Here is a 60,948-nt window from a genome sequence, read left to right as displayed (position 1 = left end):
GCTTTGAACTGATCATTTACTGAAAAACACAACGTATTCAACAAAAAAACAGCAATTTTCAGCTCTTCAAAAGCTCTAATCATGAAGCCAACTACATTCTCATGAACCCAGTAAAAGTTTCACCTTTATAACAAAACCACAAGACACAGAAAAGAAAACTAACCTGCTTGAAGCTGAATTCTCACCAAGTGGCAAAGGAAAAAAGAACCCTCCTTTCTCTACTTGGATGCAAGAAAAGAGCATTGAACTCATTGTTGATGAAGTGAATAGGAAACTTAACCAGCTCTAACAAGATAGAGAAAGAGAGATGTGACCATATTTAAAGGCCCGGAGACTTTGAAAAGTCGGTTTGTTGTAGGAAATGGTTTGGCTTCATGTTATTGGCTAGTTGCTGCTATCTACTTTAAGTTGTCCGTATCTCTCTTTTAGGTCGAGTTACTCTCTCTGTCAAGGGCAAATCACATATGTCCTATTGTTTCAAAAATAACAATAATAACCCACGTGGTTAGTATTGCTTTTTTTTTCTATTTTTTATCATGTTAAGTGTAATGTATAATACTTGTTTACTTGTTATTTCAATTTTTAAATAGAAAAAAATATATAATCATATATATAATTAATAGGTTCATGGACATCCCTCTTTGTTTTTTTAGGTATATTATGACAAAATCAACAATGGTATAATTAATACATATTAGAAATGTCATAACTTAATGCCATCTCCAATTCTAAAAGCGTTTTTTATGATTCAATAGATGTGTCAAAACTTGTGTAAAAATGTACGGTTTTTTAAATTGAAACCGTAATTAAATATTAGAATAAACAACGTAAAAAGCATGATTTATATGTTTTCATTATCCCTTTAATACTGTTACAATGTTTCATACTTCTATTATTTCTAAAAATAACATGGAATGCGTTTTCAAATTTCGAAAATATAAATCTAGTTTTTTATTTTCATTTTGCTACCAAATTTTAACAAAAAATGATGAGATTATTATAGATTTTGGTTTAGGTTTGTAATAATACCTCGCCTTCTTAATTTTATAACTAATATTAATCTCGATATTCCAAAATTAGAATATTACATAAATGTAATGTAAAAAGGGGAAATATTGTTAATTTCTGAAGTATAAAATGTAGTAAAGCTTGATCAGGAGTGAAAATGAAATTTTCTTAAACAATCAACCAACCAATATAGATGATAATAAACAAAGGCTACGGGTTTACTCGTTTGGTCTTCGGCTCGCCTTCCTGGAAGTTGGCCCTTTGATATCATTTCAATTTTGGCATTTTGCGCAACAATAATTATAAAAACTACTATTTATCGTACGTCTATCCAATCAAATCTTTCTATTTAATAATCTTTTATCATGTTATCCATAAAATGTCATTACAAGTGAATATATATATTATATATATATATATATATATATATTATATTTTGTTATAATTTCATATGACATTAGGCAGTGCCAATGAAACTAATGTAGGGAATGGACTAATCCGGATCAAAAAGGTGAGATCGAGATTGTAAAGTTTGGAATTTTTAGATTGTTTGACGTCTAATTTAAGCTAAGGCTAGGTTTGGGGAGCTTGATCCTTTGACGTTTGACCGAACCCTCAAGCAATGTATACCTTGACCACTTAAGGTTTAATTCTTAATTTATGATTTTGTTGGGTTGTTTGGTTGGTGAGAAATTGTTAGAAAATGCAGAAAGTTAAAGAGAAAATGAGTGGATACTTCATATGGTTGGGAGTTTGACCATTTGCAAGCATAAAGTGGAGATTGTTTTCAAACTTTCAACAATTTTTTTAAATAATAATAAAATTATTATTAGTGTGTTAGAATTTTTTTTTTTAATTAAGAAATATAAATCAATTCTCCTCGACCATGTTGTAAAGAAATTAAAAAAAAAAAAACTACCCCTAGTGATCGGTGGGGCAATGGGATTTTTTTTATATATTACTCAGAGCTCTGAATTCGATTCCTCTCGATTGCTAATAGAAGTGATCACTGGAGGGTCCTTGGTTGCTAATCAAGATGACCATTAGAGAGTTTACTCGTTCGTTAACTTTAAGCTTCGAGAATTAGTCAGGTGCATGTAAGCTGATTTAACACTCTTGTTCACAAAAAAAAAAAAATCATTATTGTTTTTTCGAACATTTCAAATACATTTATATTGTTATAGAATAAAATCAATCTTAACAATTTGGAAATCCAAATTTTCCAATGTTGAAATTTACCCTAGACACAAATTTTCGTGTAAATTGAACCCTAGGCCAATTGGCCCCATGCCCATATTTGTACTAGTGGGAATTAAAGTTCAATCTACCAGATGAGAGATGCATCTCCTTGTGAGATTATTTGAAACCTAAAGTTAATTTCCCATCATAGAACTAAATTTTGTACGAAGAAATAAATACATTTATACTTTTCTTCTTATATTTTGTAATCAATCTTGGACCCATTTCCTGCAACCAAATTAATTCAAATTCATTCAATAAGTCATTTCCTATTTCATGAGCTCAAAATGTTGATCTCAATGCTGACCTCGAATACGGGATTTATCATATCGAGATCGAAATATTTTTTTAAACAACCTGTCAGGGCTAATTTGTGTGCATTTTGACTAATCACTTATTCAAATTCTTAAATCATGTTTTGAGGGGTAACTAAGTAATAATCAATGTTTTGAGTTGGTTCGAGTAACATTAGAATATTAACACATTATTATATCGGATCTTAGATGATCGAGTGATACAAAATAATAATTCATTTATAAAATCTTTCTCATAAAATCTTATAATATATGTTTATTATAGAAAAATAATAAGTAGTCAATGGAACTCTTCATGTCTAATGTGTTAAAAATTTAAAGATGGGAAACTCATGGAAATAGCCATATTTGAGGGACTAATTTAAAATTTAAGAAAAGTTATTTTCTCAAAATAACCTAGTTTAATCATTCATAGTATAGAATGACAAAATTACCCTTATTCCACGACTTCTTAAAACATATTCTCAACACAATTGCACTCGCCTTGATTAACATATATAGATGTTGACTCCATCCAGTGTGTGTTTACCACAATTTTGAGGTACCAAACACACTAAACATACATTAAACACACACTAATCATGTGACTTGATTATACATTGTCTAGCATTATCTAGCAAGTTGTATTAGAGGGGCAAAATTGTCCATATGGAATTGAATAGCTTACGGGAGAAAGATTTTGGTTAACTTTTAAAATGGTCCTTCAAATAAGGTTATTGTGATTAGTTTCCAGGAATTATCTAAAACTAGGCATTTTTGTAATAACTAGGTCCGGAAGGACTATTTTGGAAAAAATCTAAAACTAGGTTACTTTCAAAATAACGAAGCTAGAAGGCCAAAGGGCGTATTTAAAAACAAATTCCCCGCCGCTCTCTTGAAGCTCCTCTGAACAACTCCAGCTCCACGGCCCTTCGCCACCGTTGCAAGCAACGCCGGAAGTCACCGCCACGCGAGCTCCGTCGAGCTAGGCAGCAATCGCCACCGCCGAGTTGTTTTTGTTACGGTGTAGTCAGTATATTTTTTACTAAACCCTAAACCCGCGCTTTCTTTGTCTTTTTGTTTCCTGGCTGAAGGCTGTTTAGTTGAAGGTTTCTGATTGAAGAAGAGGATGGGGATATTTGAGCCGTATAGAGCTATTGGATACATAACGAGCAGCGTTCCTTTTTCGGTTCAGCGACTTGGCACCGAAACGTTCGTTACCGTTAGCGTTGGAAAGGCTTTTCAAATTTACAATGTATGAACAAATGTTTCTCTTCTTTTTATGCTAATTCTCGCTTTTTTTTTTTTTTTTTTTTTTCATTTTTTTAATTATGCGTTTCGGTTATTTTTGCAGTGCGCTAAGCTCACAATGGTACTAGTTGGTAAGTTGTTAAATTAAGGGAAAATTTGAACAGGCAATTAACAAGTCTCAAAGGCTTCTTTTGAAATTGCCTTTAGTGGTAGGAAAGAGCACTGCTAATAATAGTCCCTAATGTTCTTATTAAAGGTCCTCAATTACCGAAGAAGATTAGGGCACTTGCTTCATATCGTGATTACACATTTGCAGCATATGGTAATGACATTGCTGTTGTCAAGCGTGCTCATCAGGTACCTATACTCACTTAAACTCATTCGTTTTTGTTTTATATTTTCATTATTGTGCCTGAATTTCGTCTCTAGTACTAAAGGGAAAAAATGTTGATGGTTTGCCAGCTAGCCACTTGGAGTAGACACAATGCCAAGGTTAACATGCTACTGTTATTTGGAGAACATATTCTAAGTGTTGATGTTGATGGTAATATGTTCATATGGGGATTTAAAGGAATTGAGCAGAATCTTGCACCCCTTGGGCACATTAAGCTAGATGACAAGTTTACTCCTACCTGTCTAATGCATCCAGATACTTACCTAAACAAGGTAACTTTTATAGCATTATTGTCATGAATATACGGCGGTAGACTATCCATTTTTACCATTCGGAAGTATGTGACAGGTATTACTAGGTAGTCAGGAAGGTACATTGCAGCTTTGGAACATTAGCACAAAGAAAAAACTTTATGAGTTCAAGGGATGGGAATCATCTATCTCTAGTTGTGTTTCATCACCGGCTCTTGATGTTGTTGCGGTTGGTTGTTCTGATGGGAAAATTCATGTTCACAACATTCGTTTTGATGAAGAGTTGGTTACATTTGTACATTCTACAAGAGGCTCTGTTACTGCCTTGTCATTCAGCACAGGTAAGAGCCCAGGCTTGTGGTTTATACTCTTAATCAAGTACTACTATTGTTGTTAGCTATTGAAGGTACCATGGTGCACTCTGGAGCTGAATTTTCTAGTTTATTGTTCACAAGAATCATTCACCTTTATTTTTCTTCAAAAATTGATCGAGAGTTCATGGCTCATCAAGCCAGCTGTCCAAAATGTTAAATTTCATTTTAGGATGATTAGCTGATGATAGTGTGAGAATTATAATACAGTTGTTTTTTTATTGTGTTGCTTATTCAGTTGCCAGGCAGCTATTGTAAGCTGAAGCTCTTGTTCCTCACGTAATATACATAATCAAGTTCTACTTTATTGATTTTGTGAATGCATAGACATCTGAATTCTGAGTTGTGGTTGTGAAATATATATTTATGGTTGTAGTTATAGTGTTGTAGATTAATTCTGCTTTCTTTCGTTACTCATTTGTTGTGAGCTTTGTTTCTTGAATTAATGCTCATATATTCCTAGTTTTTAAGTCTTTTTTATTTTTAATTATGAAGAAATTAAGCATTTATGCTAATGGTTATCTTCCGTTCTTAGATGGACAACCTCTTCTAGCGTCAGGAGGTTCATCTGGTGTCATAAGCATATGGAATCTTGAGAAAAGAAAGCTCCAATCAGTTGTAAGAGAGGCTCATGATAATTCAATTGTTTCATTGCACTTTTTTGCTAATGAGCCTGTGCTAATGAGCTCGTCAGCAGACAATTCAATCAAAGTAAGATGAACTTCTTTCTTTTTTCAATTTTTTTTATGAATTTCATGAAGTATAGTATATAATTTTGTGATAATCTGATTCATTGACAAATTATTGATTTTTTGTTAATGTTCATTGAATTAGACATGCATTTTGACATATTAACTTTTGTAGATGTGGATTTTTGACACAAGTGATGGAGATCCTCGTCTATTACGCTTTCGAAGTGGGCATAGTGCTCCTCCACTTTGCATCAGGTAATGATGCTACCCCCTGTTGATCTTAGGTGACTATAATATCAACATATAACATGATTGAAATTTTCTTCTTATATCAGTTTATATCCATGCGAGTCTTTGTTCTTTTTGTGATATGCTCTTGTAAGATTTCAGTTTCACGACATTCTTACAACTGTGTCCCTTATTCTTTTGTACCCTGTTATAATGTTATTTATTTTAAGGTTTGATAAATTTTAGGGTTTTATTTATGGCTTAGAAGCAAGAAAGATTATATTAATCAAAATAAGATACAGTAATTTTTTTAAGGAATTGGAGTCCTAGACAACATCTTTTTTGGTTCTGAATTCTGCTTATGACAGGTATTATGCTAATGGGAGACATATTTTATCAGCTGGTCAGGATCGTGCGTTTCGCCTATTCTCTGTCATTCAGGTTTTACTCCACTCATGGATAGAATAAGGATAATTTTAGGAGCTCTATCTCCTATTCTTTTTAAATTTGATCTTTGCAATTTGGTTATTTTGTTTGCTATTCATTCACTTAGTTATGTGTTGTGATCAGGATCAACAAAGTCGGGAGCTTTCACAACGACATGTATCCAAACGAGCCAAGAAACTCAGGATGAAGGTATGAATGAGATGGCTAATACCTTTCACAGTAATTTGAGGCGACACTAGTATGTAAAATTAATCAGCAAATCTACCTATTGTAATTTGTGAATAATGTGTTATTAGTTCATTCCAGTTGTATTTGTAGTTTTATCATGCCCATCAGCAATGTCTAATCCCTTGATAATTGTATGTGAGTCTATGTGACTTTTTTGACTAATGACATTGTTGAGGCTTAAGGTTATGTCCTTATTATCTAAATTGCCGTACAGTTAGTTTTCTATGTAATTATTGTTAATCAACTACTTGGTGTCTTATTTTCCTAATTTTCAGGAAGAAGAGATAAAACTGAAGCCTGTTATTGCATTTGATTGTGGTAAGATCTTTCTCTTACTGTTCTTGAAAAAATTAGTGTTCAATAAATAATTATTGTCCAAAAGTTTTTGTAGTCCACTCTTTTTAGTTATGATATCTCATTATTGTTATTACTATTATTGTTGTTATGCTTTTATAAGAATCAAATAGGGAGTTAAGAGATTTATTAACATGAAATAGGGGTATAAAATAAGTGAAGAAGCTCCACAGCATCCCTGTGCTATCTGGGATATGCAAAGTTTGAACCATTCCAATAGATAAGAATTGAGACGATCCTGTAGAAAAATAATCAGCCTAACAGCCCTCCTAAATTTAAGTGAATGCATTATTCTGGTCAACCATGTCAGTTCTTATTTTTATTTTTTCATAGTTTGTCGCTTCTATCCTAATGAAGAATAAAGAGATAAGATTGGAGTCTGTGCAAGCAGTTGCCCAAATGACTACAATGAAAGCAATCTGTGATTATAATTTGTTAGTTTGTTTCTGTCTTTAAATTGAACTTATTCTGCTTCTTTGTCTTTGACCCAAAAAAAATCTGCCTTAGCTGAAATTAGGGAGCGAGATTGGTGCAATGTGGTTACATGCCATATGGATACTGCACAAGCATATGTTTGGAGGCTTCAAAACTTCGTTCTTGGTGAGCACATTTTGAGGCCATGCCCAGAAAATCCGGCACCTGTTAAGGTTAGAGTTGTTTTATTTATTTTTTTTTTTAATTTCTTATCTCTCTCATTTTCTCATTCTTTGGTTAGGTAAAATTTCTAAAAGATTCTTGAAACCCTGTTGTTGCTAAGTGTGTTTGATGAATTAGGAGTCTATCTTCTTTTGAAATTTCATACTTTTCCGAATATTTCAATATGAGAAATAAATTGGACCTTGACATACTACTTGATTTATCAGTAGTTTTTAGATATAATCTGCTGGCAAAAAAAGTAGGTCCCTGGAATCTGAAAAAAGTGTAAAATCATTCTGAATGCATCATTTCATAATATTTTACATGGATTGGTGTTGATGACCTTTTTGTTAATCTGGTAATAGGCATGTGCTATTAGTGCATGTGGTAATTTTGCTGTTCTGGGGACAGCTGGTGGTTGGATTGAGCGATTTAACCTTCAATCAGGAATCAGCCGAGGCAGCTACCTGGACATGTCAGAAAGAAAAAGCTGTGCCCATAATGGGGAAGTGGTTGGGGTTGCTTGTGATTCAACAAATACTCTATTGATCAGTGCTGGATATCATGGAGATATAAAGGTCTGTATTTTTTATCTTAAAATTATGCTCTGCTTATTTTAGCATGTATGATTCACTTGTGTGTGTCTGTAACGGTGTGCATGTATTAACCTTATACTATGTCAAAAATTAAATTTTGATGCGTCTTATTTTGGATTTTGTCTTACTGATAATTGAGCACTTTGACATAAATTGATTACATTACTATGCCCAAACAATTTTTGATTGCCTTAATCATGATACTAACCCTTCCACATGATGTTATATATAGTGACAAAAAGTATTTATGGATTTCTGGGTTGTAGCCACCTGTTCCTGATTCGCCTCGATTCTGTATTTTGTGAAAATTAATATAGCTGCTATTGAGGTCCATATATGTGTTTGTTTTTCGGTTAAATATTTCCAGCATGAAGCTCTCTTGCTCAAAAGGACAAAGTTTTCGTGGAAAGTTCATCTCTCTAAGGTTTTGCTCTTCAGGTTTGGGATTTCAAAAGACGTGAAGTAAAATCCAGATGGGAAATTGGCTGTTCTGTGGTTAAGATTGTTTTCCATCGAATTAATGGTAATATTTCTAAATTAGTTATTTAATTTGATGATCTCTCTCTCTCACACACATATACATGTGTGCGGCATACACCTTGTTTTCTCACCTCTAACTCATTTTGTGATGGTCATTGGATCATGTCGTAATAAAGCTCATTTTTAAATAATGTCTCAGGTCTTTTGGCTACTGTAGCAGATGATCTAGTTATCCGTTTGTTTGATGTTGTGGCATTAAGAATGGTTCGTAAATTTGAAGGTCATACCGATCGGGTTACAGATTTGTGTTTTAGCGAGGATGGAAAGTGGCTTTTGTCATCTAGTATGGATGGGACTCTTAGAATTTGGGATGTCATCTTGGCAAGACAAATAGATGCAGTACATGTCAGTGTGTCCATCACAGCATTGTCTCTTTCACCTAATATGGATGTTTTAGCAACTACCCATGTTGATCAGAATGGGGTCTACCTATGGTAAGTCTTCAGCTGTATATATGCTGCACCTTTGGTGTTGTTATTGTGTGTCTCTGAAATTGTTTAGAGTTTTACTTTGTTTTAACTGAAAGGCACATGAGCGATAAGCTTTTCGACAATGAGTGGTTGCAATGTCCTCTAATATCAAGAATTCGAACCATATTTCCTACATGGGGGATAATAAATAATTTCATATTGCTTTAATTATTTTCTCTATATAGGTTCTAGTCTAAAGGTTGTACATGTTCTTTTATCTAAAATCTGACTAGTTATGAACTTGACTGAAATTTGGATATGCGAATCTGAAAGATATTTTTTTTCCCTTAATATCCAAATTTTAACTTCTAAATTTTTTTGTTTTCACAAAATTCTAAAGATCTGGCATACAGTGATTTTATCAATTCAGATCGTTATAATCTTTGTGCAGCCTACTTATATTGTTGGACTAAATTTGATAGTTGGTAATTTTTCAGGGTAAATCAGTGTATGTTCTCCGGACCATCAAATGTTGATTCTTATGCTAGTGGGAAGGAAATTGTGAGCGTTAAAATGCCATCTGTTTCTTCAGTCGAAGGTTCTGAAGACAAGCATTCTACTAACCTTGTTGTAGACTGCACAGAATCTAAAGACACTTCTGTTTCTTCAACTTTCAATCAGCAGATCCCTGATTTAGTTACTCTGTCACTGTTGCCTAAAAGCCAATGGCAAAGTTTGATCAATTTGGATATTATAAAGGTCACTATCTACTCTACCCTTTTATTTTTATATTTTAACCCATTAACCTTTACACTATTCATTTCCATTTTAAACTTCTTAACCTTAGTTCACAATATTTATAGTTTACTCTTTTCCAGATTTGTTTGGTTTATGACTTTGTTTGTTGCTTTCTGCATGATGAATCCGAACAACTTTCAGGCTCGGAATAAACCAATCGAGCCTCCTAAGAAACCTGAGAAGGCTCCATTCTTCTTGCCTTCAATTCCATCTCTTTCTGGCGAGATATCCTTTAAGCCTAGTGAGTCCACGAAGGATGAAGATACAGAAAATGACAAAGAGGAAAGCAAAAGGAAATCAGATTTGCCACCATCACAGTTTCTGCAACTTCTTCAGTCTTCTGCAGATATGAAAAATTGTGAGCGTGCTATATCTCATATAAAATCATTTTTCAATGCATTGTCAAATATCTCTATGAAATGTTCTAGTGTCTGACATTTGTTTACTTTAAACATGTTGCAGTTTCATTATTTACCGATTATATGAAAAGTTTATCCCCTTCAACTTTGGATATGGAACTCCGGATGCTTCAGATTATAGATGATGACGATGAAGAACTTGATAAAAGACCTGAGTTTATTTCAATTGAACTGCTTCTGGACTATTTTATGCATGAGATTTCCTGCAGGAACAATTTTGAGTTTATACAAGCTGTTATCAGGTTGTTTCTGAAGGTATTGACTCGCTTTTCTCATGTCAACTACTTATCTAAAAACCATTTTCATTATTGACTTATAAAACCATGTTGATTCTGGGAAAAAATTATAATCTCTTCTACATTTTTTTGTTCAGATACATGGTGAGACAATACGATGCCACTCCAAATTACAGGATAAAGCAAGAGAGCTTCTCGAAGTTCAATCTGCAGTATGGGAGAGAATAGACAAGCTGTTCCAAAGTGCTAGATGCATGGTCAGTTTCCTCAGTAATTCACAATTTTAGTCAACCTGAGGTATCGGCTTTTATTCTGCAATTTCCAACTCGAATCGAGTCATTTCTCGTGCATCCAATTATACCATAGTCGCAATTTTATTTTATTTTTATTTTTTTTTTGTATTTAGGCTTTTTAGTTTTGGGTGATGCTCTTTTGTCCTATCGAGCTTGTATCTTATTTTTGCTATAAAGCTAGCTTGTCGAAGTTCAATCCGCAGTATGGGAGAGAATAGACAAGCTGTTCCAAAGTGCTAGATGCATGGTCAGTTTCCTCAGTAATTCACAATTTTAGTCATCCTGAGGTATCGGCTTTTATTCTGCAATTTCCTACTCGAATCGAGTCATTTCTCATGCATCCAATTATACCATAGTCGCAATTTTTTTTTGTATTTAGGCTTTTTAGTGTTGGGTGAGGCTCTTTTGTCGTATCGAGCTTGTATCTTATTTTTGCTATAAAGCTGGAAATTTTGGTCATGGTGAGACTAGGGACTTAATTTTAATGTTTATATGTTATTCGAAATCATCTGATTTTTGTAACCAATTTTATAATATTAGGTGAAAAATGTGGCTCTGAACCCTTGCTCTCACGGCACAAGCAATGGCCATAAATTAGAAATGTTTGTGATAGCAATTTAGATTTGTTTATGGCATTCTTAAATATAGAGAATAAAATATATTTGCTTTAATTTGTAATATTTAGAATTTTTTTTTTTTTTTAATCAAAGTTTTTGAATCAGTTTACACATATCTCGATTAATAATTGAAGCATGATTTTAAAACCCGACCCGACTTGGTCGATTCAATCGGAAATCGATGATCGAGCGGGTCGGTTTGACTAAAAAACTGGAATTAGCAAATGACCCAGTTTGAATCGCAATTGGATTGGCTTTTTATTGCGAACGGTCGATTCAATCGGTTCAACCGAATGATTGAACCCTTTTTTTAATTATTTTTTATGTTATGTTGATTTTAGAATGATGTCATCATGTTGGCATCAACACGACAACATCACGATTTGATTGGTCAACCTGGTGACATGATTAGGTCACTCCCGAGGTTGGGTTTTAAATCTTTGCCTTGGGGGAAACTAACCCATCAACCTACCTAGAAGTTATTTGTTACCAACATAGAATATACTAATTACAATTGGCTTAGCAATTGAGTTTGCTAATGAAAGCCAATCAGCCAAATGGTCAATTAAAAGTAATTATATATATACAAATTTATCGTATAAATTAATTATTTATTTTAATAATTTTGTTTAAAAAAATAAATTTAGAAAATGATATAGAAGACATTCACAAATTTGGAAATCCAAAATTCACATTTTTGTTTTTATTTTTTGATTTCATTTCAAAATAATACAACAAATTATTATAAATATAATATTCAAATGTTTGATTTTATTTTTTATTTCATGTCAAAATAATTTCACAAATTAATACTAAGAACTGTGAGATGATAAATGAGCTACGAACTGACATTCTGACAATATTACTATACTTACAAAATTTGTTCATATAAACGTACCATAAATTTTAGTTTATGCAATTAATTTATAAAGGTCCAATTTCTTTCTTTTAAAAAAATAATGGATTGAACTTGACCAATTGACCCGGGTGAAATTGTTGGCCGGATTTAATAGGAATGGGTAATAACGAATCTTCTAGAGAACCCGAGGCTTTTCGGGTTTTTCCGGTAAGAAAGCCGGTTATTCCCTTGTTTTTTTTTTTTTTCGTGAAGAGCAAGGCAATAAAGCTCCCGCCCATCTATTTATTCATCCTTTGACGCCATTAAACAAAACAAATGACCAGCAATTTACAAAGCTTTGGTTTCAGGCTTTCGATATTCTGGGAGAACTGCTTCTGCTACACTACAAAACATCATAATGGTAAGTTTTCCTAGTTATATATTTCTATATACTAGATTCTCTTCTTCTTTTCTTGGTAATTTAGTTTGATGTGATTCGCTGGCTCTCTGCAATCTTAGCTTAACCCTAGAATTCTTTACAAAAATTAGCACCCACCCGTTTTGTTTCTCTCTTTTGATTTAGCGTTAGGAATCGCTGTGTGGGATGGAAAGTACACAAGTGAATTTTTGCAAATTCTTTTTCTTTGCGTTGGTAAAAAGGTGTGGTTGGCTGGATATTTTGTTGATTGTTTGCAATTACATTGTGTTTGTGAGCAGGAATCTCCAATGGTGATAGGGGCAGCTGTGGCAGCTGCTGCTATGGGTGGAAGATACTTTCTTACTGCATGGCAAGCATTCAGAACTCGCCCTGCAGTTCCTCATCTTAGAAGATTTTACCATGGTGGCTTTGAAATGGTCATGTCCAGGAGGGAGGCTGCTTTAATTCTTGGAGTCAGGTAATCTCCATTGTAAAATAATTGGTAACACTTTTTATATCTAGAACCCTCACCACTGGAAATAAGTCCTATCCTGACACACAACAGGCGCCATAAAACTCTCTAGTGATGCATCTCGATCTTGAATCTTGATGGTTAAGAAAGCTTGATTAATTCAAGTTTTGGTGCTTTAAGGTAGTTGTTAATGTTCATATAGTCACATTTTTCTTAATGAATTTCTATTCCATATTTCTGGGTATATTTCTTGCAGGGAGAGAGCTGTCATGGACAAGATAAAGGAAGCTCATAGGAGAGTAATGATGGCAAATCACCCGGACGCCGGGGGCAGCCACTATCTTGCATCCAAGATCAATGAAGCCAAGGATGTATTAACAGGGAGAACAAAGGGGAGTAACTCAGCCTTTTAGATGACATAATTGAGGAACCAATTGATAAAAATGTGGATTGAGATTTAGGGCTTCGTTTGGTTCAAAAAAAAAGTTGAATTAGACAGGTATTACGATACAGAATTTATAAATTAATAAAATACCTCCTATGTTTATTTATTTACAAACACCTCCTATAGATGTCTTATGCCACAATTGAGAACATTCATTATGAATTAATGTAGGGGGGTTTTAGAGTACGAGTAATGCTACAGCCACCGACGATAGTGCATCGAATTTGTACACCGAATAACGTGGCAAAATCTTGACCGTTGATTAATATTAAGTTAAAATTAATCAATGATCAGGATTTTGTCATATCATTCGGTGTACTACCATCGGTAGGTGTGCATACGAGCCGAGCCGAGTAGTGGTCGGCTCGAGCTTGGCTCGATGAGATAAGGCGGGAGCTTGAGCTCGAGCACGGCTCGGCAAATTAATTACAGGACTTGAGCTCGACTCGGCTTGACTCGTTAAGTTTCGAGCCTAGTCGAGCCCAGCCAAGCTTGAGCTCGAGCCAAGTTCGTTTGAAGCTTTTTCCCAGCAAAACAAAGCACAGCTTCTTCTTCTTCTCCTTATTCTTTCATTTTCCCAAAACTACCGCTCATCAACGTCAATTACCTTTACGACTTCTCATCCTGGAGCCATTTTCCCAAGATTTACTTTGTTTTGAAAAGTTGAATATAGCTTTACTAAGAGTCATTCTACCATAATGGCTCTGTTTTGAAATATTAATAGGATTAACTTTACCCTTACTCCAGGATCCGTCAGAATTCAATATAAATGCATGCAAATATCTTAGAAATTTTCTTGTAACTCCGCAAAAATTCTTGTAACTCTTGGTGTTGCGGGTGCTGGGGCAGCCATCATCTCGGGCATAGATCTTAAATTCAAAAAATAAATTGCCAGATTTTGTCTGTGATTATATGTTGGGGTTCAGGCAACAGAGGTTTCTTAACTGAAAGAAAAAGTTTTAGAATTGGGATGCTACAAAACAAATAAGACACATAAAGGACTTTGCACACGTGTAAATTTTTGGCTGGTGATTAGTTCATTTGGTGAAGGTAACAACTACCTTATGTTAAAGTTTCTTATTTGTTTTGTCTCTGTAATTTGTGAACTTTTATTTGGTAATCACGAGAACATGACAACGTAAAGATAAAATTCTGCGTCGTATGAATTAGTCCATGTCAGTTTATTGCAGATACAACGTCAATAAATATTGATATCTCAACAACACATTTGATCAGCATCAGCCTTAAATATGAGTAACTTTGGAGAGCAAAAGTGAAAGCAAACGTATATTTATTGAACATATGGATAATAAGGGGCTCAGATGACCAATATCTTTCATAAACATAGTTCAATTTATAATCTAAAAATATTCCAAAAGCTATAATGTGAAAAGAAACAGACATAATTTGAGAGTATAACCCATATGGTGGAATTCAAAGTTGACCACAGGGTCAGCATATTAAATTTTTATGTCTGCTCCGATTTTCCCTTGTGATGAGGTTGATCAAATTATCAAATAATCAGAAACTTTGGACAAAATAGCCACCGAGGAACAAATTTTTCAGACCATCTTCCTTCATCAACACCCTTGTTCAACATCCTGTGCACATGTAAAACATCCCAAATCATTGAAATTTGCATACAACAAACAAATTATATTCAATTTTCAGAAATAGTAACACATTACTGCCTAACCCAACAACCACAAAGTATGTTCAAATAGTAACTAACTTCTCATAAAAAGTTCAACAGAGTGAAATAGAAGAAACATAGTGAAATATGTAACAAGTGATTGCACCAATTCACTCATCTTCAGATAAGATGGCAAAACACAAACAGTTAAATCAGTACAAGGTTCTGTAATAGATGTTCTAAAAATCAATCATATCCTTCAAATCCAAAATCACCCAGTCTAAATTTCAACAATTTAATAAAGAAAAGCAGCAAAGTTAACGAGGAAAATATTCCATGGAGTGTTTTATGACATCTAGACCTGCCTTGACAGCGAAAACAGTTTTATTTTAGGCAGTAGCTGAACAAACATGTGATATTGTTCAAAGAGCTAACAAGAATTGCGTATTATCCTAATTAAGCATAGCAATCGGGGGTACTGAAAATGACATTCTGCAAAGCACTTTGTCTACAGATTGAAATAAATGCACACCAACCTTTGCGCATAAATATTACAACATAAGCATGAATGAGAGTATGCTAGATGGTGACTGTTAACCTCAACTTATATGTTATGCTGAAGGCTGATAGTGTGGGTTTATGTAGTCTGCCAAAATGATTTCGCATTATAAATAGCCTAAGACACTGTGGATCTGCATAAAAACAAGCCACAACAGGGCTCTAATCGTAACGAGTATGCTAAAGTGATTCATGCAACTTTTTCCATCTTACTATGCTACGGCTCCACGCCATCAAACCTTTAAGATGTTTGGTACATAAAGTGATTCATCCAACTTTGACTTGTTAACTTTCATGTTTTTTTAGTTTTATTCAAGCACATTATTAACTTTTATCAAAAGCCCATCATAACCATCAAAACTCTTCTCTCAGAGGCATTTCATCAAACACATAACAAGTTCTCTGCAAACTTCTAAAAATTAACGCAACTCATGACCCAGCTTCCAATTTCCAAATATCTAGCAAAGTCAACATAAATCCACGAAGAATTCGTAACTAAAGAGAGATGAAAACAAAGAAATTTGTAATCAACTTAAACAAGTTTAAAGAATGAGACTCACGGCAAGAGACAACTTTGGGTGTCAAGAAGCAGGAAAATGTACCTTGTGGCAGCAGGGAAGTGAAGAACGGAAGACGATGGTGGACAGTAGTAGCTGAAGCTGGTCGCTGGTCGGTAGTAGTTGAATGAAGGCTGGATGAAGGCTGGACAATGGTGGTCTCACATCTTGCGCTGTGTTTTGGAGGTGAATAGCTGAATGTCTGTTTTCGGCCGAATGAATGACTTGATTTCAGATTTTAGGACAAATATTAACACAACTCGATCTCACGAGCTCTCCTGCTCGAATGACGTCTCCAGTTCGTCGAACAGCCTGCGAACAGTTCGAGTCGAGCCTGAAAAGCTCGACAGTTTTCACGAGCTTGAAGTTTGAGCTCGAACTTGAGAACTACTCGTTCTCCGACGAGTCGAGCCCGAGCTCATCACCAGTCGAATCCGAGTAGCTCACGAGCTACTCGGTTCGACTGCACCCCTAACCGTCGGTGGCACGAGCTACTCGGTTCGACTGCACCCCTAACCGTCGGTGGCTGTATTATTTTCCTTTAGAGTACATGACAGAAATTCATTAGGGTGTAAGAAGTGTTTATGTAGTTAAATTAATATTTTTATCTATGATTGTTAAATGTAATACAAGCAAATATATAGTTGTTCTTCAAAGTTGTGATTAAATTGTATTACTATGTGCACCATACAATAGTTTTAAACACTATTATTAACGTGATATTATTTTATTGGATCGTCGGTAATCTTTTATAAAATTTTTGGGTTCGTTTGGTTTGTTATTTTGGATAGGGTGATTATTACGAGGTAAAATTTAAAATTTAACAAACAAAAAAAAACCTCCTAGGTTTGGTAATTTAATTAAACATCCCAATATATAAAAAATTTGTAAAATGACAAAAACACCCCCACCCACCTACAGTGCCAGATTCCGGCCACCACCGTTGAAATCTGGTTAGAATCTAGTGTTATGACGTAGAACGATCGGATATGGCCACACATGCGTAGATCTAGGCTTTTCTGGCCAGATTGACAATCAGTTATGGCCGTCAATGGTCGCAAAAGGCCAGATTTAGCCGTCAGCGACGACCATTTCTTTGGCCGTTAGGCCTTTTCTGACCAAATCGGCGAATTACCCGCTAGTTTTAGTCATTTGTAGGCCGTTGTGACAGATTCCGACTAGCATCGACGGTGATTGCTGGAATTTGACAACTATGGGTGGGTGGGGGTGTTTTTGTTAATTTTTAAACTTTTTAAAGGGTATTTAGGAAATTAATAAACTTAAGGGGACTAAAAGTAATTAAAACAATATAATAGTATTTTCTAAATAATTAAACAAATAAATATTTTGGAAATAGGATTGGGAATATGGTATGAAATAATAAATCAAACACACTCTTCAATATCGAACATAGGTACCTAAAAATTTATAAATAAATTCAATTAACCGTCATTTGTGAGGCAAGTTTATTGGTTAATTGTGCAATGCAAATGGAAAATGCCCATTAGAGTTGAAGATTATAGGATTCAACGGGACTTCATATTCGAACTAAGGTTGACGAAGCAAGTTCATGATTTATGGATTATAAGGAAAAGAAAAGTAGAAATTTCCAAGAAATAAGCAAAATGTTGTGAAGTAGTACCTAAAACTTTCCAATAAAGAAAAGCCATGGAAAAGATTTTGTAGGTCCCCAATGCTTTGTGAAAAAAACATTCACCTCCCAGAAGTTAGCTGATTGATCCAATGCAGTAAATAAGCAAAGCGGAAAGAAACAAAATGTTGTGCAATAGTAGTAGCAGGTGCTATCTTCTGAATCCCATTAACAAAACCACCTCGTTTAGTAGCCAACGCCGTAGCAGAATCGGAATCGGAATCAGAAGCATTGCGTCTCAGTCTCACAAGAAGATTGTGATGGAGAAAAACGACGAGGCTTTCAAATTCCTGACCAAAAACCCATACATCCCCCCTCCTTGGGCCTCCCATCTGAGCCCTATCCCCTCTCACACCTTCTCTCTTGGCCACGTAAGCTTCTTCATCTTCATCATCATCAGTGTTTTTATTCAATTGTTTTTGGTTATTTTTTACTTTTTAGTTGATTATAATGAAATTTATCAATTGGGGTTGTTTTGTAAGTTTTACAAATTGAAGTGATGTTTGTTCTCAGCTTCCTACTCCCATTCACAAATGGAACCTCCCCATTTTGCCCAATAACACTGAGGTCTGGTTGAAGGTAAGTTTTTATTTATTTAATTTTCTCTCTGTGTAGTGGTTTATGGCTTGATAGACTTGAACATGATTGGCTAAATAGAGATATAGAAATTCAAATACATTCGAGACTGTAGTTCTGATACTATGTGAGGAAACTGTTTGGTGGAAAAGCTTAAGTTATCATGTAAGGGCGCAACGTTAATATGTTTAGTCTAATATTGATAAATTTTGCAAAATGTTGGAGTTATTGACCGATTTAAGGGAGGTTTTTGACGATTTTCAGTATTGTAGCTCTAATACTGTGTTAAAGAAACCGTTTGACCGAAAAGCTTAACTTATTAGGTAAGGATCTCACAATGATATTTGAGTCTTAACATTTATTAATTTTACAAATGTTAAGAGTTTTTTACCATTTTAGAGAGGTTTATGACCATTTTATTGTTTTAGTTTTGATATCATTATGGGTGAATCTTGGAGCTAGTGGAGTCTGAGTGTATTTGGGTCAAACCTGAGGTAATTTTTTTAATGATATTACAGCGTGATGACCTTTCGGGCATGCAATTGAGTGGTAACAAAGTGAGGAAATTAGAGTTTTTGTTGGCAGATGCGGTGGCACAAGGTGCTGACTGTATTATTACCATTGGAGGTATTCAAAGCAATCACTGTCGTGCTACTGCTGTTGCTGCCAAGTATCTCAATCTTGACTGTTATCTAATTCTTCGCACCTCAAAGGTTAATATCTTTCAACTCTTTCTTTATTTTAGGTTTTCTTGTATCATACTTTTTTAGAACAAGATGTTTGTTGAAAAAATGTGGTATAAAATAAATTTGCAGGTCCTTGTGGACCAAGATCCTGGATTGACAGGCAATCTACTTGTTGAGCGTTTAGTTGGAGCTCATATTGAACTTATCTCGAAAGAAGAATATGGAAAAATCGGTAGTGTGGTATGTCTATTGCTTTTCTTACAGCCATCTGCATTTTAGTTCATGTCTTGTTATTTATTACTATTGCATTCATCTCTGGGTGGCTTATTGACGTACTCTATATGCTTCAAATGCTAATGTCACCATCTTAAGTTTATGCTATTATATTTTTAAAGAAAAAATGCATTAGTGTGCGTATACTATAATTATTAGGCTGGAAAGAGTCTAATTGAATTAGGAACATGTAGCAATTTTGATGTAGGAGATTTCATTTTCAGATGCTCCTTTAACGCTTTTACTTTTTGTGTGGATTTTGAGTGGCATAACTGGTGGAACTGGTTTCAAGTTGTCATTCTGAAATTGTTGGGATAGGGGTAATATTGATTGATTTATTGGAAGGGTTTTTTCTATAAACTGCATTTTGCCAACTATCTCCATTGTATTTCTGGGTCCTTTTTTCGATATTATTAATAGCTTTTGATTGCAAATATTGCTACATAACCTTACTACTTTTCGATATCAGACACTTACCAATATTTTAAAAGAAAAGTTGATGAAGGAAGGGAGAAGGCCGTATGTTATTCCTGTTGGTGGATCAAACTCGTTAGGAACCTGGTGAGATGAGTCATTAGTGGCTTATCCTTTATCATCCATTTATTCTTGCAATTAAATCATTTGCTTTGTTGCTATAAATTGGTCAACATTCTAAGTGTTTATTATTCGTTCAGGGGCTATATTGAAGCAATTACAGAGTTAGAGCAGCAGCTTCAGACAGGGACTGGAAAATTAAAATTTGATGATATCGTTGTAGCATGTGGCAGGTTCTGCTCTGCTTGTTAAATATTATAAGCTATATGCATGCTTTTCCCCCTTATCCTCTTTGAACTGTTCCTCTTTGCTTTGACTTTAGTATAATACTTTAGCATTACAATCAGCAGGGATATTATTTCAACAAGGAAAAAAAAAACATTTAGGATTGAACAAATTGTGGACATTACCACCACCCTCTTCTAATTTTGCAGCCAACATTTAATAACTAATTGAGCACTGAAAATTGTTAGGTTGTTGTAAATTAATCTTTACACTTCAGAAGTGGAGTGATGGAATTTTGTTCATTTTGAGCTGTATTTGAAATTTTTCTTCAGCCTTGGCTAGCCACTCGACACTGAACATTCCTTATAAGTTTGTCCCATAGACAGAGGAGTGGCAAGGTGTCATGGTTTTCCCTTATTTTAATGTACAAACACCCCAATAGAGCCTAAGATGAAAAATGTGAGACAGGGTTGAAAATTGTCAATATAATTGACATATAGAGGCGATAAACTTGTTTCAAATTATTTTTGAATTGGTGAGTGCCTCTTGCTTTTGATGGTTATCAATCAGTGGTTTTTGCTGGTTGATTTCAGTGGCCTTTTAGTGTTTTCAATCTTTAAGTTGAACGTGCCATGTATTATAAAAGTTGCTAAAAATGAAATCTCACTCAAGATATTCATTATCAGTGCTTATTGCCTTAGCATTTAGCAAGCAGATTTTAGTGCTGTAGGATAAAATGACTTTCAAGCCTTATGAATGGAAAGCTGAACTCCTGAAAGTGAAATCTCACTCAAGATATTAATTTTCAGTGCTTATTGCCTTAGCTAGCAGATTTTAGTGCCGCAGGATAAAATGACTTTACAAGCCTTATGAATGGAAAGCTAGAACTCCATGAGTACTTTCTCAATTATAAAAGTAATTTTCTATTTCATGGCTTTGCCTGTATTAATCTATTGTTGCCTATAAGTCTTTATAATTGGCTTAGACCGAGCACTTTCCTGAAGTTGATTTTTTTCTTTTTCAATGCTTCTTAATTTCCAGTGGAGGCACAATTGCTGGTCTGTCGTTGGGGTCATGGCTGGGAACATTGAAGGCAAAGGTATGTTTTCATTAAACAAATTTATGGGTTTAATACCTTCTGCCATCTTTGTTTTTGGCATTTAACTTTGCTACTCTCTGGGTTTGCTTGTCATACATCTCCCTTGTGGTTGAAGCATAGCTGTGAAACATGTAAACAGTAGCCCATAAAAATAAAACAAAAAGGGGATTGCCAGAGCTTAAATATTTGTCTTACAAGGATTAAAATATACAAGTTAGAAAAGGAAAAAACTGAGTTACTATATATGGGCTTGGTGAATTAGTATTTTGGTGTTCTATACCTTATGCTGAAATACAGGGACCAATATTTCATGAAAAGAACAACAGGCCAAATCACTAGGGGTAATATGAAGTTTACTACAGATGTATACCTGCTACTCTCTATATATCAATTACTTTATTTGTGTGTTCTGTTTTCTATGTAGGTTCATGCGTTTGCTGTTTGTGACGACCCCGATTACTTCTACGACTTTACTCAAGGTCTACTCGATGGGCTCAATGCAGGTGTTAACTCCCGTGATATTGTTAATGTTCTAAATGTAAGTTTATAGCCAAAATGCTTTTCTGTAGACATATATTGCACTTGATTTTTGGCGTTCTATACCTTAGCTACTGGTCCTCTGGTTCCACCATATTGACATTATGTATCAGAGTCAATTAATGATTCTGTCTCCAATATCTAGCTTCTAATCGGGAAAAACCCTCTGTTCTTCTCTCTCTGCTTATAGCTTTAAGATTAAACTTGCCAAAACTAGCTATTATGTGTACCTTTGAGGATTTGAACTGTGTTCAATTGATGAGACCTCTAATAATGATCATGTTCCTTGAACATTTAAATAAAAAGTTAATCGTTCTCAATTCTTGTATTCCCACAGGCTAAAGGTCTGGGCTATGCAATCAACACTTCTGAGGAGCTTAATTTTGTCAAGGAAATTGCTGCAGCCACCGGTGTTGTTCTTGATCCCGTTTACAGGTACTATCTTATTCTGTGACTATTACTAATAAGAGCTCAGCTCTCATTAGGTGTTTGTGTGCGCTCATTGTGTGTGTTCTTCTTTTATTGGGTGAGGAACTTTAGTAACTGATATCAGAACTGTTAAAAGACAAATATAATTCTATGTCCTCCAAAGGGTAACCATATTTTGCTCATAGCTTGCCTAACTTGCTCTTATAATGAAGTTGCAGTAACGGCTGAATCCTTCTAATCATGTACGGTGAAACTCAATGTTGAGTTGATTGTTTGAGTTTGCAAAATGGATCTTGTTCTGTCACTCCATTGTAGCTATCACCATTTAATAGTTTCCTAGGCCACAGGTTGTCCCCCAAACTATGAAAGTGTAGTTTCAAAGTCCTAATTGTATCATAACTATTCTTGAAATCAATTTTAACCAGAAAAAGAGTAGTTAATCATTCATGGATGTCCGCAACGATATTTAAGAAGTACTGAACAATGGCATCGTAGAATTGCCCGGTAGTCACAGTTTAGTCACCAATGTTCTTCGTTTACAATTTTACATGACATGAAATGCTGTTACAAATTATGACCAATGTTCCTCTCGATTGAACGCTACATGAAACTTTTATTTCATTCTTTGGTTCACTTGATCTTCTCTTCTGGTTGTAAAATTTAATTATTTCTGGTGGTCATTGCTTTTAGTGGGAAAGCTGCTTATGGAATGTTGAAAGACATGGCTGAGAATCCAAAGAAGTGGGAAGGGAGAAAGATCCTTTTTATACACACAGGAGGGCTTCTGGGTTTGTTTGATAAAGTTGATCAAATGGCTCCTCTGGTCAAGAATTGGAATCGGATGGATGTACATGAGTCTGTTCCTCGACAAGACGGTGTCGGAAAAATGTTCTAGGGCAAAACAGAAGCGTACTTTTTCCATTGAAATTGTATTGGAAACATTCTCAATCCCTTACGCTTGAAATGTAAAAAAATAAAAAAACTTACCCAAACTTTGTGTTTGATATTAATAATTCAGGCTGTATCTAACAACTAAATTATTTTTGGGCGAAACTAAAAATTGATCCGATAATTATTTATACAATATTATAATTGAAATTATATCAATAAAGTGAAATAATAAGATGATCTTATTGCGTGTAAGTAATTTTTTTTTTTTTTTAACAAGTATATTTTTTAAGTCTATAAAAGATTTAAATAATCGTAAATAATGAGGTCGTTTCATATAAATATCTAAGCTCGGAAGATGTTTCCTCTCATGACGAGAGCGGCCGGCTAACATGAGCTGAATCAAAGTCAATTATTAAATTATGTTTTGCCGACAGAACGCGGCGTGGAGAACTGACGTTGACTGATAGGACCTAGAGGACCCCAATCATATTTTGCCACGTGTGTAATAAGTTAAATAATTTTGATCTATATAGTAGTATAGTGACGTTCTATCCATCGGTATCATGACTCGTGGGCTCCATTTTTATAATTTGAAGATAATTTGTAGAAATTCGTAAAAATACCCACTTTTGGTTGTATTATTCTATAGTGTTTTATCATAAATATAATATTATACATATGTTATTTTTATATAATATTTTTATACAATATTATATAATAAAATATATTAAATAAAAAAATTTAATTTTTTATTTTATTATATTTTTTTTATTATTATATTGTCTAAAAATATATATATATATATATATATAGAGTATTACTCATCATAAAATTACAGTTCAAATATCCGGTTTTCATTTAAATGATGGAATGTATTGACATGATTAATGTTCCACGTTATTATTAGAGTGGCAACTTTATCTATCAAGTTTTTCAATTATTTGAGTACAAGTAACGTTTGGTCATAGCTCAATCATACAATGTCTCCCATAACGGGTTTGTTATTGATCAACTTATAAAATAAGTTTTGTTTATCTGAATCTGGTTTATCAATTTATAAACTAATCAATCATAAATTATCACATCAAAAATTATGAAAAAAAAAACTATAAATTTAGTATTATTGTTATAATAATATTATCAAAAGTTGAGTTATAAACAATAGAGTCATTTGTGGACTAACTATGTCATATTCTCTACCGAAGAATGTTTTCTCTCTAAATAAGAAGAGAATTCCGATTTGAAAAAGGGGTCCGTTTGGTACACAATTTTTCAGTGTTTTATTCTCTATTCCATCTAAAATATGTTTATTCTTTTATTCTCAAAATATTATTCTATATTATTCAATTTTAAAAAAAAACTCTAAATTTGTTAATTTAACTAAACACTCCTAAAAAAATTTTAGAAATTGACAAAAACACTCCAACAACTCATATTTGCCAGATTTCGGCCACCACTGCCGAAAGCTAGCGCGAATATGGTATAATAACATACTACCTACTGAATCTAGCTAGTAGTAGTTGACGAATAAATGCGGCCAGATCTAGTCGAAAAGGTCATATCGGCGCACGACCGACCAAATTTAGTCAATCGTGTATCGATACGGCGACTCCGGTCACCCTTTGGCGGTGGTGGCCGGTTGTCCGTATTTTTAATATTTTTAATAGGAGTGTTTAGTAAATAAACAAACATAAAAAGATATTTTTATTAATTTTTAAATCATACATCGTAATACCCACTTAATTTGACTTTTTTCAAAATATTACTCTAAAAAGTATTAAAATAATGAACCAAACGCGCCATGTTTCTTATAAGTCCTTAAACTTGTTTTCCAACCTAAAAAATGTGTTACTTCTCTATAAATATCATGAATAGTAAAGAGTACAATAACATTTTAAAAACTGCAAATTAGTATGCTTTTTCATTGTCGATGTGGGGATCATTGGAATTATGTTCGTGGAAAACTATGACAGCCAACCACCTACACATGCCCATCTTCTCGGGTTTTTCATGATCAAAGCATCATTTTATCTCGTAAACACACCTTTTGAAAACATCTAAGATGTGAAATAAATTTATAATAACAACTCTTGTTGATATTTATGTAATTGATTAAAAGCCTATCCTACATTAATGGGGAAGGTTGTTATCTAAAAATGTAAACTTTTTTTTTACATCTCATTTAATGGGGAAGGTTGTTATGAGTTTCAATTTAATTTCTTCAAATAGAAAACATTTTTCTATTTCAATTCTTCAACCATATCATCCTAAATACCTCTGAATAATATTTTAAATATTATTTTTATACAAAAAATCGTATTAACTTGTGATACTGATAGTAGCGGAGCTAGGAATTTAAGTGAGGAAGAACGAATTTTTAGAAGATGATATATTAAATTAAAAGCCATATAATTCATAAAATAATAAGAGATTTGTTCTACGTTAAAATCATAATTTATTAAGTTATTGACTTTATTATATTAATAAATTGAAATAATAAGATGATTTTATCTTATGTAAGTAATTTTTTTTTTTTACAAATATATTTTTTAAAATCTAATAAAAGATTTAAATAAATCGTAAAATATTGAGATCGTTTCATATAAATATCTAAGCTCGGAAGATGTTTCCCCTCATGAGTGAGAGAGTTTGACCGGCCGGTTAACATGAACCGAACAATCGAAGTCAATTATTAAATTATATGTTTTGCCGACAGAACGCGGACGTGGAGAACTGACAGGACAACTAGAGGACCCTCAATCATATTTTGCCACGTGTGTAATAAGTTAAATAATTTGGATCCATATGGTGACGTTCTATCCATCGGTATCACTAACTCGCGGGCCCCATTTTTTATAATTTAAAAGATAATTTGTAGAAATTCGTAAAAATACTAAAATGGCCACTTTTTGGATTGTACTACTGTTTATGATAAAAGTACAGCTCGGATATGCAGATCTCGTAGATCTTTACAGATTTCGTTTAAATGATGGAATATCTTGACATGATTAATGTTCCCCGTTATTATTAAAGTGCAAGTTCAATCTTCCAGTCGCTTTTCATATAACCTTGACTTGATTATTTATAATTAGATAATTTATAAAATAAGTTTTATTTATTTGTATAAATCTCACCTATTAATTTATAAGCTAATCAATAATAAATTATCACATTATTATTATAATAATATTATCAAAAATAATGTTATAAATAATTGCATAATTCTTGGGCTAGTTATGTCATATCTTATACTAAAAAAATGCTTTCTCCCTAAGGAAGTAGAGAATTCCGATTTGAAAAATCTTATGTTTCTTATAAGTCTTTAAACTTGTTTTTTTAACCTAAACAATATGTTACTTATTTGTAAATATTATGAATAATAAAGGGTTATTCATGAATAAAACATCATTTTATCTCGTAAATACGCCTTCTAAGAAGTGAAATAAATTTATAATAACAACTCTTGTTGATATTTATGTAATTTGTCAAAAGCCTATCCTACATTAATGGGGAAGGTTGTTATGAGTTTCAATTTAATTTCTTGAAATAGAAAACAATTTTCTATTTCAATTCTTCAACCATATCATCTCATCTTAAATACCTCCGAACAATATTTTAAATATTATTTTTATACAAAAAAATCATATTAACTTGTGATACTGATAGTAGTGGAGCTAGGAATTTAAGTGAGGAAGAGCGAATTTTTAGAAAATGATATATTAAATTAAAAGCCATAGAATTCATAAGATAATGAGGAATTTGTTCTACGTCAAAACCGTAATTTATTAAGTTTAGACGAAAGTATTGACTTTACACCTTTTTTATATAAATAATGAGTTCAACTAAATTTTTAAGACATTGGCCTTATGTATTTATAATCAAACAATTTTATTTATTTTTAGATCATTGGATTGAGTAATTTATAAAACCTATAAACTATTTAGGGTTTAACTCTAATTTTTTAGAACTTATGGGTTTGTTCAGAAACAATTATTAACATTCTTTACTATTAATATATGGGTATTGTGATCGGTTAATTTTCTTACCGTAAAATCAAAATCCCTGTATTTAATGGCGTAAAGTGGGTAAGGCAAATGCGGCAAGGGAAAGATTGCATTACCCCACGCAACCTACAATGGACAACGCAACGTGTCCCCCACCGTTACGTTCTGCGAATATTTAAAGCACACTAAAGTCTTACTATTTGTAATTTCATAAATTCATTTTTGATTTTTTTTTTTTTTATTTGGATTTGTTAAGATAAAGGATCAGCACTGGAACCTTCATTATCTTCCTCATTCACTCGTCACTCTATTGAAATTTTTCTTTGAGACAAAAATGGTGATCTCTTCCACCAATACCGACTCTGCAGAGCATCTGAACTGTACTTTTGCTTCCAGATATGTCCGCGCCGCTGTTCCAAAGTAACATATAGCAACTCGCTTTTGTAGCCTTTTCTTCTCTTTATTAATTTAGGATTGGCTGAAATTGCTCTTTTTTTTTTTCTTTTTTTTTTTTGTTATTTGTTTTTAGGAAATACTGATAACGTTTTTGTGTATATATAGGAATTGTTTTCTAATTCTATCAAGGAAATGTGAAAACTTTAAATTTCTTTTCAATGTAGTTTTGTTTCTGAAAGCAGGAGACAAATAAATTTCAAGATGTTTTCTGTGTCTTTTATACTGTTAGAATGTTAAAGTAAATCTAAGAACAAAAACAATTTCAAGCTTTCAAAACGCCGTTAATTTTTTAGTTCAAGTTGTTTAAGTGAATAATGGAGAATTGTTCTACATTTTGATTAAAGAATCCTTCATGTCAAAATATTGTGAGCTTTGAGAAAGTTTGTGTGTTGTGCAAACTTCATAAGCCGTTAAGTTTATTTTATTATTAATTGTATATTAAGGCATTAAGACTTTTGAGTATTTGATCAAGTATATTGTTTATTTTATTATTGTGAAGTCTAGATTCCTCAGAATCTTATTAAGCATCTCATACTTGAAAATCATGCTATATTTTATTTCGATTTATGTATTTCTGGGTTTAACTATTATATCTTTAGGGTGTAGTGTTATTATATATAATATTAATTAGTAGATGATGAGGGAGATCTTGGAAGTAATATATTAGTTTAATGGAGCATAAGGCTTCATCATGTTGAATTGATCAGCGTCGATTCTGTTGCCCAGTTGATTGATTCTGGAATTATAGTTTCGATGTAATAAAATGGGTTGAATGAATCTTTGAAACTATTGTCAGCATTGGTAATAAAAAAGAACTTATAATTTGCATGTTAAAGAGAAAAGATGAAAAGTGTAGAATTTTTTATTTAATTGTGGGGAGAGAGTGGAGAATTTTTGTATTCTGGAGGCCCTTCTAGTACTCAAATCTTTTCTTTGAAAATGGGGAAGAAAAACAAAAAAGGAATAAAGACCTATCTTAAAGATTGTTATTATCTAATGTTTTTGCTTTTTCTTAATTTATGAATCAATTATAGAAAAGGACGAGGAGTTCACTATGTAATTTAGATTTTCGAAGCTGGATTTACAGGAAAAAATTTCTTAATCTGAGAAGCTTTTCATATTTTATTATAATTTGTTAGTTTCCTTCCTAATAATTTTCAAGGTGAAACATCAATGACTTCCTAATAATTTTTAAGGTGAAACATCAATGATTAAGTAATTTTTTTTTTTTTTTCCTTTTACGGGAGGAAGAAATGTTAAATGTGATTTCTTATGTGTGGATGTGATCATATGAATATAGATTCAAGATGCCTGAGACTTCGATTCCAAAGGAAGCAGCATATCAGGTGATAAATGATGAGCTGATGCTGGATGGAAATCCAAGGCTGAATTTGGCATCCTTTGTGACCACGTGGATGGAGCCCGAGTGTGATAAACTCATCATGGCTTCGGTTAATAAGAACTATGTTGACATGGATGAGTACCCTGTTACCACAGAGCTTCAGGTATCTCCTTCTCTTTGTTAGGAAACTAAGGACACATTGTATAATAATATCTATATATTAAAGTGTTTGTGAATTGTAATCTGTGAACAGCTATGATACCCCTATTTAAATTTTGAATGATATAAATGTCTTTAATAAGTTGTCTACCGGTGCTTCTAATATGTTTTTGAAGCAGTCTTTGGAATTTTGTTGCTCTGCATGATTCTTTCCCACTAATGCAAAACTAACAAAAATGATGTTATAGAAGATGTTGACTTGTATGAGTGAAAGAAAAGAAAAAACATGAAATTTGTTGATGAAAAATTATAGTAGATGTTGAGATGTATGAGAGAAAGAAAAGAAAAAAACAAACGAAAATTGTTTAGAATTTTTTTTTTTTAATTTTTCCGTTGCCAGGTCTCTTGGGTGAAAGCCAGACATCCTAACCGTTGGACGACAACGGAGGAGTTGTATGTATTGTTGAGAATTAAATAAAGTTTCATAAGTTACCAGCAAATTTTCCATTCCATGAACTAAACCAGAATACTTTCTTTTCTTTTTCTTATATTTATTGTATGATTTTGAAAAATGTTTTGTATTATTCAAGTAATGAGTTTGAGACTTGAATACGAAACTGTCACAGGAAAGTTTTACTTTCTTACTAATAGTTGCATGTCAACAACTACAGTCTTCAGCATTCAACCATGAATCCAATGTTGCATAAGCCTAACTGAAACAAGTTAGTTTGGACTTTGGATTACACCTCTGCAAAGACCTTATTGACAAATTTTCTTTCATTGTCATCTGAGACCCTGTAAGAAGTTGTTTTAGCTGCATGATTTTTGGACTTCTGTTTTTGTGCTTTAATTGTTTAACAAGCTGTATGAACTAGTGTTGCATAGTTTGTCAATGTATTTTATGTCGTGAAGATTTTGGGACCTATGAAGTGTAGGTATCCATTATTTATTTGCAGAATTGTGAATGTATATGATTGTTGTACTTCTATATGGAGCTTCAGTCGTTTAACAGTCTGTACAGGGTAGGGTTGCATAATGTATTAATGGAATCTTCTCTTGTGAAGTTTTTTAGACTTATGAAGAATTGGTAATCAATTATTGATTTGCAGAATCGGTGTGTGAATATGATCGCCCACCTATTTAATGCTCCAGTTGGAGATGATGAGACTGCAATTGGTGTTGGGACTGTGGGTTCATCTGAGGCAATAATGCTGGCTGGTTTAGCTTTCAAAAGGAAGTGGCAGCAGAGGAGAAAAGCACAAGGAAAACCTTATGATAAGCCCAACATAGTCACTGGAGCTAATGTGCAGGTAAATTTCAGATTGTACATAATACTTCTTGCTCTCAATCTCCAAGTGTATCCATTTTCATCTAGTTATCATGTGGGCATTTAAGTCATATTAGTGATATCTATCCAAAGATTTTTTTGCATTTTGTGGTGTTATAGTGTCATGAATGAACAGAGTTGATGTTCTGCCGCAATAGCGAGTGGCATTTTTAGCTTGAGGAGTTGCCCAAACCAAAATTTGCTCGCAAGATGGTTAATATGAAGGGTTTTATTAACTTGTTGAAATTTAACGCCAGAGTTTAAGAGAGCTGAAATTTTTTTTATTAGGTTTTTCTAGTTTCTAATACTCATTGCTCTAGGGCCAAGACATCTCCATTCCAAGGAACTACACTACATCTCCATTTATTTCAGCAGGTTCTGTTTTCCATAGTAGCAATGCTTATTTATAATGATATCAGCTCAGGTTTAGGTCTGTCAGTGATGTGATGCTTAATGCTGCTGGCTAAATTTATTCAGGTTTGCTGGGAGAAGTTTGCAAGATACTTTGAGGTTGAACTGAAGGAGGTGAAGCTGAGAGAGGGATACTATGTCATGGACCCAGTGCAAGCTGTCGAGTTGGTAGATGAGAACACCATTTGTGTAGCAGCCATTCTGGGATCAACCCTGACCGGTGAGTTTGAGAATGTGAAGCTTCTTAATGAACTTCTGACAAAAAAGAATGAGGAGACTGGTTGGGAGACTCCAATTCATGTTGATGCTGCCAGCGGAGGATTTATTGCTCCTTTCCTATACCCACAACTTGAATGGGATTTCCGTTTGCCCCTGGTGAAGAGCATCAATGTCAGCGGCCACAAGTATGGCCTTGTCTATGCTGGCGTTGGCTGGGTTGTCTGGAGGACCAAAGATGACCTACCAGAAGAACTCATCTTTCATATCAACTATCTTGGAACTGATCAACCCACTTTTACCCTCAACTTCTCCAAAGGTAATTCGGATTCACTTTTTCCAATTAATCATTCTTTCTCTAGCAAAATGAGTTGTAGTTTTGAGGTTTAATCTCTTTTAATGTTAACAATTTTTTACTTCTCTCATCAAATATGTTTTCCGATATGGCAGGCTCTAGTCAAATAATTGCTCAATATTACCAGTTTATACGGCTTGGCTTTGAGGTAATTCATGCTTATTTAAAAGGAACAAATTCTCTTGTTTAATTCATCATAAATGCAATTGTCTTCCTAATTTCCCTAAAAGTGATAAATTTAAAGTCTAGATGATGTTGTAACCAAGCGGTAAGATGATTTGCATTAGGATCAAGTGGTGACTTCAATTTGTTAATTGGGAATAAAAAATTTCTATTATGACAATTAACTATTTCTCTAACGTAATATACAGTTTAGCATTTCGCCAGAAAGAATTTACTACTTATTCTTTTTTCCAAAATCTTAAGCTCATTCTTTTAAATGTTCCCTAAACAAGGGCTATAAGCACATCATGGAAAACTGCATGGAGAGTACAAGAGTGCTGAGAGAAGGACTTGAAAAAATGGGGCGGTTTAAGATTGTCTCCAAGGATGTTGGAGTTCCTCTGGTGGCCTTTTCTTTAAAGGACAGCAGTAAACACACCGTGTTCGAGTTATCCGAGAACTTGAGAAGGTTTGGATGGATAATTCCAGCCTACACAATGCCTCCTAATGCTGAGAAAATCGCGGTTCTTCGAGTGGTGGTAAGGGAGGATTTCAGCCGAAACTTGGCCGAGAGACTTCTCTCAAACATTGAGGAAGTCTTGAAGGAAATCGACACACTCCCAAGTCGCTTATCGACCAAAGCTGCACATGTTACTGCCACGATCAACGAAACTCAAGATGGGAAGCTTCCAAAAAAGAGTGAGACAGAGACTCTAGAGGAGGTCACCAGGCAATGGAAGAGGTTTGTGGATGGCAGAAGAGCTGGAGCTTGCTGAACTTGTAAAACTTACCTTATGTGGCCTTCGAATTGCTGGTTGTATTTTCTTGTGTGATTGTCAGTACTGTACTCTATGATGCTTGTGGCACACTTTTGAAGTAAATAAAGGTTGTTTGCTTGCCTATTTGGAGAAGGGTTAGCTCCTATATATCTCTTATAGGAAGCATCAAAATTATAGTAAGTTTTATGCCTTTATTTTGTTCTCCATACTTAAGAGCACTTATAAAACAATATTAAGTTATGACAAACACAATTTTGTATTTTTTAATAAATAATTAAATACACATAAAATGATGGTGAATGACACATAAATACAAAAGTATTGTCGCTCGCTTTTAGAGGTAGGCGGGGTTCGAGTAGCTACCCAAATCCCATGGAACCAGAACTAGCTGGTTCTTAGGATATGGAATCGGAACCAACTGGTTTCGATTCGTAAAAGTTGGAATTAGAACTTGAAACACAGGTTTCGGTTTGGGTTCTGGGTACTTGCAAAAATTCATTACCCCCTACTATTCACAAACATGACAAATACATGCACAAAAAATTACCAAGACACCCCCAAAAGTTTATAAAATTTATAGTTTAGTCTCGGTTTCGGTTTCGGTTCTAATTTCTATAGTGGTGGAACCGGAATTGAAATCACATAGTATTAGTTTCGGTTCCTGCAGTGATGAAATCAGAATCGGAACCACACAGTACCAGTTTTTATTTTTTAGAATCTGAACCGAAATCACAGGTACCCGTCGGTTTCGGTTCTACCCTTATTTTTTACCCACCCCTACTCACTGTACATATAACCTTATTAGTACATTTAATGTATCGAAACTATAACTCAAATTTTAGAACTGTATCTTATAAACAAATCAATTTACTGGTACAAAACTAGGGAGTTTATAATTTTATTGTACTAATGATTCACTTTATAATTATAGGGGACTTTTTGTAATTTTTCAAACAATGGGGATATCTTTTTAGTAGAATAACTAAAGAGGCTTTATTATCATTATCCACTTTACTAAAGTCTTAAATCTTTTCAATTTACCCCCAAAAGAGTTTTTCGCACTGTGTCGTCTTCAGCGTAAAGCAGGCAGCCGAGCTTCAAGTGAGTAACCCTTCTCCTTCCTCTCCTTCAACGCCATTAAAACTTGCTTTACCGATTCATTTCAATCAATACAAGTATTCGCACTCTCAAGCCAGCTTTTAATTTCATATTTTGCCTAATGAGGAGGCTTTTCCCATATTTATTTTCTGCAAAGAAGATCCAGTTTTTATCCTCCTCAAGCTACGCAAACGTTAGAGCACTTATTGAGAATCCAATATTTAATGCTTCATCTTGTAGCGAAAGACCATTAGTAACAAACCCAGGCTTATATTTTCTCAAATTGCCCCCCTTTGATCCGCGTTTATTTTGTTCACAAATTCTGCCTAGTTCATTAGGTCAAACTTCTGATTGTGAATGTGAAGAAAGCGAAGTTAAAAACAAGGGTTTGGTGAGTGATGTTTCTAAGTTGTATGAAATTATTGTGGAAAATTGTAATGGGTACGATAAAATGGAGAAAGCACTGGATAGTGTTGGAGTTGAGTTGAGCACTGATTCTGTTGTTGAGGTTCTTCAAAGGTTTCATCTTGAGGAGAAAATAGCATTTAGATTCTTTATGTGGGCTGGTCAGCAGGAGAATTATGCTCATGAGGCGAAAGCATATAATCTTATGATGGATATACTGTCTAGTACTAAGTATAAGGTGAAACAGTTTCGGATAATTTGTGATATGTTAGAATACATGAAGAGGAATGAGAAGAATGTTGTTCCGGTTGATGTGTTGTTATTGATTTTGAGACGATACACAGAAAAGCATTTGACTCATGTTCAGAAATTCGCTAAGAAGAAGAAGATAAGGGTGAAGACACAGCCGGAGATTAATGCTTTTAACTTGCTGTTAGATGCTTTATGTAAATGTAGCCTTGTTGAGTATGCTGAGGCTATGTGTAAGAGGGTGAAGAACAAGATTAAACTTGATGGTAATACCTATAATATTTTGTTTTTTGGATGGTGTAGGGTTAGAGACCCTAAACAAGGAATGAAGGTACTTGAAGAAATGATTCAAATAGGTCATACCCCTGATAATTTTACTTACAACACTGCCATTGATACCTTTTGCAAAGCAGGGATGGTGACGGAAGCTGCTGAACTTTTTGAGTTCATGAGAACAAAAGGTTCAACTATTTCTTCTCCAACCGCGAAAACTTATGCAATCATGATTGTGGCCCTTGTACAGAATGATAGAATGGAAGAATGCTTTAAGCTTTTGGGGCATATGATTGACAGTGGTTGCCTTCCTGATGTTACAACATACAAGGAATTTATTGAAGGGATGTGTTTGGCCGGGAAGGTTGAGCAAGCTTACAAGTTCTTGGAAGAGATGGGCAACAAAGGTTTCCCTCCTGATATAGTTACTTATAACTGTTTTCTCAAGGTCCTCTGTGACAATAAAAAGAGCGAGGAGGCGCTAAGGCTTTATGAAAGAATGATTGAAGTCGGTTGTTTTCCCAGTGTACAGACTTATAATATGCTAATTTCAATGTTTTTTGAGCTGGGTGAACCTGATGGCGCATTGGAGACTTGGCATGAGATGGATAAGAGAGGCTGTGCACAGGACACTGATACTTATTGTGTAATGATTGATGGGCTTTTTGATTGCAACAAAGTGGAAGAAGCATGCTTTCTGTTGGAAGAAGTTGCGGACAGGGGATTAAAATTGCCATACCGGAAATTTGACTCTTTCCTGATGCAGCTTTCAGTGAATGGTAATCTTAAAGCCATCCACAAACTTTCAGAGCATATGAGGAAGTTCTACAATCCTTCTATGGCAAGACGTTTTGCACAGAATCAAAAGCAAATTAGCAGGAGCTTAAGAGTGAAGTAAAAAGATTTGAAACTAATCAATTAACCTTCTGTTCTGGTTAGCTATGCAAACAGTTTTGATTTAGTCTATATAGTGCTACCTGTGAAAATCTATAACGAGCAAAATGAATGAATTGTCAACACTGGAATGCAAAACTTATAGTCTTGCTGCATTTTTGCATGGATCTTGAGAAGTCGCCTCGAATGAGCTTTTGAAGGTGTCCCACAGAATCATGGAAAATAGATGTTTCTGTGGAAGAGCTCCTGTCATATCACATTTGTTCCAATACCTCTAATCATACGTACATTTATTCAAGAACAGGTAATTAACTTGAAATTCTTCTGGTGACAAGTAGTTTAGGTTTTGAGTTTGTAGTTTGTATTGACAAACCTTGTTGGTTCTGATTTCGTTTTAGGAGATGAGACATCAAGAAGAAGAGAGTACCCACCATCCATTTATTTGTGACTGACTGGCTTTGGGGGCTCATTTTCAACTGTAAAACTGTGCTCAGAAAATGCTGTAGCGGTCACATCTATGGAGCCTGATAGTGTTAGATCATGATGACTTAGATTAATGAGAACTATATTTTCATGGATGAGCACCCCATTACCATTTTATTGAGTGTTGAAATAAGAACTATGTTACCATAAAAGTTCAACAAGAGTCCAAGAACAACTGAACACGCTAGTGAATAGTGATAAACTTAACCTCCCCATCAGAGAAGCGCTGATGCTAATGTTCCTCAAGCTGCATTGTTCTCAATTGCTTTCTGGTAGTTACTGCTCGTACATTGCACAAGAAGCAGAGTAGGAAAAGGTAATTCTGTGATTAAATTGCTATGGAAATTTCATTATTTTATTTAGTTTTACTCTGCTTTTATAGCAAGTTGACTCCTTAACCAAACCGTTTTCCAATATACAAAAGCAAATAAGATGAATGTGAGACGTACCCATTACAACGTATGTCTTTTTCAATAATTTTATATAAGAGCAATGCTACAGTCACTAGGAGTGTGTACCGAATTTGTGTACCGAATGACGTGACTCAATCCTGACAGTCGATTAATATTAAATTATAATTAATCGATGGTCAGGATTGAGCCACGTCATTCAGTGCACAAATTCGGTGCACTACTCCCTGTGTCTCTATTATTTTCCTTTATCTAATGAGGATGTGAGCAGTGTCAAACTCTCATCCCTTACACCAGCTGGTGGCGTCATCCATGACAGCACGGAATGACAGCATCCGGTCGGCCATGGCCGTCAGTGTCAGTGTTCTCAGTGTTTCCCATATCTTGTATACTCACGCCCGAGCCACGTTCTGCCCATTTGACGGGGGAACGATAATTTCCCACCCAAGGTTTGGCGTAACTACGTTTTCTCACCCAAAAACTTTGAGAAAAACAATTTCCACAGTTTATCTGAATTAGGATAATGAACTACCTTATAAACCGGTCAAAATCCTCTCTCTCCAAGCTTATTGGTAGGGTTAAATTCTTCTGTGGTGGCCCTTAATTCACGGTAACTGAAAGTATATGGTTTAGCATCGTCTAGTCCATTGAGCTCTGCAATATCATGATACAAATTCGTCACTTTCATCAGTAGCTGAACATAAATAAATATGCTCTTGAGCATGAAATATAATTTAAAAAAAAAAAAAAAAAAAAAAAAAAAAAAAAAAAGATTTCCATGTAACTTAATCCTGACCCTTTATCCTTTATCCTTTATAAATACAAAGACAATTTTTTCATTTACCTATATTTTCCTTGGATTGTCGTCCTCTCCTCACTCGAATGATATAAACAGCAGCCAAAACACATATAAAACATGCAAAACCACCTAAAACAATTCCCACAATCGTACCATTTGGACTTTTCTTACTACGGCTGGAAATGGAATCTGTAAGAAGAAGTGCAATCAACAATCTGGCATTTATGTGGAAGGAAACTTTATATAAATTTAATCCTTGAATGACATTGATAAATTACCAACAAGATTAGCAGTTATTGTAAGGAAACAGCAAACAAAGGAAATAGAGAGAGCAAAACGATGGTTGGAAAATGATTCCTCTATTCAGTAAAATAGTCCTCTCAGAATGATGCACAGCAACGTGCATATATACAGAAAAGATTCTAACAGACTAACAAACCAAGCCTATGGCATTCTGCCAGCAAATAAACCTATATACAGGGAAAAAAAAAAGAAAAAAAGAATAAGAACAGGGTAAAAACGACAATCAACAATACAAGTAAACGACTAGAAGCTTATCCTTTATCATTTAACACCCCCCCGCAAGATGGAGAATAGTAATTTACTATTCCCATCGTGGATAAGTGAGCTTGTAAGAGATAAGAGGGCAGTGGTTTGGTGAAAGTATCGGCTAATTGAGATTGAGAGGAGACATGGGCAGTAATGATGCTTCCATCTTGAATCTTGTCTCTAATGAGGTGACAATCAAGCTCTATGTGCTTGGTCCTTTCATGAAAAACTGGATTTGCAGCGATGTGTAAAGCTGCCTGGTTATCACAAAATAAAGTGGCTGCTTGAGGATGAGAAATGCCAAGATCTTGGAGGATGAATCAGAGCCATGTAAGCTCAGAACAAGTTGCTGCCATAGAGCGATACTCAGCTTCAGCGGAAGATCTTGAGACAACTGATTGCTTCTTGGTCTTCCAAGAAATAAGGGATTGGCCCAAGAAGACACAATATCCGGTTGTGGATCTATGAGAGTCGGGGCATGAGGCCCAATCTGAGTCACAGTAGGCCTGAAGTTGAAGCTGAGATGTAGAGGAGAGTAGAAGGCCTTGAGTTGGTGCAGATTTAATGTATCTCAAAATGTGGTATGCAGTAGCTAAATGAGATGAAGAGGGCTGATCCATGAATTGGCTGAGTAATTGGACAGCAAAACAGATGTCTGGTTGGGTTATGGTAAGGTACAACAAGCGACCAATTAATCTTCGAAAAATGCTGGGATCAAGTAATGGAGTGCCTTCAGATTTGCTGATCTTAAAATGTTGATCCATTGGAAGTTTGAGAGGCTTGCAACCAAGCATACCCGAATCAGCTAATATGTCCAACGCATATTTGCGTTGACAAAGATGAATACCCTTAGTAGATTCGAGCAATTTCATGACCCAAGAAATAGCGAAGAGTACCAAGATCTTTAATCTTGAATTTGCTATTCAAAAAAGTTTTGAGAGAGGCAATAGCAGCAGTGGAATTACTAGCAACTAGGAAATCATCAACATAAATCAGCAAGGCTATAAAAGTGTCTCCATCATGCTTGGTGAATAAACTATAATCAGATCTGGATTGGGTGAAACCAAAGCCAAGAAGAGAAGATGTAAGCTTAGAGCTCCATTGCCGTGATGCTTGCTTAAGGCCATAAAGGCTCTTAAGCGACTTACAAACTTGAGTTGGAGAACCCTTAGTGTATCCCGGGGGCTTTTTCATGTAAATTTCTTCATGTGAACCATCATGTGCGATTTGGGAGCAAGGTCCCCATATATCACAATGAACTAATTCAAAAATATGTGAAGATGAATGTGAGCTCACAGGAAAAGGTAGACGGTTAAATTTCGCTAAGGGATAAATTCTGCAAGAATTTGTATTAATGGATGAACTCTGTCTGTGTACAATAGGATCAAAAATTAAATGTAACCTAGAATGAGATATGTGACCTAGGCGACAATGCCAAAGATCTATGCTAGAAACAGAGTTTGTAACAGAAGAAAAACAAGTAAAAGGAGTATGTCTTGTGGAAGGGAAAGCCGAAAGGTAATTTGTGAGAGCTTAGGGAAGAACTTCCTTGCAACTGAAATGATATAAGCCATGCCGGAGTTCACTCGTTCCAATCGTTCTCCATGCAAGCAGGTCCTGTATAAAACAGTGAGTAGAAAAGAAAAACAAACAACAATGAAGTTGAACAGTTAGTTTGTTTGCAGAAATTAAGTTGAATGAAAAAGAAGGAACGCATAGAACATCTGTAAGAATAATGGAATCGGATAAGTGAATGGTCCCAATGTGTGTAACAGGTGCTGAATTCCCATGCCATTTGGGAGTTTAACAAAATAAGAAACAGTGGAAGTAATAGAGGTGAAGAAAGAGGTGCTACAAACCATATGGTCTGTAGCGCCTGTGTCAATGATCCAACTGATGGATGGGTCAGGATTGAAAATGTTTGTGTGTGTAGATAAAGAAAGGGGAATACCAGACATCTCTATACGAATTGAAGGTGGATTGCTGGAATGAACAGCAGAAGCTGCAATTGGAGATTCCTGAGGATGGAGCAGTGCTATGATATGCTGATATTGTTGCTTGGTCAGACCATACTTGTCATCACCCTTATCTTTAGGGTCAGTAGCAAAAGAGAGAGCAGTCTTATTAGCAAGAAAGGCAGGAGATAGTTGCTGTTTAGTGTGGTATTTGTGGCCTGGAGGGTAGCCATGGAGTTTGTAACACTTTTCAATGGTATGCCCAGTTAAGTTACAATGTGATCAAAGGGAGGGCTCAGCATTGCCAGCTTTGAAGCATGTTTCAAAGGAGTGGCCGGGGATTTTGCAATGGCTACAATATGGACGATCTTTCTTGGAGGGATGGTTCGGTTTGGGGAAAGATTTGTATGGTGTATATGGTTTCTTGACAACCATGGCCATGGTTTCGGTGGATGGGGTATGGGAAGTAATTTTGTGATGGTGTTCTTACTGCTACACAAGAGAAAAGACTTTTGAAACAGGGGGAAGGGGATCCAGAAGCATGATCTGGTCACGAATGGGGGAATAGGAGTCATGAAGACCCATTAAAAACTGAAGCACACAGTCTCGCTGGTAGTGATCCAACAAGGTTTTCATGGCACCACACTTACAAGTAGGAAAAGGATCGTACACAGAGAGCTCATCCCATAGAGATTTTAATTTTCCAAAGTAAGTGCTTACCGAATCATGTTCTTGAAGGAGAGCAGCCATTGCCTTTTTTAACTGATAGATACAGGGGCCATTTTGGTGAGAAAAACATGCTTCAAGATCCAACCAGATGTCTTGTGCATTATCAACAAATAGAACACTAGATTGAAGAGATGGACTGATCGAATTGTGGAGCCAAGAAACGACCATGTCGTTACAACGCTCCCAGAGCTCAAGTAAAGGATCATCTGGGTGTTTAGGTTTGGAGAGGGTTCCATTGATGAATCCTAATTTGTTTTTGGCACGGAGAGATCGATGCATGGAGCGAGACCAGGTGGCATAGTTATCTGTTGAGAGAAGATCAGAGACAAGGGTTAGAGCGGGATTATCACCATGGTCAAGGCGATAAGGGTTCACCGGCTCAAGAAGGTTGAGGTAGGGAGAGAAGGTGTTTGATTTGTGGTCATAGTGGGATTTGGAGGAATCAGAATCAGAAGTTGCCATGGGAAAAAAACTCTCGGTAGCTTTGATACCATGTAAGGAAACAGCAAACAAAGGAAACAGAGAGAGCAAAACGATGGCTGGAAAATGATTCCTCTATTCAGTAAAATAGTCCTCTCAGAATGATGCACAGCAACGTGCATATATACAGAAAAGATTCTAACAGACTAACAAACCAAGCCTATGGCATTCTGCCAGCAAATAAACCTATATACAGGGAAAAAAATAAAAGAATAAGAACAGGGTAAAAACGACAATCAACAATACAAGTAAACGACTAGAAGCTTATCCTTTATCATTTAACAGTTATAGCTGAGATAGCAGGTCTATAAGTATCTTGATTAGGCAGGTAGCCAGTACCTTTCCCAACTCAAAAGAGATGGATTTCTAGGTAGTTTTGTGTTACCTGAACATTAAACTGTGTCTGATAAGCTTGGAAAGAGATCCCACTTACCATCTGTCTGATGTCAAAATCTTTTTGCTGTAGATTTCCCTAGAAGAAGATGAATGATCATTTTCAACTAATTGGCAGAACACTATTAATGATGCAAATTCATATATTAAAACAAATTAACCTGGATATAAATATCAAAGGCACACCTCCCACGACTCTGACAGGTCCTGGTATTTAGAATAAGCTGAGATCCTTGAAGTCTGATGCCCATCTGAAAGTTCCAATAAAATTTGATCACAACCTAGCTAATACTATACTTTAATTTTGTAAAAAGAGATTAAAATAAATCTTTCAATGTCTCCATGTTTCCTAGCCCTGCAAATGATAATGGTATAGCACAATTTAGTCCAGAACTTGCAATATATTCCTCAGCAAGGAAGCAGCATGATGGGCAACAAGTATTTTTGAAGTAAATAACAAAGTGTTTCATTTTAACAAAAGTAATGTTATAACCTAAGCCTAATAAGCAAATTCGCAACACAAACCAGATTAAAGATCAAGAGAATCACACAATAACACAAGGCACAATTTACCGTGGTTCGTCTATCCAATCTTGGATCGACTACGTCCATGTTGAGCTCCGAAAATATGGAAGCCCACAGCACTAAAGAGACAGTCAAAGATTACAAGAAGAACACGATTACAAATCTGCTTTAAACAGACTAACACCCACTACGGCCTAACCACTCAAGAACCTCTCAATAATCTGCAAGAACAGAGGACAAATACCAGCCTCTAGAAGGAAACGCAACCCTCTTCACTACACAGATTAACCCAGAAAGATTCAACAACAAACCTAGCCCGAGTGTTTTTCTCTCTTTTGCAAACCCTAAACCCTGATTAACAAAAATAGCGTTTCATCTTTGTATCACTGTTGCTCCTTTATATATGGTTGCATCAGCCATTCTCAGCCCTTGGATCTGTCTTGATCTGATGGCTGAAACTGGTAATGGTTTTAGACAAAACGACTCGTTTGACTGAATATACTTAAGTAAAACGGCTCCGTTTTTGGCTTCACAATATTTACAGTCTCCACCTTCAAGCCAAATTCATTCCCTTTAGTGCAGTGAGCTATCCTGTATTTCTTCTCAGCTCGAGAAGGACAGTATTTATTAATGAAGCAGGTTCAACAATGCTTGAACTTGGCTGTGGTCACCACTTTTGTTCCCATGTCTGTGGATTGTTTCAGTGGGTACCTTCAACAGATTTATCTCTCTTTGCAATCAGGTCTCTGACATGTGATGCCTTACATCCACATGTTTAGTTCGTTCGTGATACACTGGGTTCTTGCTCAGTGGATGGCATTTGACTATCAGAGTAGACTGTTGCTGTGCCATTCAGCAGATCAGCTTCTTTAAGGATTCCTTGCAACCATGTTGCTTCCTTGAATGCATCTGAAACTGCTACATACTCAGCTTTCGTGGATAGCAACCAGAGTTGCAACTGAGCTTCCAACAACACAGTTGCCTCCCAGTGTGAAGTAATAGGCAGTTGTGGACTTCCTAGAGTCTCTATCACCTGCAAAATCCGCATCTACATACCCCACCAGATCAAGTGATGCAAATTTTACAGAACATTAAACCAATTTGAACAGTACCATTAATATATCTCATCAACCATTTTAATGCATTCCAGTGTTCATTTCCAGGGTGTTTGCATGAATCTGCTTAATAGTGATAGCATAGCTAATCAGGTCTGGTGGATATCATGGAATACATTACAGAACCTATGGCATAGAGTAAGGGACATTCTCCATTTTCAATCTTCTGACTCTGTTTTTGGAGAATGTGACTTACTAAGTATGAAATGGTTTGCTAAGGGCATTGTCAAGCCTTGGATTCATTCAGTCCATTTTGACACTAGTTTTTGTAACTATGAGGACTGATGCAGGTTAAGTGTATGTTCACTTCTATTTCTATCAATCATCATTCCTAGTATTTTCTTGGCTTCCCAAGTCCTCATATCAAATCAGTATTTAATTTGGCCTTTAATGCATTAATTTGAGTCTTGGACTTGCTAATTATTAACATGTCATCTACCTTAACAAAAGGTAGATTGGCATGTATCCCTACAGGCAAAGTAGAAACAGTTATCATACATGCTTCGTGAATCCATTTCATTGAATGCATCAAATCTCTTGTACCACTGTCTAGGGGACTGTTTAAGTCCATACAGAGATTTATTAGCAAGCATACATAATCAGGAGTTTTCTGTCTTTAAAACCTACAGGTTGACTCATGATATTTTCTCACCAACTCACCATGCAAGAAAGCAGTTTTAACATCCAATTGTTCTATCTCTAAATCATGTTGAACTACAATTGCTAGCATGAGTCTAATTGTTTTAAATTTAACTACTGGAGAGAATATTTCAGTGAAATCAATACCTGCTCTTGAGTGTAGCCCTAGCCACTAACCTGCTTGAACTTGGTGGGTCAGACTCATTTATCCCTTCTTTCAGTTTATACAAACCATCTGCATTCAACCAATTCTGATTCTTTGGCCCTGAACCAGTGTCCAGGTTTTGTTTGAGTGCAATGACTCCATCTCTTCCTCCATGGCAGCCATCCAATCTCTTCTATCCCTTGAGCTCATTGCTTCACATAGGTATTTGGTTGATCTATGTGTTTTCTGCCCCAGCTAGGAGGGCTGATAAATCAGGTCAGCATACGTGTACCTTGCAGGGGGTCTGATTTCTTCTGACTCTATCCTGGCTAACTGATATTGGGCCAGGTTGTCCTGCTGATCCTCTTCAGCATTGTCAGTAGGGTAATCTGCACCCTCCTGCTCTTGATTTAGTTGTGGTTGATCTTCAACAGGGTCAGGATCATTATTTGGGGTGTATTGATCAGGGTTAGTTCAGGCTCCACCTCAAACTGAGTTGTCCCAGTTTGTCCTGAGGTTTCAGAATCTTCTTTTGAGCTACCTGCACTGTTAGTACACAGATTTACAAGGAAAAACTGTTTCATTGAAATCACATCCCTACTAACAATTACCCTAACCCCTGGGGCATCCCTTTGCCACAGCCTATAGCCCTTTGTTCCCTCTTGGTATCCTAAGAAGACACACTTGAGGGATCTTGGTTCTAACTTTCCATCTCTGGTATGTGCATATGCTGCACATCCAAAGACTCTAGGTGTTCAAGAGATGGTCTCCTTTCAGACCACTTCTCTTCAGGGCACTTAAAGTCTATTGAGCTAGAAGGACTTCTATTTATAAGGTAAGCTGCTGTGCCTAAGGTTCCCCCAAAAAGTTTTTGGTAGACCAGCTGTGAATAAAAGACACTAACCCTTTCAAGAAGGGTTCTGTTCATTCTCTCAGCAACTCCATTTTGCTGAGGGGTTCCCCAACTGTCCATGCCTTAAGATTCCCTCTTCTACACAATAAGAGTCAAAATCCTGATTACAGAATTCCAGGCCATTATCAGTCCTAAGGGTTTTTACCTTCCTGTTAACTTGGTTTTCAACCAAGTTTTTCCAGCTTTAAACTGGTTAAGGCTCATCTTTAGACTAAGTAGGTACACCCTACCTTTCTGCTATAGTCATCACAATGGAGAGGAAAAACAATTCCCCATGTGTTCTAACCCTTTCAGGACCCCACAGGTCTGCATGAACATAGTCTAACCCTTTTCAGCCAGATGAGTCCCTTTGGAAACTCATTCTGTGCTGTTTTTCTAACACACACACTTCACAGAAAGTTAAATCAGATATTGATTCCTTACCAAAGTACCCATGTTGGCTTAACACTGTCATACCTTTTTGGCCTTGTGGCCAGTGCTCAGATGCCATTTCTCTGCAGCGTCAGATTGTAGATGATAGTGCAGACTTACAGTGAGTGCCACATGTGACCACACAGAATGTATAGCCCATTTTGTTGACCCCTTCAAGTAGTATTTCATTATTCTTGTACACCACTATGGATCCTTTTTCTGCCTTATAACTACATCCAGCTTCATCCAAAGTTTCCAAGGAGACCAGGTTTCTTTTGAGGTCAGGTATATACCTCACTTTGGTCAGCATTATGATTTTGCCATTATTCAACCTAATGGTTATGTTTCCTATGCCTTGAACCTTAAGAGTGGTTATTGCCCATGAAGACAGTTTCTAACTCTCCCTTCTAAAGTTCTGGAACCATTGGATGGGGACTCATATGAAACGTGCACCCTGAATCTAGGACCCATTCTTACTGCTAGCATAGTTTGAGATAGTGAGGGCTTTTGAAACTTCAATGCCAGGGTTAGTGCTAGCTAGGTTACTTTCTGTATTTGCTTGTTTTTGTTTTTACAATCATAGCAGTTCTTCTTAAGGTGGCCAGGTTTATTACAGTGGAAGCACTTCCTAGTTTCTCCCTTAGACTTGTTATTCTTCCTTTTTCTTAGCCCTAGGGTTTATGTGTTGTTGAAAATTTCTATGCTATCCCTCCTGATTGTCCTGGATCTGATCTACCTTGACAAACGGTTATTTCCATTTCTTTTCTGTATCTTCAACTCCAACTCCCTAGATTTAAGACCTGCTATAATCAGGTCAAACATGGGAACTGTCCCAGTGTATTGAGAGCATTCTTCACCACCAAGTACTCATCAGGCAGTGAATTTAACAATATCATTGCCAGACTAGAGTCTCCCAACTCCTGATCTGTGCCTTTCATACTAATGTCATCTTAAGAAACTCATCAAAGTTTTCTTCTACAGACTTAGTAACATCCATCTTATACGAAATAGGGTCCTTAGAAATGCTAAGTTAGGTGCAGACTGTAAGGAATAAAGGGATTCGAGTTTACCCCAAAGTGTAAGCGGGTTTCCATGCCATCACCTTTCGCAGGACTGCATCGGACAGATTCATTTGATAAGATTTTAGGCCTCCTCATCCACTTCAGCTTCTTTTTCAGTTTCTCTTCAGACCACTTAGTGGCATCTCTTTTAAAGCAAGCCCAACTTATTATGCGAAAGAAGGGCTTTCATCTTCTTTTTCTATGTATTAAAGTCGATCTTCCCATCATATTGGAGATCTCCATACGAGTAGTACTCATTGAATTTAGTGGCAAGACAGAACGTCAAAGGGTACGTGGGGCGTTGTATACCAGAATTCGCCAATTACTGCCAAGCAGTTTTTAAGGCAGTCACTGGTGTTCCCGCCTAAACACCCTTAAACTGTATCACACAATGCAAGAACACAACCAGGACTAAAGTGACAGACACCACGGCTAAAACCGTCAAAGGTACGTGGCGTTGTTATACCAGAATTCGCCAATTACTGCCAGGCAGTTTTTAAGGCAGTTATGGTGTTCCAGCCTAAATACCCTTAGACAGACCTAGACCTTTCCCTTGACTCGTGTTTGTGACCCAGACCAATCAATACGACCTGATTCAAGACTAATTTCGAAAACCCTAAGGCCCATAAGCCTTTAATCGAAAACCCCAAATCTGACAAACCTAATTTTAGAATTTGTACAAACTTCGTCGATTCCTTGTGCCTGTAACTCAATCTCACGAATTTAACCCCAAGACTTAGCAAGATCTGAAGTCCTAACGATCTAGGATCTTGAAATCGAAAAAACCCCAAATCTGACAACCCTAATTTAGAATTTGTACGAAGACCAAACGATTTCTAACCCTAAATCCCTTAGAGAACTTTCTAGCTGAGTACCACTGTTATAACCTAAGCCTAATAAGCAAATTCGCAACACAAACCAGATTAAAGCAAGAGAATCACACAATAACACAAGGCCCAATTTACCGTGGTTCGTCTATCCAATCTTGGATCGACTACGTCCCGTTGAGCCCGAAATATGGAAGCCCACAGTAATAAAGAGATGTGTCAAAGATTCCAAGAAGAACACGATTACAAATCTGCTTTAAACAGACTAACACCCACTACGGCCTAACCACTCAAGAACCTCTCAATAATCTGCAAGAACAGAGGACAAATACCAGCCTCTAGAAGGAAACGCAACCCTCTCTCACTCAACACAGATTAACCCAGAAAGATTCAACAACAAACCTAGCCCGAGTGTTTTTCTCTCTTTTGCAAACCCTAATACCCTGATTAACAAAAATACGCGTTCTCATCTTTGTATCACTGTTGCTCCTTTTATATATGGTTGCATCAGCAATTCTCAGCCCTTGGATCTGTCTTGATCTGATGGCTGAAACTTGGTAATGGTTTTAGACAAAACGACTTCGTTTTGACTTGAATATACTTAAGTAAAACGGCTCCGTTTTTGGCTTCACAATATTTACAAGTAAAAAAAACAATAGGTAAATAACTTCAACAAAATGGCAACATCTCAATTAAAAAAAAAAAGCCATCATTCATTGATAATTACATTCAGAACAAAGTGTTTCATTTTAACAATAAACCTAAATCTGAAAACAAGTCATGGTATGCAGATAACAAAAAGAACAGCTCTTTAGCAGTTGTCTATACCCTATACTAAAGAGGATTAAGAATAATGTTAAGGAAGCAAATAATGAATTGACATGAGCACTAGACTGTTTAAAACAGTAATGAATTTGAAGCTTGTGATAAGTATGACCTATAACTTGAAGAAGGCATTGAATCAATATGGAACAGTACACCTCTGTTGTGAGGTTGTTGAAGATGTTGTAGTCATTGTTGGTACAACATGCTCTCTACAAAATAAAAAAATGGATTTGTTTTGATAATATTGAATCACGATTGTTATGTTTATAACAGAAGTTATTTTTACCCAAACTTTCTGTTCTCCTCTTTTAGAAACATCTAGCCTTTTCTTGTCATTATTGCATGTAATTAGCTGGTTGAAGAGGTCTGATCAAAACATTTCCAATTTTTTTTAGGCTTAGGGTGACGAAAATGCATTGTGATTTTGCAATCTTGATTGTTATTGCGTTTAAATTGACAAAGTAAATGGAATACAAATATCAGCTCAATAAATTTTCATAATCTGACGGTTACTCAATTGTTAAAAAAAATTGGGACTGATTAGTGATTCAATTATTGTTAAAAGTTGGGGGTATTAATTTTATTATTAAAATAGGGGTACATATGTATTTCACTCACATATAATAATAATAAATTTCACTCAAATAATCAATAGTATTTTTGTCTTCACAATGAAAATATATGTTTTTAACAAAAAGAAAAAATGTTAACATAATTTCTGCTCCGGATAGTCATTTGTAAAATGGGCGAGTATAACTTTGTCTATGGGCCATGTTTTGGGTGGGAACACGTCGGTAACTCAGACCTACTTGAAAATTTAGATGGACTTGCGATAAAATAAGATAAAGCGAGTATGAAAGACCGAGGAAAGCTCCATTGATAACGATTACAAGCATACGCGGAGCCGCATTATGAAAAGAGGCCCCTTAGATTCACAAAAAATATGTTTATGAAACATCCGAGCAATGCCCGTACAGAATTGTGATTCGAGGAAGAGATTTATACAAGATTCTTTTGTAACATTATGAACTCTACCAAATATCACGACGACTGGTCAATGTTCATTTCCCCTGAGATGAAACCTACTACACTTGTTCTAACTTCGTTCGTAATATTTCTTTTGTCTGATGTGATTCAATATATTAAATAATCATAATTACTAATCTTTTGTCTCCATCATTCCTCTTCATCACTGTTACTTCGCAGTTTTCACTATCCTTCTTCTTCCCTACCTACCACTCTTCTATCGAAAGCAAGTTTTCTTCCATTCAACCCAGGAGACAAACAACCTGCTGTGAAATTTCCAAGAAACTGCATACTTGAAAGTTTGATATATTTCATTTTTGTCCTTAATGGATTGGTAGATAACACTTAAGGGGCGTTGGTCGAGAGTTATGTGAGATTATTAGGGTTAAGTCATCTTATATTATTTAATTATCATGTTTAATTGTCAAGTAATATAAGATACCGATAATTTTCAAATACCAATAGTTTTTACTATTGGTAATATTTAAGATAATCTGATTATCTTTATTTTCTTAGATATTCTAAAATTATCAGAGTTGTCTTTTTTTTGTTACAATTTTATCAATTATTAATAAAATTTTAGGACAACAATGCTCTTACTTTTAAATTTATTTACATGAATATGACTTTTACTATTTCACCCAAATTAATTAACTTTTAGAAAAAATTACATTTGAATTCAAAACAAATTGCAAGCCACCCAAGCTACCACCCCCACCCACTTGCCTCCGGCAACCACCACTGCAGCTAGCTGCCGCGGTCACCGAAACGGGACACGAAAGGCCGAAAATGGCTATTGTGCGTCGATATGGCCATTTCTAGTTAGATATCTGGCCGAAAATGGCTATACGGCGCATGGAGGCCATTTTCTACCTTCCGTGTGATTGCCGCCAACTGACAATGATTGGATTGATAGGGATGTTTTATTGATTTTTCAAACTTTTATTATAGGATTATTTTTGCTAAGTTTTTAAATACAGAGAGGTTATAATAATCAATATTAAAAAATAATATAATAATAATATTTAATTAAAAAACAATTAAATAATTTAAATAACATACTCACAAATTTATTCCTTCAAACCAAACATATTAACATACTCACATACTTCCTTCGCAATATTTCTTTTGTCTGATGTGATTCAATATATTAAATAACCATAACCACTAATCTTTTGTCTCCGTCATCCCTCTTCATCACTTTTACGCCGCAGTTTTCGCTGTCCTTCTTCTTCTCTACCTGCTACTCTTCTATCTAAAGCAAGTTTTCTTCCATTCAACCCTACTTTTGCTAGGAAGGAGACAAACAACCTGCTTTGAAATTTCTAAGAAACTGCATACTTCAAAGTTTGATATATTTCATTTTTGTCCTTAATGGATTGGTAGATAACACTTATTAGGTGTTTTTATTTATGAAGTTGTTTTGTATTTTTTTTTAACTATATTGAAAAAGTATTGATATATAGGGAATCTAAATGTGTTTAGCATACTAATTAATATTAGAAAATGTAAATTTAAAAACACATTCATTGTACTTGTCTAAACAGAAATTTTTAAAAATTACAAGAACATAATTTAAAATCATATCTAACAACAAAACATAGTCAAATGTAGCTTAGTTTGATCTAAATGGAGAGATAGAATTGAACATGGTGTAAATCAATGAAAAAAAATTAGGCTGAGATGGTTTAAGTTTTATATAAGTTTTTATTTTTTGAGAGATTTATGCTTTTGTTTAGGAGAAATTGAAGAGTTTATTAAAATTATAATCATTTCAGACCTTAAATCTCAAAGAAGGATGAAAATAAATATCCCACTAATTTGCTAAGTTATAATATAAAGCTTCTTGGGACTGCGTGTCCTCGTACGCGGTCGCCGCTGCGCTTCACCTTGTACACCTACGTGTTTCAAATCGATCTCTTTACCTTTTTAAGTAAAGGGAACAAGGCCTTCCTTAGAGCTAGAGGACATACTCGACGGGGTCATCCTCCTCTTCGACTCCTGCCAAGTTGTTGTTACCATCTTGTCTAAGTGCTGAGACAGGCTCGTCGCCTCTTGCATCTTGCTGTTCTGTGTAAGCAAGCACAAAGACGAAGGCGTTAATGGAACTCTCATCTATTGTGGTCGACGGTGAACAGACAGGAACCAGGAGGCGATCGCCCATGAATGAAGCAAGTTCAAGCCGTGGGGACAGGAGCAAAGAGAAACTTGAGATCTATTCAGAAACACCAACCGAACCGCAAGAAAAGGATGATGAATTCCGAAATTCAGTTTCGCCAAATTTACTCCATCGTATGCAGAGTCGTCTGCGTAGAAGTAAAGAAGAAAGAAGAAATTTAAGCCAATCCGTCCCCGTCACGTGGCTTTCTGCGAGTGTCGTGGGTATCAGTGTCAAGAGTGTGGAACCTGAGATTGTATCAATCGGTCCTTTACATCGCGACCAAACAAAACTGCTTCAGTTCGAAGAGTTCAAATGGTTCTTTCTTGATAAATATCTTCGCCGGCAACCGGCGGTCGACGAGTACCTGCGGCATCTTCTTCTAAAAATGGAGATTTTGGAAGCTCAAACTAGAGATTTTTACCGCGAAAAAGGCTTCGTTTTGTCCATGTCGAACGAAGACTTCATTCAGATGATGTTGCTTGATGGCTGCTTTCTCATTGAGCTCCTGTGCTACCACAACCGAGACGAAATTTACGAGGCCATAGATGATCCCATTCTTGCTCAGCCAAATTTGATTTCTGTTCTCGCCAGGGTTGTTCTTAAAATTGAGAACCAACTTCCTTTGTTGGTTCTCCAGTCGTTGTTTGACAAATCAGGTCCATCTAAAGAAAGATTTATGAAGCTTGCCGTAGAATTCTTGAATCTTTCCTGGACAGGACCGACACTGACCTTCTTACCTGAATTTCTGAGATGCAGTCATTTGCTGGAGATATTTTACTTTAGTCTAGTTCAACAGGTCTCAGGCAACAATGGCGATGAATGTGATAAAACATATGCATCTACACATTCCATGCTATGCGTAACGGAACTAAAGCTATCGGGAATCAAGTTCAAGCAAAGAAGAGCTGAAAGCTTTCTGGATATAGAATTCAAGAACCGGGCCCTCCTAATTCCATCCATCACACTGAACGACATGATGAGCACTGCGCTGATAAATTGTGTGGCCTTGGAACAGTCTCGAGATTACCACATCAACTACATCTCACACTATGTCTCTTTCTTATCTTGTCTCATTTCCCAACCAAGAGACGTCTCATCCCTTTCTTCGGATGGAATCATCTCAAAGTTTTCACACAATGACAAACACGTTGCAGATTTCTTCAATAAGCTGGGAAAAAATATGGTGTATATCAGAAAAAGTTATCTCTCTAATCAGATTCAGAATGTGGAGGCCTATTACAATAGCTACTGGGCAAGTTTGAAGCGCAACTATTTCAATACTCCATGGTCAGCCATCAAACTCTTCGCCGCCTCTTTCCTCTTGGTGCTCGCCACGATTCAAACTGTCATGTCTGTCTTGAGCTACAACCGCGGCTTAAAATAATGTGGGTATCTATTACAAACAATAATATTATACTTATAAATAAAATAAATTTTACAAAAATTTTCATACAAAATGAGGTGGTAAAGAATGAATATAGAGTAAAATAAAAAGTCAAACTCATTAGATTCACTCTTCTATTCATTTTTTACCACATCATTTTGTATGAAAATCTTTGTAAAATTTCATTATAAATGTAGTATTACTCTTATTACTAATTTACTATTAGTACGATTTATAGCGTATAGGTGCTTTGGGCACGCCCTATTTGATTGTATTGAATTGAATTTGAAATTGATAATATGAATCCAATTGAATAAGATAGTATTATTTATAAAATTATACTGTGTTTGGTATTATATCGAAAAAAAAATTATTATTAAAAAAATCAATTTTTTTATTTAACTTGAAAAAATTAATTAAATAATAGCTATTAATTTTAATTCAATTATAAATTTTATTTATATTATTTTTTAATTAAATTACTAATAAAATCATTATTATATATTTATAGTATATAATATTAATTAAAATAAATTAGTTAACTATATTAATGCATCAAAATATATATAAAGTTGCAAAACTGGACTAGAAAAAGTTAATCCAAACTTCAAACAATTCAAAACTGCTCCACACATGGCATTAAAATTTAAAAAACACTGTAACGTTACCGTAGCACCAATTTGCTCAATGCAATTCAGTGTAATCCAGTCTGGCAAACAGACAATATGTGCTTGTTTAATTTAAGGACATATCTTTTCAATTTTTCATCTTTATTCTTTAATTTTTTAATGTGATTTAAATCGTGGAGTAACATAATATTAAATGAACCTGAATTATCATAATACTAGCAAATAAAGTTGGAGGAAAGAAATTTTTTAATCACTCTTCACTTACTTTTTTTTCTTTTGGATCACATCATCTTTATTACCTCTCTATAGTCACAGGGATTAAACTAATTTATTACTGGGGGATTATAACTTAATAAAGGCACAACTAAAAAGAGGAAGTTTATATAGAAATTAAATAGAAACTATACAAAAACTAAGGGGCATACCTTCAGAAGAGGTCTAAAGAAGACCAAAATAGATATACTCGTCATTTTTTACAAAAGGATGTGAACAAACAGCCAAAGGGAAGCAATCAAGCTCCAAACCAAGGAGAGAGATGGGCACAGGCGCCCTAATGGAGCTCGCAGGCTCAAACCAAATAGAAAAAAAGACATTATTGTACTCTATGATGTGTTTGGCACACTTTTGAAGTAAAAAAAGGTTGTTTGCTTTGCTTGCCTTTTTGGAGATTAGTTTCTATATATATCTCTTATAGGGATTGCATCAAAATTATAAGTTCTAGCCATTTATTGTGTTCTCCATACCTGAGCAATCATAAAAATTCACTTTTTCTAAAAAAAAATCTACAATATTATATGATAAACATATTTAACATTATTAAGTAATGACAAACACAATTTTATATGTTTTAATAAATGCACATAAAATGATAGTGAATGGTGCATAAATACTAAAGTACTGTCACTTGTATATATAATTTAGAATTGTATCTTATTTCTTTAATGTTATTAATTTCAACTTATGAACAAATCAACTTATAAATACAAAATTAAGGAGTTTATAATTTTACTTTACTACTGTATTTACTTTATAATTTATAGGGGACTTTTTTAGTTATTTTTCAAAGAATAGGGATATATTGCTTAGTAGAATTAGAATAACTAAAGAGGCTTTATTATTATCCATTTTAGGGTTGTTCACATCGTGCCCGAAAGAGTTGTTCCTTCATCGTCAAGCAAGCAGCCAACCTTCAAGTGAGTAATCCTTCTCCTTCCTGTCCTTTCAACGCCATTAAAACTTGCTTTGCTTGTGAATATCGTTAGTTGTATCGAGAATATGATTTATTTGTGTTTGGATTAAACATGTGAAAGCTTTATGTTTATGGACGGCTTGCTTTACGAATTGTAATGAAAGTATATTTGGCTCGGGATCATTGAATGTTTTGGATTTTATGAAAGCTGAGTTGTTTATGGTTTTTACTGATATGGTGATAAGCATGCAACTGACCATCGACATTCTTAGATTTGTTTTGTTTTGTTTTGTTATTTGTTCTAAATAGTTGTTTTTTAAGGTTATTATAATGGCCTTTGTTATGCAAATTAAAGAACTCTACTCAACACCAAGCACACACACAATCAAACAAGAACAGAAAGAACATGGTGATTTACTGTGGTTAACTTATCCTTATAGGATAAGCTACATCCACGTTGAGCTTCGGAAAGAGAGGAGCTCACTGCACTAACTATTAACCCAATAATCACAGTTACAATCATAGCTGAATCAATCTAAAAGAATCACCCACCCTTAATACAAGATATCTCGTAACCAACCCCTTAGAGAATCTAACTTGGAAACTCTAATCCGAGAGAACAAAGCCCTCCCAAGAATGATTACAGCCCTAATCACTCAAGTCTACCTGATTACACCAATCTTGATTAAGAACTCCACAAACGCTAGCTTCACTCAATCGAATAATGGAGAGAATAATCAATCTGAAAATTAGGGCAAAATTGGGTTTATATATGGTTGACCCGGAGGTTGAATCATGGCTGTTGGATCTAATGAAAAATTTGTGATATGGATTCACTTAACACCTCCATGAAACGTCGTTGTCCAACTTAACCCAATACTACACCGTTTTCAAGCTTCCACTTCAACAATCTCCACCTTGGAAGCAATTGAAAACAGTTCATTAGTGCAGTTTGCCCAGTCCCATTCCCTCATAGCTTTAGTCACTCCAGCTTATTTTACAAACTGCAAATTCAAGCAATGCTTGGATTTCACTAGAGAGACTATTTTGGTGCCCATGTTTGCTGGGTTATCTTCTGTAGCAATCTTCCTCAGCTCAATAACTCCTCTAGTAATAAGGTCTCTCACAAAGTGATAGCGGACATCTATATGTTTAGTTCTTTCATGGTACAAGGGGTTCTTACTCAGAAGTATAACACTCTGGCTATCTGAGTAAACTGTTACCTTCCCACTGATTATGTTGGCTTCTGTAAGAATTCCCTTTAGCCACAAAGCTTCTTTAAACACATCAGTCACTGTAATATACTCAGATTCAGTTGAGGAAAAAGTCACAATTGGTTGCAATTGAGACTTCCAGCTTATACAGTTTCCACCCAATGTGAAAAAGTAGGTTGTGGTTGATTTTCTAGTATCTTTGTCCCTTGCAAAGTTAGCATCTATAAAACCAATAAGATCAAGTGAAGAAGTTCTTTTACAATATTGAAGTCCAACACACAATGAACTATTTATGTATTTTAACAACCATTTTAAGGCTGTCCAGTGCTCCACACCAGGGTTAGACATGTACCTACTTAACATAGAAATAACAAATACTAAATTAGGTCTAGTACTAATCATTGCATACATCCAGGACCCCACAACATTTTCATAAGGGACAAACTCTATTTTCAACAAGTCTGCCTTAGTCTTGGGACATTGGGATTTACTAACAAAGTGATTTGCCAAGGGCATTGAGACCAGTTTGGCACTAGCCATGCCAAACTTTGTAACTAACTTTAGCAAGTATGATTGCTAGTGCAGCCTTAGTTCACACATCCTTCTATCCCTATTTATCACCATACCTAATATTTTCTTGGCACACCCTAAGTTTTTCATGCTGAACTCAGAATTGAGTTTCTTTTTTAGGTCACTAATTAGGGATTTAGACTTACTTCTCAGTAACATATCATCAACGTATAGCAGTAAGTATGTAGGCATGCCATTACTCATTGTGAAGTAGAATCAACAATCATATCTACTTCTAGTGAACCCTATATTGACTATGAAAGTGTCAAACCTTTTGTACCACTGCCTAGGGGATTGCTTTAAGCCATATAGTGATTTTTTAAGGAGGCAGTTATGGTCTAGAGCATTAGGGTCTATAAAACCCATTGGTTGGCTCATATAAATCTGTTCCTCTAAGTTTCCATGCAAAAAAAGCAATGGTGACATCTATCAGCTCAAGTTCTAGGTCTTGGTGGGCTACAACTGATAACATCATTCTAATTGTCTTATATTTAACCACAGGGGAGAAGACTTCATTGAAGTCTATACCCTCCATTTGGGCATACCCATTCGCAACAAGTCTCGCTTTATACCTAGGGGGATCAGCTATAGAAATACCATCTTTTAGTTTAAAGAGCCACTTACATTGGGTTAGTTTTTGGTCTCTTTGTTTTTGAACCAAGGACCATGTGTCATTTACCTTTAAGGACTGCATTTCCTCCTCCATGGTTGCTCTCCATTTGTCCCTATCTTTGGACTCTATGTCCTCTTAGTAAGTCTCAGGTTCAGACCTCAACACTTCTGCAAAAAGGGCAGTATAAATACAATTCAGCATATGAATATCTTGAAGGTGGTCTTACCTCTCTCCTTGTTCTATCTCTGGCTAGTTGATAATCCACCAGTTCATCCTGTTGTGGTTCCAAGAACTCTTCAGCTTTATCATCTACTACTTGATGAGGTTCACCAGGTTCTGCTTCACCTCTAGGTGGCTGTTGTACTTCCACTTGAGGTGGATCAGGTTGCTGAGCTGTGGGCTCCACCTCAATTTGAGTAGCACTAGGTTGAATAGTTGTTGTTTCTGTACTCTTGGATGTGCCTTCATCAAAGTTAGTCTCTTTACAAGGAAATAATCCCTCATTAAATATGACATCCCTGCTCACTATGATCCTAACCCCTGGGGACTCTCTATCCCATAACCTGTACCTTTTTGTGACCTTTTGATATCCTAGGAACACACACGTAGTAGATCTAGGTTATAGTCTGCCTCTCTGTGTATGTGCATAGGCCGTACACCCAAACACTCTATGGTGACCTAACTCTGGTCTTCTCCCAAACCACCTCTCTTCTGGACAGGTTAATTCTATGGCTGTAAAGGGGCTCCTATTTACTAGGTAAGTAGTTGTCGTGAGGGCCTCTCCCCAGAAGGTTTTTGGAAGATTTGAGGTGATCAATAAGCACCTATCCTTGTCTAACAGAGTTCTATTCATTCTCTTAGTAACCCCATTTTGCTGAGGTGTGTTTCTCACTGTTCTATGCCTCAGATCCCCTGTTCACTGTAGAAACTATCAAACTCTAGGTTACAGAACTCAAGCCCATTGTCAGTCCTCAAAGCTTTAACCCTTCTACCAATCTGGTTTTCTACTAACACTTTCCAATATTTAAACCTAGCTAAGGCTTGATCCTTTGACTTTAGTAGGTAAACTCATACTTTCCTACTGTAATCATCTACAATAGAGAGGAAATAACTGTTTCCTCCATGTGATTTTACTTTTTCAGGCCCCCATAAATCAAAATGTAAGTAATCAAGGCAATTTGTAGCTAAGTGGGTTCCTTTAGAGAAGTTGTTTCTATGTTGTTTACCTAGGACATAGTTCTCACAATCTTCTAAGGTAGTAACAGTGTCTTTCCCAAATTGCCTTTGTCTATTTAGAACATCCATCCCTCTTTGACTCATATGACCCAACCTCAAATGCCGCTTTTTAGTCACAGATAAATTGGAAGAAACAAGGGCAGTATTATTGCATTCAGAATAGAAACTTCCACAAAGAATATAGAGACCATTTTTCTTTTCTCCTGTTAAAACCAGCTTTTCATTTTTATGGAAATTTAACCAACCATTGTCAGCCTTATAGCAGTATCCTGCTTCATCTAGAGTTCCTAAGGATTTGAGGTTTCTCTTAAGATTAGGGATATATCTAACTTTAGTAAGTTTAATCAATTTCCCCCCACTTAACCTTAGTGTTATGCTGCCCGTTTCCTTAACCCTACAAGTTTGATTATTTCCCATGAATACGATCTCGTGATCAGAAGTTTCAAATTCTTGAAACCAGCTTCTATTTGGGCTCATATGAAAAGTGCAGCCAGAATCTAACACCCATTCCTTAGCAGTGTCAGATGTTGACACTGTAAGTACTTCTGGTTCATATATTAGGTTATTAGTGGTAGCCAAATTGTTCTTAGTGTTTCTTGATTTCTGTTTCTTCTTCTAGTCAAAGCAGTTTTTCTTTAAATGACTTGTTTTATTACAGTAAAAACATTTTCTTGTTTATGCCTTAGCCCTACTATTTCCTTTCCACTTCTTCTTATTCTTACCCCCATGAATAGATTAGTTTCCTTAATTACATTGGCCAGATTCTACCCTACCCTTCACAAACAGTGTACTGTTATTTCTCTTAAGGTTTTAAGCTCTAACTCCCTAGCCTTAAGTCCAACAATATTCAGGTCTACACTAGGTACAATACCCGAGTACTGAAGGGTATTCTTGACTACTTGGTAGTCATTAGTCAGTGAGTTCAATAGTATCATGGCAAGGCTAGTGTCTCCTAACTCTTGATTTGTGCCTTTCAAGATCAGAGTCATTTTTAAAAACTCATCCAAATTATCCTCAAGTGATTTAGAGTTATCCATTTTATAAGAAAATAATGCACCCTTCAAGAATGCAAGATTCGGTGTAAATTGTAAAGCATATAACGATTCAAGCTTACCCCACAATCCAAGAGGAGTTTCGAGTCCATCTACATTTCGAAGTACACTGTCCGAGAGGTTCATCACGATCAGGTTGTAGGCCTTTTCGTCAATCTCCTCCTCTTCCTTAATTTATCCTTTAGCCACTTCTTGGGATCCTTTTCCAGTACAATCGTGACCTTGTTGTGTTAAAGGAGGGCTTTTATTTTCTTCTTCCAGCTTCTGAAGTCAATCTTCCCATCATATTGGGTGATCTTCAACCGTGTGGTGGTTGAAGTGGTCATTGTAGTGGTGTTTTAGAGTTACTTTTGGAAAACCCCAATTTGAAACCCTAGATCTTTTGCCCTAAATTTTCTCAGAATTCTGGAACCCTAAATTTTCCTCAGGATTTGTCAAGATTGACAAGTTTCACTCAAATCTTGAATCCCTAGCTCTATAGGAAGACTCAGAACACTCAATTTTGAGAAACCCCCAAATTTTTTGAAACCTTAGATTTTAAGAATCGTCTTCGATTGAGACACAGAGACATAGTAATCTAATCTAGGCTCCAAATGCAGCTCTGATACCACTATTATGCAAATTAAATAACTCTACTCAACACCAAGCACACACACAATCAAACAAGAACAGAAAGAACACGGTGATTTACCGTGGTTCACTTATCTTTATAGGATAAGCTATATCCACGTTGAGCTCCGAAAAGAGAAGAGCTCACTACACTAACTATTAACCCTAAAATCACAATTACAATCACAGCTGAATCAATCTAAAAGAATCACCCACCCTTAATACAAGATATCCCGTAACCAGCCCCTTAGAGAATCTCACCTGGAAAATCTAATCCGAGAGAACAAAGCCCTCCCTAGAATGATTACAGCCCTAATCACTCAAGTCTACCTGATTACACCAATCTTGATTAAGAACTCCACAAACCCTCGCTTCACTCAATCGAATGATGGAGAGAACAATCAATCTAAAAATTGGGGAAAAACTGGGTTTATATACGGTTGACTTGGAGGCTGAATGATGGCCGTTGGATTTGATGAAAAATTTGTGGTCTGGATTCACTTAACACTTCCATGAAACGACGTCATCCAAGTTAACCCAATACTGCACCATTTTCAAGCTTCCACTTCAACAACCTTCTTCGGTAAGATTGGGAGTATACTTAGGTAGACCGCTGACAGGCAGATTGCTGGTGAAATATCTACATCAAAACGCTCCATTTACCAAGCAATACGATGCATGTCATCTTCAAAAACTTTTCATTGGAGGTGTGTCCAGCTATTTTGAGCCGTTATACGATGGTTCTTTTCTTCTTTTGGTGGTTTTTATATTGAGAATTTTCAGCTTGTTTTTTGTTGTGGGACTTTCATATAGCACTAATCACCCAAGTCTAAGAGAAGCATGCAGTAAATATGGTTATGTTACCGAAGGTGAGTATTCAGCTTAGTTGATGTTATGTTCTTACATTGCAGGTATAGTTAAACTGTTCCTAACGCTAACTTGAGAAATTATCGGATGAATAGAGGGAAGGAATTTTTTGAATTATGAAGTTGAAGTTCATGCTCAAGGTGTTAGACTTTTTTGCAATATGGTCCTACACTTCTCATATAATTACATTTTGGTCCTTGCTGATGTGGATTGATGTGGTCATACGGTTGTGTCTCTTGAGCAATTGTCTTTGATAGAAAGACAACTGCATATAAGAAGGAGACTTTACAGGTCCCCATAGACGCAATTTTGATTTTTAGTTTTCAAAATCATCACTCTAAAATTGCAGTCAGTGGAAGATCTTACAATTTTTAAAGGAGCAAGAAGATCAAACAACAATTGCTATGGCTGAGGTTTTTCATTTACTTCCGCATATATTCCATGGAGATTTTATATTGAAATTGATTGTATTATCACTTTTATATGAATATTGGAATATGAATGTATTTTACATTTGGTATCAGAGCACTTCTTTGAATCTCCGCCTAGCATGAAGTTGTTTGTTGCAAATATGAAAAATATTGCATAAAATTTGGGATTTTTTCCATTAAAACCCATACTGTAAATCAAGCATAACTTTTATTATAAATAGAATCTGTTTTTGATTTTGGTGTCATTGGAATCCTTGTTGAAAAAGCTTTCCAACGGTATATTATTTGTCAAAAACGGAGTTCGGGATGCAAAGTTATGCTAGTTTAAAGTTTTGGTTAGAAATTATTGTTCGGAAGCCATTTTCGGCACTGATTTAGGACGAAATTATCATTTGGGATGTCACCGATATAGGTTATACTTTAAATGCCGGAAACGGGCTGTTAAAAAGTTGTAG

The 60,948-nt window shown here is 35.4% G+C and overlaps 6 protein-coding genes across 9 annotated transcripts; all 6 read left to right on the top strand.

Annotated features, from left to right (window-relative positions):
• Nucleotides 1–3,414: 3,414 nt before the first annotated feature.
• LOC116122144 (U3 small nucleolar RNA-associated protein 21 homolog) lies at nt 3,415–11,048 on the top strand. Of its 4 annotated transcripts, none has more exons than XM_031408052.1 (19): nt 3,415–3,795; nt 3,895–3,922; nt 4,048–4,148; nt 4,254–4,457; nt 4,534–4,777; nt 5,343–5,518; nt 5,672–5,754; nt 6,096–6,168; nt 6,298–6,363; nt 6,678–6,720; nt 7,264–7,403; nt 7,758–7,970; nt 8,427–8,511; nt 8,668–8,962; nt 9,436–9,697; nt 9,878–10,094; nt 10,199–10,410; nt 10,529–10,592; nt 10,876–11,048. In XM_031408052.1, exons 1-19 carry the CDS (start codon nt 3,670–3,672, stop codon nt 10,959–10,961), a joined length of 2,718 nt encoding a protein of 905 aa, XP_031263912.1. In that variant the 5' UTR covers nt 3,415–3,669; the 3' UTR covers nt 10,962–11,048. The 4 variants fall into 4 exon arrangements, with proteins under 4 accessions (XP_031263912.1, XP_031263911.1, XP_031263909.1 ...); XM_031408051.1 differs by having other exon boundaries at nt 10,529–10,648; nt 10,932–11,048; XM_031408049.1 differs by having other exon boundaries at nt 10,529–10,688; nt 10,798–11,018.
• A 1,375-nt stretch (nt 11,049–12,423) lies between these two features.
• Nucleotides 12,424–14,602, top strand: LOC116122145 (mitochondrial import inner membrane translocase subunit TIM14-3-like). The gene is made up of 4 exons (XM_031408053.1): nt 12,424–12,560; nt 12,857–13,035; nt 13,286–13,490; nt 13,601–14,602. Exons 1-3 carry the CDS (start codon nt 12,558–12,560, stop codon nt 13,440–13,442), a joined length of 339 nt encoding a protein of 112 aa, XP_031263913.1. The 5' UTR covers nt 12,424–12,557; the 3' UTR covers nt 13,443–13,490; nt 13,601–14,602.
• Nucleotides 14,603–17,933: 3,331 nt separating this feature from the next.
• LOC116122168 (bifunctional D-cysteine desulfhydrase/1-aminocyclopropane-1-carboxylate deaminase, mitochondrial) lies at nt 17,934–23,284 on the top strand. The gene is made up of 10 exons (XM_031408074.1): nt 17,934–18,244; nt 18,387–18,452; nt 18,968–19,162; nt 19,265–19,375; nt 19,878–19,969; nt 20,083–20,175; nt 21,209–21,266; nt 21,691–21,804; nt 22,141–22,238; nt 22,923–23,284. The coding sequence occupies exons 1-10, from the start codon at nt 17,999–18,001 to the stop codon at nt 23,125–23,127; spliced, it is 1,278 nt and encodes a 425-aa protein (XP_031263934.1). The 5' UTR covers nt 17,934–17,998; the 3' UTR covers nt 23,128–23,284.
• Nucleotides 23,285–27,348: 4,064 nt separating this feature from the next.
• On the top strand, nt 27,349–32,425 carry LOC116122154 (glutamate decarboxylase-like). Its single transcript, XM_031408062.1, has 6 exons — nt 27,349–27,547; nt 28,884–29,088; nt 30,194–30,394; nt 30,889–31,357; nt 31,489–31,541; nt 31,849–32,425. Exons 1-6 carry the CDS (start codon nt 27,462–27,464, stop codon nt 32,329–32,331), a joined length of 1,497 nt encoding a protein of 498 aa, XP_031263922.1. The 5' UTR covers nt 27,349–27,461; the 3' UTR covers nt 32,332–32,425.
• A 974-nt stretch (nt 32,426–33,399) lies between these two features.
• On the top strand, nt 33,400–35,868 carry LOC116122156 (pentatricopeptide repeat-containing protein At1g73400, mitochondrial). The gene is made up of 2 exons (XM_031408064.1): nt 33,400–35,557; nt 35,652–35,868. The coding sequence occupies exon 1, from the start codon at nt 33,554–33,556 to the stop codon at nt 35,255–35,257; it is 1,704 nt and encodes a 567-aa protein (XP_031263924.1). The 5' UTR covers nt 33,400–33,553; the 3' UTR covers nt 35,258–35,557; nt 35,652–35,868.
• Nucleotides 35,869–50,640: 14,772 nt separating this feature from the next.
• Nucleotides 50,641–52,083, top strand: LOC116122171 (UPF0481 protein At3g47200-like). The gene has a single exon (XM_031408077.1). It carries the CDS (start codon nt 50,641–50,643, stop codon nt 52,081–52,083), a length of 1,443 nt encoding a protein of 480 aa, XP_031263937.1.
• Nucleotides 52,084–60,948: the final 8,865 nt, after the last annotated feature.

This window comes from Pistacia vera, unplaced genomic scaffold, assembly GCF_008641045.1.
Source record: "Pistacia vera cultivar Batoury unplaced genomic scaffold, PisVer_v2 Contig132, whole genome shotgun sequence".
Classification (NCBI taxonomy): Eukaryota; Viridiplantae; Streptophyta; class Magnoliopsida; order Sapindales; family Anacardiaceae; genus Pistacia; species Pistacia vera.
Note: the sequence above shows the minus strand (reverse complement) of the source record. Positions and strands in the feature narration are given on the sequence as shown.

Excerpts from the sequence above, each read along its gene's own strand:
- LOC116122144 (XM_031408052.1), top strand. The coding sequence starts at position 3,670 with ATGGGGATATTTGAGCCGTATAGAGCTATTGGATACATAACGAGCAGC. Across the intron at positions 6,169-6,297 it reads GCCTATTCTCTGTCATTCAG|GATCAACAAAGTCGGGAGCT; the intron begins GTTTTACTCCAC and ends TGTTGTGATCAG. Across the intron at positions 10,411-10,528 it reads TTATCAGGTTGTTTCTGAAG|ATACATGGTGAGACAATACG; the intron begins GTATTGACTCGC and ends TTTTTTGTTCAG.
- LOC116122145 (XM_031408053.1), top strand. Across the intron at positions 13,036-13,285 it reads GCTTTAATTCTTGGAGTCAG|GGAGAGAGCTGTCATGGACA; the intron begins GTAATCTCCATT and ends TATTTCTTGCAG.
- LOC116122168 (XM_031408074.1), top strand. The coding sequence starts at position 17,999 with ATGTTGTGCAATAGTAGTAGCAGGTGCTATCTTCTGAATCCCATTAAC. Across the intron at positions 18,245-18,386 it reads ACACCTTCTCTCTTGGCCAC|CTTCCTACTCCCATTCACAA; the intron begins GTAAGCTTCTTC and ends GTTTGTTCTCAG. Across the intron at positions 18,453-18,967 it reads ACACTGAGGTCTGGTTGAAG|CGTGATGACCTTTCGGGCAT; the intron begins GTAAGTTTTTAT and ends ATGATATTACAG.
- LOC116122154 (XM_031408062.1), top strand. The coding sequence starts at position 27,462 with ATGGTGATCTCTTCCACCAATACCGACTCTGCAGAGCATCTGAACTGT. Across the intron at positions 29,089-30,193 it reads CTGTTACCACAGAGCTTCAG|AATCGGTGTGTGAATATGAT; the intron begins GTATCTCCTTCT and ends ATTGATTTGCAG. Across the intron at positions 31,358-31,488 it reads TACCCTCAACTTCTCCAAAG|GCTCTAGTCAAATAATTGCT; the intron begins GTAATTCGGATT and ends CCGATATGGCAG.
- LOC116122156 (XM_031408064.1), top strand. The coding sequence starts at position 33,554 with ATGAGGAGGCTTTTCCCATATTTATTTTCTGCAAAGAAGATCCAGTTT.
- LOC116122171 (XM_031408077.1), top strand. The coding sequence starts at position 50,641 with ATGGAACTCTCATCTATTGTGGTCGACGGTGAACAGACAGGAACCAGG.